Here is a 51,903-nt window from a genome sequence, read left to right on the forward strand (position 1 = left end):
GTTGGACTGGATGAGCTGGAAGCTCTTTCCCAGCCTGGTTGGTTCCATGGCTCTATGTGCAATGTCTATCCTGTCACTGCTGGGGTAGGGGTTGGACTGGATGAGCTGGAAGCTCTTTCCCAGCCTGGTTGGTTCCATGGCTCTATGTGCAATGTCTATCCTGTCACTGCTGGGGTAGGGGTTGGACTGGATGAGCTGGAAGCTCTTTCCCAGCCTGGTTGGTTCCATGGCTCTATGTGCAATGTCTATCCTGTCACTGCTGGGGTAGGGGTTGGACTGGATGAGCTGGAAGCTCTTTCCCAGCCTGGTTGGTTCCATGGCTCTATGTGCAATGTCTATCCTGTCACTGCTGGGGTAGGGGTTGGACTGGATGAGCTGGAAGCTCTTTCCCAGCCTGGTTGGTTCCATGGCTCTATGTGCAATGTCTATCCTGTCACTGCTGGGGTAGGGGTTGGACTGGATGAGCTGGAAGCTCTTTCCCAGCCTGGTTGGTTCCATGGCTCTATGTGCAATGTCTATCCTGTCACTGCTGGGGTAGGGGTTGGACTGGATGAGCTGGAAGCTCTTTCCCAGCCTGGCTGGTTCCATGGCTCTGTGTGCAATGTCTACCCTGTCACTGCTGGCTCTCCCCAAGCTGTTCCCCCTCTCTGAGCACAGGGCAGGGGCTCAGTGTCCCCTTCCTGCTGAGGGCTCTGTGCCTGCAAGGACCAGGCACACTGATGTGGGGCCCCTCTGACACACTGGGGACATGGGCAGGGAGTGATGGGGCTGAGTGGGGAACCTCAAAGCTGCTCCAGCTGCAGGTGTGTGGAGGCTGATGGGTGGAAGCTGGCAAACAGGGAAGGCTTTGGGATAAAAGAGGTCAGGTATCGGGTGGATTTGGAAGGCTCCATCTGCTCGTGAGCATTTACTGAGCTGGAGGCACATCTGGGATCCAGGGGAATATCCATGTATTGCCTGAAGAAGAAGGCTCCTTAAGGGGAGACCTTAGAGCAGCTCCCAGGTCAGGTTGGATGGGGCTTGGAGCAACCTGGTCTAGTGTGACATGTCCCTAACCACAGCAGGCACTTGGAATTGCATGGTTTTAAGGTCCTTTCCAACCTAAACCGTTCTAAGATTCGATATGAAGTGGAAAAGGATCTGGAAATAACGGCAGAAAGTCACTGAGCCCAACAAATGCTAGAGATAAAAACTGGAGGCTGATGTAAGGTGCATGAGATGCACACGGGCTGTGAGTGGGGGGAACCCCTCATGAGCCATTTCCTGCTCATGGTGGCTGCATCTGGGCTCAAAGGAGTTGTTTCCATTGGTCCTGGGGCTCATCAGGATCAGTGTCTGCACCTGGGAACACAGATGGCACAGGTTACCTTGTTGGTACCTGTGTATTATAATGACCAACAGTGCTGGGTAACCTTGTTACTGCCACTTGGGTTCAAACTTAAACAGGGGGTGCTTAGGTTAGGTTCAAGGAAGGAATTCTTCCCTGTGAGGGTGCTGAGGCGCTGGCACAGGGTGCCCAGAGAAGCTGTGGCTGCCCCATCCCTGGCAGTGCTCAAGGCCAGGTTGGACACAGGGGCTTGGAGCAAGCTGCTCCAGTGGAAGGGGTCCCTGCCCTGGCAGGGGCTGGAGCTGGAGGAGCTTTGAGGTCCCTTCAATCCAAACCGTTCCCTGTTCTATGGTTCTGGGACCTCTCTGGGGACCTCTCGGTGCAAGCCGCTTTGCCCGTGGCAGGGCTGTGGAAGCAGCAGCGCTGGTGCCCTGCGGTGCAGGACGCTGGAGCAGGGGAGCCGGAGCAGGGTGCTCGCAGGCACCGCCTCAGCTCCGGTCCGTGCCGCAGCCGGGTCACGGGGAGGCAGCGGCGAACGGAGCCCAAGCTGGAACCTGGCTCCGTTCCCTCCGCAGCGCCTGAGGAGCAGGGTCAGGGCGTGCAGGGACAAGGAGCCGCTGCCTCGCTCGGGTGAGTTCGGGGGTGCAGCACCGGGGGAAGCGCTGCTCCCGTGCCGGTTCCTCCTTCCCCGCTGTGAGCCCTGGGCCGGGCCCGGTTTCACCATTACCGGTTGTCCCAGGAGGGGAAAAAAGTTGTTTCCTTCCTTCCTCCTCCGTCGGGCAACTTCCGTCCCGTCCCGCCACGGGGCCCGCGGAGCAGGGCCGGACCCAGGCAGGATCCGTCCTCTCCTCGGAGCCGCTCCCTCTGGGTTCGCCTTTGTTTGGTCGCAGTTCCCGGGGCAGAGCGGGGGTTTCTCCCCCGTTCAGCCCTGGTTGAGGAAAGCACCGGGGCCGTCAGCAGCCGCTGCGGTCGGGAGGGGGGCGGGTTTGGGGTGCTCAGGCCGGGCCGGGCTTCCACCGCCGCTTGGGGTGTCCCTGGGTGCTTTTGCTTTACCCTTCCTGTGTTACTGCAGTTCCTAGCGGTGCCTGCCCCAGCGGCAGCTCCCTTCTGTAAGGTGCCTTTTATAAATGTCTCTTTATATATCCTTAAATGTATGTATATGTAGATATGTATTTGTATATGTAGTTATAAAAATGCCCTACCCCAGAATCCAGGAACTGGGGGTGAGCTCGAGGTGCAGGAGTGAGGGGGAGCACAGGGGGGCAGTGAGCTGCGGAGGCCACAGAGCAGTGTTTAATAGCGCTGGGGGGAGAGGAAGGAAGAAGAGGAAGGTGGCTGGGTTGTGTTGGTGAGATCCTGTCACGGCAAAGGCAGCAGAAGAGGAACAGGAGGGGAACGGGAGAAGTGCTGGGGCCCGCGATGCTTGGTGAGGTTTGGGTGAGCTGGAGGTGGTTGGAGCGAAGAGGAACAAGGGGAGCTGCAGGAGGAGGGGATGCTCCTGCCCCGGCGCTGGGATGGAGGAGGTGGGGTCTGAAGGGATGCTCGCAGCAGTGGGGACCGCAGGATGGTGCCGGGGCTGGAGGGGGCCGCGCTCAGCCCCGCTGTGCCCCTGACCCTGAGTTGTGCCGCAGGGCGCTGGGGCCATGGCTGACGGCAGCGAGGACCCGGCCGTGTTCTCCTCCTCCTCTCTGCCCGCGGACCCGCGGCTCCTGGCCACGGTCACCAACGCTTACCTGGGCACACGCGTGTACCGCGAGGTCCTGCACGTGAGCGGCGTGTACAGCGGTGCCGCGGGCGATGCGCACCGCGCCGACGTGCCCAGCCCCGCCAACGTGCGCATGGCGGTGCCCGGCGAGGGCGGCCTGGAGGAGACCTTCACCCTGGACACCCGCACGGGTAACGGTGGGGCCGGGCAGGGTGTAAACTAACCCCGGTCCTGCTGCCTCCCTGCGCGCCTTCCCCCCGGGGCACCCATCGCTCCTCCCTCAGCCGCCGCTGCCTCTCTTCTGGAAGTTAAAGCCTCTTCGCCTCTCCCACAGGGCCCCATCTCTCTCCTCCCCGCTCTCTGCTCGCCTGCGGGTGTTCTTCCAAACCCACACTGGAGCAAGTGGGAAGCTCCCCTTTCTTGTGAGGATAAGAGTGATGTCCAGGCTGCATCAGTCCCTGCTTTAGCCAGGCTGAGCAAACACTGTTTGATCATAAAGCCTGATGGAACATTGTGCAGCACAAATCGTTCCCCAGTGGCTTGGCCAGATTCAGTGTGTTAATGGTGTCTGGTCAAAAGCTGTGTTTGGATCTGGACCTAAGGCAGTTCCTTTACCAGTAGGAAGCAGACAATAGGGGCAGAATGGGGAGCCTGGGGCAGAGCATCAGGTCCTGATGGTTCTGAAGGCTGATGGCTCTCGTTGTGCTTACAGGAACCTTCAGCCATGAGCTTCGGTCAACAGATTACGTGGCCACCCAGCAGATCTACGCTCACTATTCCCTTGTCCACTTGCTGGTGGTCAGCATCACCATCCGGCGGTCGGCTCCCACCACCCGACCCATCACCATCCAGCTCCAGACTCCCTTTGAGCCAAAGAGCCAGGACTTGGACCTGAAACAGGGACCCGACTTCCAGGGAGCACAGTGAGTTGGATCAGGGGGGCCTGGCCCTGAATGCATCCTGCATGGGCTGCTGTGCACTGTGTTAGGGGATGCGTGGCAAGAGTAAGGCTGGAGCCAGGCTGGGTGGGGTGGAGGCTGGTGCAAACCTGCTTCTTCACATAGGGCATATAAAACAAACCCCAAATCCAGCACAGAAACGCATTCATTACCTGCCACCCCGGGATTATTCCTGCCACTGGCATGAAAAAGGGCAGCGAGGGCCGCAGGGGGGGGTGTGATTGCACAGGAATGGGTTTGGCTTTGGAGGAGGTTCTGTTGCCAGCCCAATGCCTGGTGTGCCAGAAGCCAGCGCTCACGCACACGGGGGGCACGGGGGGTTTAGTCTGGATCCACGCAGGTTTGGGTGCTGGGGGGGGGGGTCCCAAAAGTCAAGTGCCCCCGAGTCACGTCCTGCATCGTGCTTGTGTCCAAAGCCGGTGCTGAGTCAGCAGGTTCTGAGGGCAGGCTCCGTGCAGGGACTGGTTACTAATTAGCATGTACCCTAATGAACTTAGCACCCTTTCACATGCTCAGCCTGGGGTCTAACCTGGGCAAGGGGCTCTTTGACCTGTGAGGGTTCTAATGACAGCTTGGTTGAGGACTCCCGGACCTGGTACCTTCTTGCCGGGCTGGCCACATATTTGAAGCATCTTGACTCTTACCATCCTTGAGCCCAACCTTTCCAGGGTGTCCTTGAGTAAACCATGCCAAGCGTTCCACCTGAGCTGCCCACCACAGTTAGAGCCCCAAAGCTGCCGAATTTTAGCATAAATAACTTGTTGAGAAGTTCCCATGTCCTTGAAGCCGTGTGCATCAGTTCTAGGGACAGAGTGGCCTCTAAAAGATGTGGTTGTCTTCAAGATGACCTCTCCAAGTGGCTGGTTGGGACTGGGGACCGGTTGTAATGAAGTTCAGTCTCATTTCTGGGGCTGCAGCACGGGGATGATGGAGCTTCCATCCTGGGTGGGAGCCGGAGCCTGCCCTCGGCTGCCGGGACAGGTCCCTGCGGCTCGGGTGTCCGTGCTCCAGCCCCGCAATCTCTGCTCGCCTCTCCCTGCCCTTGCTGTCCCCGCAGCTACGTCTATGGGAGGACGCTGGTTCCCGAGGTGCGGGGGGGGCCCTGTCCCGCCGTTCACATGCTCTGGACGCCGGTGCCCGGGGCGCTGACGCTGCGCGGGGAGGAGCGGGAGCGGTGCTGGCAGTTCCTGACGGCCGTGGCCGGCAGCGAGGAGGGGGCCGAGGGCAGCTACCGGCGGGGCCAGGCCTGCGCGGCCGCGGGGTCCCTGCACCGGCGCCACGCCCGCGCCTGGGCCGCGCTGTGGGGGGGCTGCAGCGTGGAGCTGGCCGGGCCCCTGCGGCTGCGGCGGGCGCTGCGCGGGAGCCTCTTCTACCTCCTGAGCTCCATCGCCCCGCAGCCGGCGCTGCCCTCCCACGGCATCAGCCCCGGCGGGGTCGCCAACGGCGGGCGCGGAGAGGACTACTGGGGCCACGTCTTCTGGGACCAGGTCAGTGCCGCCGCGGTACCCGGGGCTGGCGTCGCGCAGCGGGCGGGATGCAGGATGCAGGATGCTGCGATGCCGCCCCCGGCAGGAGGATGCTCTCCCTCCCGCTCCATTCAAAGAGCTGCCCAGACCCAGCTCCGTCCCGGGGTTTCCTCATCCAGGCTGTCTCCCACTCAAAAGTGAATTGTTGAAATTGAAGCTGGGTGCCTGGGGCTGCTGCAGGGACATTAGGGGTGAGACCCCACCACAGGGCGCTCCCCTTCCCCACTCTGAGGTCTGGGGCTGGGATACAGGTTGGTAGCCCCAGGGTGCTCCAGTGACTGGCACAGAGCCCAGGCACCAACAGCTCTTTGAAAGGAAGCAAGTTGAAACCTGCCTTTCCCCTCCCAGCTTTGGTGCCATCAGCAGGCCCTGAACCACTGGAAAAAGAAGTGTTTTCTGTGATGGGCACGTGCAGCCCTTGAGCATGGGTTTGGGGTGTGCTCAGTAAGCTGGATGGGCAGGGTGGCTTTGTCCCACCAGGGGCTTAGACCTGCTCTGGGGCAGCCACACCAGCGGGTGCTCAGCTCCATTGCATGGTGTGAGCAGGAGACACTGGGTGGTGTTGAGGCTCCTGCTCCCGGTCTGGTGGGGCTGGATCCAGTCCGTTACCAGCCTTGGTCAGTATCTGAGGGCAGAAGCTCTTCCCTGTGAGGGTGCTGAGGCACTGGCACAGGGTGCCCAGAGAAGCTGTGGCTGCCCCATCCCTGGCAGTGCTCAAGGCCAGGTTGGACACAGGGGCTTGGAGCAAGCTGCTCCAGTGGAAGGGGTCCCTGCCCTGGCAGGGGTTGGAGCTGGAGGAGCTTTAAGGTCTCTTCAACCCAAACCAGGCTGCCAAGGACTCCAGCCCCTGCTCCGTGCTTTGCACTGATCCACGCACCCCCAAAGCTGCAGCAAAACCTGCTCTGGTTGCACTGATTCTGCTCAGGGGATTTTAACACTGGCCCTTCGGTCCCTCCTGCTCCAGAGGTCCCAGGTGAAGCCACCCGGTGCTGGCTTTGGGTGCTTGGAGACCCTCGCCCACCATCCCTGGACACGCACACCTCTAACATCTTACTGGGGTCCTTCCATCCCCATAGAGGCTGGTGACTCATGGGGCTGCAGCTTCCACTGGTGGTTGTGGCCTCTGTGTCTCCTGCTCTGTGCTTCATCAGCAGAGCGCAGGACACTGGCACATCCCAGACCTCGGATGAGCACTGCTCAGCCTCAGCTGAGCACCAGTTACCAGCGTTCATCCCCTGCCAAAGGCAGGGCACAGCAAGGGCTCTGAACCTGGGCTGTAAACGGGTTTCAGTTCCAGCTGAGGCACATCTGGGTGAAGGCTGCAGCTCCCAGGCTCAGGTCCAGCAGATCCAGCCCTTGCTGTGTCGTCTTTGGCATTAACTTCTTACTGCAGCTGAGTAACTGATCTCTCTCAGCACCTGCAGTGGTCAGGGGCTTCCCATGCACCTTGTGTGTTCTTCCTGCTGATGCGTTGGGTTTGACCCTCTCCAGAGCCTCCCTTGTCTTGCACGATGGGAGGTCCCCCTGGGATCCTCCTAGGAGACCCGAGAGCAGCAGGCATGGGCAGGAGCAGTTCCATGTGGATTTATCCCTCCTGTTGATCCCATGGAATGGCACCTCTCAGGAGTAGCAAAATCGCAGTCAGAGCATTTGGGATGGAGGGTGAACTGAAGGCAGCGTTTGGGTGCCCCCCAACCCCTCCATCTGCTTCCAGGAGATCTGGGTATTCCCGAACATCCTGCTGTTCTATCCCGAGGCTGCCCGAGCCATGCTGGAGTACCGCATCCGGACGCTGGAAGGAGCCCTGCACAACGCACGGGAGCAAGGCTACGAGGTGGGGATGGGGACGGGGATGGGGGTGCTGGGCCCCCATGGGCACCGTGCTGGGCTCCGGGCTGAGCCGGGCGCTGCTCCCCCGGGCTCTGCTCCTGGCAGGGCGCGAAGTTCCCATGGGAGAGCGCAGCCACCGGCCGGGAAGTCTGCCCTGAGGAGATCTACGGAGCCCAGGAAATCCACATCAGCGGGGACGTGCTGGTGGCCTTCGAGCAGTATTACCACACCACGCAGGTACCGGCGGCTCGGCGCTGGCACTGCTCCACAGGAGCTCTGCTGCTCTCTGCTCCCATCAGTTACTGGTGGTGCCTCCGCTCCCTCCTCCAGCCCTGCCTGCTCTGGGTGGCTCAGCATCCTCTTGGCTCAAGCCAGCCCGGTTTTCTGCCCTTTCCTCCTGCTGCATCCATCTGAGAGCTCCTGTCCTGCGGCTGGGCTGGCTCTGGGCACCCTCCCTCACCCCCTGCTTCCCTCTGGCTGGGGCTGCTCCAGGACCAGAAGCTGTTCAGGGAGGATGGAGGCTGGAGGCTGGTGTGTGCCGTGGCTCAGTACTGGTGCAGCAGGATGGTGTGGAGCGAGGAGGAGCAGTGCTACCACATCAGAGGTACCGCTGCCAGGCCCGTCTGTAGGGATGGGATTGTGAGCAGAGGCTTGGGGCCACCCCCCCAGACCTGGCCTGGGGCACGGGGCTGCTGCCCTCTGGAATATCGCAGGGGTAATGGCTGTGTCCGTGCAAACACAGGACAAGATGCTCGGCTCTCTTCCAGCGCTAGAGTCTCTCAGCCCCTTCCCACTCACGGGACACCTCTAAATGTCCTCTTCCATGCTGATGCCACAAGCATGGGCGATGCCTTTGTGCCCGGTGGCACAGAGTGCAGGGGTTTAGAGGGGAAGGACTCGGCTCCAAGGGAGTTCAGTCCCATGCAGGACCCGTGGGGCTGTTGGTGCTGACCAAGGTCAGGCGCTGATGCAGGGGGCAGGGTACAGGGTCTCCTGCGGCACCGGTCCTGCTGCAGCACCTTGTGTGAGCGAGTCCAAGCTGGCCCTGGGGGGGAGCAGGGGGTGTCTGTGGGAGGAGGGTCTGGAGGAGCAAGGCTGGGGTAGAGCGAAGGGGTCTCCATGGGGCTGGAGGAGCCTGTGGGGTGGCTGCAGGCTGGCTCCGGTGCGGCTGAGCCCGGTGCTCCCAGCAGTCACGCGTTCAGATGTCCGGTTTCATGCACCTCTCGGGAAGGGGCCTTCTCTCCTCCTGGGCACGGGCTGCAGGAGGGCAGCCAAGGACGGGGCTGAGCTTGTGCATAGGGGAAGCTGAGCGGCTTGACTGCATGAGCGCCTCGGGGGCCGCCTCGCCTGGGCAGCGGGGGGTGCCTGCAGGCCGAGGTGCCGGGGCTGTGGTGCAGGTCCCTGCGCTCCTCTCCCGTTGCTCCCCAGATGTGATGCCCCCGGATGAGCACCACTGCCACGTTGACAACTCCGCGTACACCAACGCCGTGGCCCAGCGGAGGTAACGCCCGTGCCCTGCCCCAGCTCCCCCCTTCCTGCCCCGCTGCCCCCTTCCTGCCCCGGGGATCCTGCATGGAACGCGCCCTCCTGCTCTCCCCCTGCCTCTGTCGGAGCTGGCCCCTTTGCCTGCCCTTAGAAGGAGCTGCCCCATGGAGGTTCATTGGAGCTGCCTCAGGTGCCCGCATGAGGGCGGTTCCGCTCCACAGGAGGGTTTCTCTGCCTGTGCTCTATGGGATGCCCATGCAGGCAGGCAGTGGGGGGCCCCTGAGGCTGGAGGAGCAGGTCCCCAGCACCAGCAATGGAGGCTGCTACCCCGGGCTGTGCTCTCTCAGAGAACCCTTTCTCTGTGGCTCAATCAGTTCTTTCTGTTCCCTTCCTCCTGCTCCCCGCTGCGAGGGGTCCCAGGCCCCCGTCCATGACGGGCACCATTGTTCAGCTTGACTTTTGCAGCCCATTTGGCTCGAGACTTGTTGATCCCAGTGCCCGAGCAGTGGCTGCGCCGCGCCAGCAGCATCAAAGTGCCCTTTGATGCGGGGAGGGAATACCATCCCGAGTATGACGGCTACCGGCCGGGTGAGCGCAGGGCAGCGGCATGCAGAGCCTGCTGTCAATGGGTTCTGCCTCTCGGTTGTTGTTTCTCATTTGTGGCCTTATCAAACTGGGACATTTGGGAACACGGAGAGCAGGAAGAGACCTTTGGTGCTGGGGTGCAGTGATGGGGTTGCTGTGAGCCCATTGCAGATGGGTCTCACCTTCCTGCTGTGCGTTACCCTTCCAGCAGCCCCTGGCCTCTGGGAGGGAAGGGGCTGGTTCCAGTGGAAGTGGCCCAGTTTGGTGCCCCTGTTCTCCCCACGAGGGGCAGGGTAACCTGGGAGCTGTTCCTTTGTGGCCGAGGTTTGGGTGCTGTCAGCCTGGGTGCTGCCTCAGCACTGAGGGCAGACCATGGGCTGCTGCTCCGCTCTGCCGTGGCAAGGCAGCGGGGATGCACGGCCTGCCCGATGTGGTGTCTGCTGTGCAGGTCTCTGCATGCGGGTTTGTTCCCATCAGTAAGCAGGCCATCGGTGTGCCCGTTGTTCCCGGCTGGAATCAGGCCCTGACCGAGCCCATCCCCAGGTGAGCCGGTGAAGCAAGCGGACGTGGTCCTGCTCGGCTTCCCGCTGATGCACCCCATGAGCCCTGAGGTCCGGAGAAACGACCTGGAGATGTACGAGCCCGTCACAGAGCTGCACGGCCCAGCCATGACCTGGGTGAGCGGGGCAATGCCTGTGTGGGGTTCACAGCATCAGGGAGTGCCAGCCTGGTTCGGGTTGAAGGGACCTGGAAGCTCCGGTTCCAGCTGGAGGCTCTCTCCTGCAGAGCATGTTTGCCGTGGGCTGGCTGGAGCTGAAGGAGGTGCAGAGAGCCCAGGCCCTGCTCAACAAATGCTTCAGTAACATCACGGAGCCCTTCAAGGTGAGCTGGGGTTTGAGTCCCACCCGTGATGCCCCAGCCTGGCTCTGCCCGGCTGTTCTCCATGGGTCACATCACACCGAGAGGCACCACAAGGGTCTGTGCTGGCTGCATGCGTGGTCCCTGGGTTAGTGCTGCATTGAGCTGCGTGGGTGCACGCTCGGTCTCCTCTCTGTGTGCTTCCCAGAGCAATAAGGGGGCATCAGCTTCCTACTGGGCAATACAAAGCCCAGGGCCGGTATCATCCCCCCGGCTTCCATCTGCTGCCAGGGATGGGATGGAACGGGGGTGGTGATGTTTAGAGATGCATCAGAGGCTGCCCAGTGCAGGGTGGGCAGCAGGGCATGGGCACTGCAGCACCCCAGGTACATGACACTGACAGCAGTCAGTGCACACAGAGCCCCAGGCCCATGGAGGTCCCAGTGCCAGGGCTGAGTCCTCCTTCCTCTCACTGGAGCAGATCTGGGTGGAGAACTCGGACGGGTCAGGAGCCGTGAACTTCTTGACGGGGATGGGTGGATTCCTGCAGGCCATCCTCTTCGGCTACACCGGCTTCAGGTGAGGCCCCGCTTGTGTCACTGTGGTTCCTAAGCTATGACATGGGCTTGAGCTCTCACCTTTGAGCCGGAGCGATGGAAGGGAAAGGGACTCGCGGCATCCAGAGCATCCTCCAGAGCTCCCAGCAGGCAGTGACCAGACAGGAGCGCTGCTGATGATCCTGGAGGAAGTGTGGCTCCTGGTGGAGGTCAGGGTGGAATTCCCAGCTTTGGTCCCTTTCTCCTCCAGCCACATCAGTATGAGAGGCACTGGGTTCCAAAGGAGACAAAGGTGGGCTAACACTGAGCTCCTCCATCCTCTCTCTATGATCTCAGGGCTGTGCTCAGCCTGCCTCATGTTGATGTCTGCAGCAGAAACGCATCCAGAGCTGCCCATTCCATGGGTGGTTGTAGCCATGGTTTCTTGGCTCAGTGTGGCTGAAGCTTCCAGGCTAGGAACCACCAATTGATCTGGCTGTTGGTCAACCAATGGAAGAGGAAGTCCATACAGGCACCTTATGGGCAAACCCAAGCCTGCTTCTTTTATACCTTATACCTCCACCCCTTACAAAGGGGACCTTTGCAAATAGAGACCCTGGTCCTCTCTGCCACACTGGGCTGCCATAGGCCTATTCCCACTCTAAAGACTGGGAATGGAGTTGGGGAAGGTAAGAGACTTCCCAGGACACTTGGGAAGCTCAATGGCATTCCCTGGGTCTGCTTCTGGCTTAGCTGGAGCCTCAGCCCGTGTCCTTTGGACGTGGTGCAGCACAGCCTCACGCAGCCCCTCTGAGGCCGCATCCTGGTGCACACAGGAGGCTCTGCAGGTCCCTGTGGAGGAGGGCGCTCACCGGCATCCCCCAGTGTTAGAGCACCTCGGGGACACATCAAGCTCTTCCCCTCATTTCCACCCTCTCCTGCCCAAAGCAGCCGGCCCTGGAGCACGTTCTTGGTTGGAGTGGGGATGGAGCCCGCCCGTTCCTTGGTGGAGCTGGGAGCGAGCTGCCTGTGCCCAGCTCGGTGCCCTCATCCGTGCTGGGGGGCTGCAGATGCTCTGTATGTGTGTGTGTGTGTGTGTGTGTGTGTGTGTGTGTGTGTGTGGGTCGGGCCCCTTGGCACCGGCTCAAGCCGCAGGCACTGGGGCTGCAGCCGGGTGTGCAGGGGTGTTGAGGTGCCATTAAGCAGCCCTCAAGGCTGGGTTCGTGCCCCATGGAAGCATGGCCCAGGCTGGCGCAGTGCCTGAGGCTCTCCAGTCCTCGAGCCTCTCTCGAGTCCCCTCCAGTCCATTGAGCACACTGGAGGTGATGGTCGAGAGCTCTTAGGTAAGATCTGAGGGGGAGATAGCGGTGACCTCTGCCTCTTCTCATCCAGAACACACAAACGGCTCCATCTGACTTTGGGTGAGGCCTTGGGTTCAAGCTGTTGGCTTGGGTTTGATCTCTCGGTGGAGGAGCTCCTGTAGCGGTGCTGAGCCCCAAAACCTGAGGGGAGTGGAGCTGAGGTGGGTTCCTGGGGGTTGCTTTGCTGGCCTGATCCGGTCACAGCCGGAGGGGAGGTGAGGACCAGGCTCTGTGGGAGCATCCCCATTGGGGTGGCCCATTACAGGCAATGGGGCAGTGCTCAGGGCAGGTGCGGCTCAGGAGCTGAGGACCATGCCTAGGAGCATCTCCACCAGGTGTGGGGTGAGCTCCTGCATCCCCTGCCCTGTGTTCTGTGGCTGTCAGAGCAATGGCAGCAAGTGAGTACAGGGACTTGTGATGGGTACCTCAGCTGAACCTGCATCCCATTGTCCCAGGCTATGATCCAGGCTGAACCTGCATCCCATCATCCCAGCCCATGAGGCTGAACCTGTGTCCCATGATCCCAGCCTATGAGGCTGAACCTGCATCCCATCATCCCAGCTCATGAGGCTGAACCTGCATCCCATCATCCCAGCCCATGAGGCTGAACCTGCATCTCATGATCCAGCCCATGAGGCTGAACCTGCATCTCATGATCCAGCCCATGAGGCTGAACCTGCATCCCATCATCCCAGCCCATTTGGCTGAACCTGCATCCCACAATCCCAGCCCATGAGGCTGAACCTGCATCCCACGATCGCATCCCATGAGGCTGAACCTGCATCCCACAATCCCAGCCCATGAGGCTGAACCTGCATCTCATGATTGCATCCCATGAGGCTGAACCTGCATCCCACGATCCCAGCCACAGCCACCTCCCAAGCTCCTCACTCATTGCAGTGCATGGCCAGTGCAGGTCTGTGTGACCGGGTTCAATGGCAATCCCTGCCCAAGGCCACCCGTGCCGGTGCCCTGTCCCCCTTCCCCTCTCAGAGCAGGGCATTCCCAGAGCTTCCCAGCAGAGGTGCTGGGGCTGGCCCAGAAGCCGCAGTGGGACCCGAGCTGCTCTGCAATGGAAAACAGCATTTTCCTCTCTTTGTTCCTTTTTTATCCAAATAACCCAGCAGAGCAGAGGCCACAGAGCCCAAGGAGGACCTGGAAGGGACAGGAATGCTTTAGGGCCATAAGAGCACAGCCCAAGTTGGTCTTCACCGGGTGCTTCATTGGTGTGCTCTGATTTGCCCAGAGACCCTTGGGATGCACTAAGGACTGAATTCTGTATGTGAAGGGACACCAGGAGGGACATATCTGAAGGGATATCCAAGTCCTGATGCTCCAGTGTCTGAAGGGGCTGCAAGGATGCAGGAGAGGGACTGGAGTGATGGGACAGGGGGTGATGGGTTCAGACTGAAACAGGGGAAGCTCAGGCTGAGCTCTTAGGCAGAAGCTCTTCCCTGTGAGGGTGCTGAGGCGCTGGCACAGGGTGCCCAGAGAAGCTGTGGCTGCCCCATCCCTGGCAGTGCTCAAGGCCAGGTTGGACACAGGGGCTTGGAGCAAGCTGCTCCAGTGGAAGGGGTCCCTGCCCTGGCAGGGGTTGGGGCTGGAGGAGCTTTAAGTTCCCTTCATCCCAAACCATTCCATGATTCTGTGACTCTTTCTGCCCACAGAGGCACAGGGTAACGGGAGGTGCCTCTGGGCTGTGTCTGTCTCTGTGGGGAGGTGGCTGCCCCCCCCCCAGCTGCTTTCCCTCGTGGCCCCCCCTTGCTCCCATCACTGATGTGCCGCGGCCTTTCCAGGATCACAAGGTCCAGGCTCCGCTTCGACCCGGCCTTTCCCGACGACGTCCACGAGCTGAAGGTCACCGGCGTCTCCTACTTGGGCAACAAACTCGGCTTCAGCATCACCAGAGAGGAGATGGGGATCGAAGTGACCGCGAGCCCCGGGGCCCCTGCGGCACTGCCCCTGGAGGCGGTGCTGGAGGAGTCGGGGCAGCGCCTGCCCCTGCGCAGAGGTGCGGTGCCACGGCCGGGGCTGCTGCTGCTGCAGCTGCTGCTGCTGCTGCTGCTGCAGCGAGGGCCATGGGGGGGTCCCAGGGCTCAGGCTGGGTCTGTTGCAGGGCAGAGGATCTCGCTCCCCACGGCTGCCGGCTGGATCCAGAGATCAGCCCCTGGCACCTCCTGAACCTCGGCTGCTCTGCGCCGGAGCAGGGGCAAACTGAGGAGAGGATGGCGGAGAGGGGAAGGGGGGTCCCAGGCTGGGCCATAAACCCTCTGTCCCATGGGGCTGTGTGTGCTCTGGGTCCCTGTGCCCCCAGCACGGGTGCTGGGCTCAGAGCTGGCCTGGCAGCAGCTCCAAGAGGCTGAGCATCCTCGTAAGCAGCCCAGCATCCAGTGTGCTCACTGCTGTGTCCTGCAGTGTCTTGGCTTAAGGCATTCCCCATGTCCTGGGAAGCCCCGAGGGCAAGGAAGGGAAGGGCTGTGCCCATGTACCCGTGCAAATGGGGGCACCATACCTGCAGACCCAGCCTGCACCTTGCAGCATCCCCTTTGCTGGGTCAGGGTGGGGATGTCGATGGCATTCCCGGCCCGCCTGGGTCTGTCCTCACCAAACAAACCCCAGGAATCTCGGCTGGATCCCACAGTCTATAAAAAGCCCCTTGGCCGCTCCCTGCCGCAGGCACCATGTGGGAATGCTTTGGGAAGGAGGAGAAGTGAGTCCCCTGCCCTGTAATTACACTGGTTCCTGGTCAGGCCTCGTCACCAGTCACCCAACCCCTAATCAACGGCAGGGCAGCGTCCCTTTCATCCCCTCATCCCGATGACAGCCCCATGGGCTCGATCTGGCTTTGTGTGGGGCTGGCGATAAAGCCCCCCTGGCCTCTGGCTGCTTTAGGCCGGGTGGCACGGAGCATCACAGGGATTACTTCTTGTCCTGGCTGTGACGAGCCCGATCAGAGCGTGAAACCCCCGTGTTCACCGCGCCCCTTTCACCCCCCTGCACGACAGAGGCACCCCGAGGCTTGGTGTGAGGTGTGGGGTGTTTAATGAGCGCTGCCCGCGGCGGGGATGCTCTGTGCGTGCACACAGGGTAGAGGCAGGTGAAACCGAGCTGTGGGGCTGGGGGCGCTGCTGCAGCAGGGCCGATGTGGGGCTGAGCCCCCCCCCGCCCCAGCTCAGTGGCCACAGCGCTGGGTCACCTTGGACCAGGGGCCTTGGGGGGGGCACCAGCCCCGCGAAGGGGTCTCCACAAGCCCTTCGCCCCCATCACTTGTCCTCGTCGTCGCTGCCGTTGAGCTGGTAGGTGAAGAAGCCGACGGAGTCCTGGGCGAGCTGGGCCAGGTGGATGACGCCGGTGATGGCCAGCGCGGCCAGCACCAGCGGCAGCAGCAGGCTGCACGCCGTGGCCAGCACGTTGTAGCACCGCGCCTTGGAGCTCAGGCGCCGGGCGGCCTCCACGTCCCCGGCCACCCTCCGGTCCCGCGCCTGCAATGCCAGAGAAGGGGCAGCAGTGCCCCTGTGCCCTCCCCGTGTCCCCCCCCCAAGCCGGGGTACGTGGCTTTGCCCTATCGCAGCCCATGAGCAGTGCCAGGAGCGTGGCTGGATCCATCCCTGCTCTTTGCCAATGGGATTTTCCCTCCTGCGTATTCCAGAGCCCCACTGGTGCAGCCCTGACTTCCCCCATCTTTCCACCCTGGCCCAGTCGGGCACATGGGGGGGCTGGAGGCACCCCAGCACCTTCTAGAAGCAGCGGTTGGTCCTCCAGCAGTGGCAGGAGGCTGTGGTTACCTACGGGGGTCTCATAGCCTTAGCAGGAAAGGTGTGGGGGGGATTTACTTTGTCCCCTCAAGCAGCCTCCGAGGGCGCTGGGCTCTGGTTCCCCCACCCCAGCCCGCCCAGGGGAGCTCCTCGGGAAGCCGATCCCTTGGCACCAGCACGGGGAGGGCTCCCCGGTGCCTCCCCATGGGTCCCCCCTGCCTCACGGCCCTACCTTGACGGAGAAGGCGAGCGCCACGAAGCCGAGGCAGCAGAAGTTCATGTAGATGGTGTTGAAGATGGACCAGACGAGGTGGTCGCGGGGCAGCGGGGACCGCTCCCGCTTGCGCTCGTCCTCCCGCGGGTACGAGGTGTCCATGGCCACGGTGAGGGGCACCCCGCGGCTCTCCGGCTGCACCAGCCCGGCTGCGGCAGCGGCGCGGGGCCGCCCCTTATATAGCCCCCGGCTGCGGCTCCTCTATATATAAACCTGGGAATTACAGCCCTGGCGGGGCTGCGGTTGTCCCTCGGCTTGGCTGGGACACGGGACACGGGACACACACGCTGGGGACTGTGAGCCCATGGGGTTTACATCCAACCTTCCCCCTGCAGCGAGGACCCTCGGGGAGGACGGAGCCCTGGGGTGACTTTGAACCCAAGTGACCGCCACCCCGAGGGGTCGGAACCCGGTGCCTCCAGCCCGGTCCCCCCGGTGGTCCCGGCTGGGAAAGCCCCTCGCTGGCAGCGCCCGAGGCGTTGAACGGGAAGTGAGAGCCGGGATGCGGAGGAGCCGCTCGCACGGGCTCCGCTGGAAGCGGGAAGCGCTCGGGGCTGCGGCAGGACGGGGTTTGTGCTGCCCGGGAAACGGGGGCGCTGATTGATCGCTTCCCCTGTTCCCGAGCTTCCTGAAGGAACCTGGTGGGGATCCGGGCTGGGAGCGCTCAGCACCGCAGCGGGTGCAGGCAGGGAGCCGGCAGCTCCGCAGCTGCCCCAGCGGTGCACAAGGACCCTCTCCTCCTTCCCCGCTGTAAATGAGGTGACAAACGAGGGGCTTTGCGCTCAAGCTTTATTGTGGCAGCGGTGACCTGTACGTGTGTCACCAGCAGCGCTCTGGGGCTTGTCCCCGCCTGTGTCCCAGCCGTCCCCTTGCACGGCGGTGGAGCGCGGGTAGTGAGGGGGCACCGATCCTCTCCCTCTGCCCCCAAGCGGGGGCATCGTGGGGGTCACAGCAGCACCCCGGGGGTGGCAGCAAGCAGGGCCGTGGCCACGCAGTGTGCTCAGATGGTGGCGAGCACCATGGAGATGATGAAGATGATGGTGACCAAGAGGGTGAGGACCAGCAGCACGGAGCAGATGATGTTCAGCACCTTGGCACGGGTGCCGTGCTGCCGGGCACCCTCCATGTCCCCCAGCACCTTGCAGTCACGGGCCTGGGGGGCAAATGAGGGGCTCAGCGGTTACAGGGAGTTGTGGGGGGCGACACATCCAGGGGGTTGGTGGTGGGACCTCTGGGATGCATTACCCCAGCGTAGAGAGTGAAGCCACCAGCACTGCCCGTCCCCATCCCCAGGGTGGGCAGGTTTGGGGAGCTGCAGTGGGGGAAGATCGGGTCTGGGGTTCCAGGGCTGGACGGCATCAGTGGGGCTGGGATGGGAGGGTGGAGCTGGGGGTGCCAGGGCTGGGCAGCATCAGTGGGGCTGGGATGGGAGAGTGGAACTGGGGGTCCAGGGTTGGGCAGCATCGGTGGGGCTGGGATGGGAGAGTGGAGCTGGGGGTGCCAGGGCTGGGCAGCATCAGTGGGGCTGGGATGGGAGGGTGGAGCTGGGGGTCCAGGGTTGGGCAGCATCGGTGGGGCTGGGATGGGAGAGTGGAACTGGGGGTCCCAGGGCTGGGCAGCATCGGTGGGGCTGGGATGGGAGAGTGGAGCTGGGGGTCCAGGGCTGGGCAGCATCAGTGGGGCTGGGATGGGAGAGTGGAGCTGGGGGTGCCAGGGCTGGGCAGCATCAGTGGGGCTGGGATGGGAGAGTGGAACTGGGGGTCCAGGGTTGGGCAGCATCGGTGGGGCTGGGATGGGAGAGTGGAGCTGGGGGTCCAGGGTTGGGCAGCATCGGTGGGGCTGGGATGGGAGAGTGGAGCTGGGGGTCCAGGGCTGGGCAGCATCAGTGGGGCTGGGATGGGAGAGTGGAGCTGGGGGTCCCGGGATGGGACCATGAGGGGAATGGTGAGGATAGGGCTGCGGCGGGGTGTCCGGTTCGGTGTAGGGGCGTCTCATGTCCGGCTGTATCCGGGTTGGGTCGCGGTAGGGGGGTCCGATTTGGCTCGGGGTGTCCCGGGGCGCCCTTTCCGGTTGGAGGGGACGGGTCTGGGTCGGGGTTGTCGGATGGGGGTCCCCGGTGTCCCCCCCTCACCTTGATGGAGTGGACGAGCGCAGGGAAGCAGAAGCAGCCGAGGAAGGTGAGCCCGAAGCCCAGGAGCACGTTAAAGAGCGACCAGAGCACGTAGTCCCGGGGAGGCTCAACGGGGCCGCTGGCGGGGGTGGCGCCGGCCCCGGGGGGCTGCAGCGGGATCGACACCTCCACCTGCCGCGGCTTCATGGTGGTGCCACTGCGGGACGAAGGGAGCGGGATGGGTCCCGCACCGCCCGCAGCGCCGGAGCCTCCCGAGCCGGGACCGGTCCCGCACCGCCCGCAGCACCGGACCCTCCGAGCCGGCACCGGCCCCGCACCGCCGGGGGACCCGAGCGGGGTTAAGGGGAGCTGGGGCTGCGCACCGGGGTCGGGGGCTCCGCTCCCGCTGGTTTCGGTGCGCGCCGGGAGCTCCCGCTGCAGAGCAAGGTCCGGGGTAGAAAGAGAAAGAAGGAAGCGCCGGGGAGGCGAAACCCGCCTGTAGCAGGCGAGCCCGGGGAGCGCAGCTTCAGAGCACGTGGGGTCGGGACCAGCAGCATCCTTCCTGCTGGGGGCCCGGTCCTGGCGCCAGGGACGGTGCGGAGGAGCGGCCCCGATGGCTGCTGAGGAACGCGGGTTCCCGTCGGGGGCTGGACGGTTCCACACCCGTTCCCATGGGTAGCACTGGGGTGGGGATGAGCCCCCCGGTCTGCAGGGCTGAACCCACCGGGAACCAAAGGTCCCTTTTAACCTTTCCACGCCTGGAGGAGATGCACAAGGGGGTGGCTGGAGGCAGGCGAGGGCAAGGGGGGGTGTTCTGGGGGTGTTTGTGCTCCAGCCCCAATGCCTCATGTACGGCACTGCAGGAAAAGCTGCTCACAGAAGCTCAGTGGGGGTTCCCCATGTTGGGTATTGGGGTGCTGGCCAGGGACAGCCACAGGGACTGAGAGCAGCCAGTTTGCTCCTTATCCATCTGTTCTGAGCACCCATACAAGTGTCAATACAAGCAGTTGACCCAGTGGAGGGAAAGGTTGGGATCCAGAGGGACCTGGATGCGCTGGAGAGGTGGGAACCTCATGGAGTTCAACAAGGCCAAGTGCAAGGTTCTGCTTCCAACAGGGATACGGGACTGGGGCTCCCTGCTGGGGTCAGCCCAGAGCATCCCAAGAAGCCCCAGGACTTCTCTGCCCGTGTTGGCTGATTGAGGAGCTGGGGAGAGCTCCAGCGTGCAGTGACCCCAAACCGGTGCCATTCCCAGGGGCACCCACCCCGCGGCAGCGATGTGCTGCGAGGGATTTGGGCAGAACAAGCTGGATGCAGCTCCCGTGGGCCCAGGAGGAGCGGGAAGGGGCAGGAATGTGCGGGATGCAGCACATCCCACCGGAACCTCGCCAGCCCCTTGTGCAAGGGCTGCGGCCGCTGCCAGCGCTGCGGGGCCTGAGCCGGGTCCCGGGGGCTCAGCGTGAGGGTTCGGGGCTCATGAACAGCTCCTCGGGCCCTGATGGGGGGATCACACCCGCGGGATGCCCCTGTGGGCAGAGGCAGCCTCCCCGCAGCCTCCCCGCGGCTTCCCCCCAAGGAAGCAGCGCAGGAACGGGTGATTCACCAGGAGGCGGCTCCGCACAAGCCCCGTTGTTGCGGTGGGGCCGCGGGCACCGCCTCCCGAGCGCGGCTCCGTGTTCTTGGGAGTGAAAGGCCTCATTCCGCATCCTCCTGGCCCCCAGCCCCGGGGCTCTGAGGATGAGGAGCACAAAGGATTCCAGCGAGCTTTGCGAAGGGGGAGCCGGGCCAGCCGCGTGCTTGAGGCCCTGCCAGATGGGGCTGTGCCAGGCTCTGCCATGGGGTCCCGTTGGAGGCTGGTGGAGCCGGGCAGGGCCATGTGCTGGCATGGGGCTGCTGCCTCTCCCCACAGCACCTTGGTGACGGCGATGGCTGTGCGAAGGGTGGGTGCTTGTGGTCCAGTAGAGCCCCGTGGAGCCATTGCTCCGTCCCCACTGGTGGGATGGGGAGAGAAGGGGAAAGTACAAGTGAGGAAATGCGTGGGCTGGGATCGAGATACCTCAATAGGGAAAGCAAAAGCAAACTAAGGAATTCCTTCACCCTTCCCGTCCCAGGTGGGGGTTCAGCCATGCCCAGGACTCCCGCACCATGGCCACTTGGGAAGACAACATTGATCTGAATATCCCCTTTCCTCCTTCCCCTAACCTCATAGCGTGACACCACATGGTTTGGGATCCCCCAGGGTCAGCTGGGATCACCCATCCCGGCTGTCCCCACCCATCTCTTTGTGCCCCCCCGCCTGCTCGCTGGAGGAGCAGCAGAGCCCTTGGCGCTGTGTGAGAGCTGCTCAGCAACAACCAAACATCCTGTGTTACTCACCCTGTTTCCAGCACAAACCCAAACCAGTCCCAGCGCAGCCACTGGGAGGGAAATCAAACCTGTCCCAGCCAAACCCAGCACAATGCGAGCAAGGTTTAGGGGGGGTTCCTGTTGCACTTTGCCCCCATGATCTGGGATGGAGCCACATCGCTCACAGCTTCCCCTTCCCTCTGGAGGCACATCCGGACCCCGCTGATGCACGCATGGCTACGCAGTCCTGATGCAGCTCCTCTGGCTCAAGCCCTTTGCACGGCCCCACAGCCCGAAGTCACAGAGCCATGGAACCAACCAGGCTGGGAAAGCCCTTTCAGCTCATCCAGTCCAACCCCTACCCCAGCAGTGCCAAGGCCACCCCTAACCCATGGCACCGCGGCCTCGTCTATAGGGTTTGTGAGCACTTGCAGGGCCGGTGCCTGCAGCCCTGCCCTGGGCAGCCTGTTCCAATGCCTGAGCACCCTCTGGGGCAGGAATTGTTCCTCAGCTCCATCTAACCCTGCCCTGGTGCAGCTTGAGGCCGGTTCCTCTTGTCCCATCCCTTGTTCCTTGGGAGCAGAGCCCAGCCCCTCCTGGCTCCATCCTCCCGGTGACACCCAGCAGAGGTGAGGTGCTACTTGCATCCTTGGGGTGAAGGTGAACCTTACAAGCACTTTATATCCCCTGTGGCTGCCTCTTCCCCACAAGTACCCAGCTTCCCCGAACTCAGTGCATCCTTGAGCATCACCCCCATGATGGTCCTTGCCAAGGGCAGATCCTGTTTCTCAGCCAAGCTGGGGTGGGGAGATCCCAACCCCCTCCCCCTGCCAAAATGAACCCGAGCCGGTGGCAAAAGTGAAAGAAACCTTTATTTGAACCAGGTTTTTGGGAGGACGCATTTCTCCTCTGGGGCCCTTGGGGGCCATAAATCAGGGTGAAGCAGCAAGCAGGAAAACAAGCTCTGCCCCTTTGCTATAGGCAGTTTATGGGAGCTCAGCTCCCAGAGTGCATCCATGCACCTTCAGGGAGGCAAAGAAAGGCTCCACAGGGGCTGTGAGCAGCGAGGGAAGGAGGACAGGATCCCAGCAGGCTCCGCAGTGCTCCAAGGAGGTGTCGCTGTGCCTGTGCAGCGAGGAGGGGGCTAATTGGGGCCATAGAAGGGGTGATGCTCCTGCTCGTTCATGAAGCCCCTCATGGCGGTGATGGCGCCATTGGCGGTGAGGATGAAGATGAAGATGGTGAGGGCGAAGAGGGCGATGCTGAGCACCAGGGCGGTGATGTTGAGCTGCTTGGCAGTGGAGCCATAGCTCAGCGCTCCACTGTAGTCACCGAGCACTTTGCGGTCCCTGGACTGGAGGAGCCGGAGACAGTCAGTGGGGATGGGGGGGACAGTGGGGATGAGGGGGACAGTCAGTGGGGATGGGGGGACAGTCAGTGGGGATGGGGGGGACAGTCAGTGGGGATGGGGGGGACAGTGGGGATGAGGGGGACAGTCAGTGGGGATGGGGGGGACAGTGGGGATGAGGGGGACAGTCAGTGGGGATGGGGGGGACAGTCAGTGGGGATGGGGGGTACAGTCAGTGGGGATGGGGGGGACAGTCAGTGGGGATGGGGTGAAGGGGACAATCAGTGGGGATGGGGGGGACAGTCAGCGGGGACGGGGGGGACAGTCAGTGGGGATGGGGGGGACAGTCAGTGGGGATGGGGTGAAGGGGACAATCAGTGGGGATGAGGGGGACAGTCAGTGGGGACGGGGTGAAGGGGACAATCAGTGGGGTTGGGGGAGCCTATGGAGGGGGACACTCGGGGGGCTCAAGGTTGCAAGTAGATGGGAAAGGTGCTGACCCCTTCTTCAGAGCCTCCAGCCAGGGCCAATGGTCCATGGGGGGGCTTTGGGCACCCTTGTGTTTGGGGCTTTGTGAGACTGACTCATGGAGCTACCTGGGACTGGGGGCTCTGTGGGTCCGTGAGGGCTCTGTGGGGTCTATGGGGCACCCCGGGGTTGGGGCTCTATGGGGTCTCCCTCACTTTGGGGGACTCTATGGGGTCTCCCTGGGCTCGGAGTCTCAGCGGGGTCTCCGGGGCCGCCCCCATCCCATCGGATCGGTGATGCCCGGCTCCCCACGCCCTCCCCCGATGGGAACCCCGTCCCCAGGGGCCCCCCACCTTCACGGAGTAGACGAGCGCCATGAAGCCGAGGCAGCAGACGTTGGCGTACAGCGTGCTGCAGATGGACCACGCGAGGTGGTCGCGGGGCGGGGGCTCCGGGGGGGACTCCACCGGTATCACGGCGCTCCGAGGCAGCCCCTGCATGTCCAGCGCCGCCGGCAGCTGCTCGTAGGGCGCCCGCGACCGCTCCATCCCGCGTGCGGCTCCAGGGAAGGTTCCGGGGCAGGCTCCGGGCTCCTCGGTTTCGTTTTCCCGAGACCAAGAGCGAGGCGGGGCGGTCCCTCCGTGACCCTCCCCCCCTTCCTGTGCTCTCCCCCCTTTGATGTTTTCTGTTTTCTCCACCCCTCCCTTCCATGGTCCCTCCTTTACCCCCTTCCTTGCCCCCTTTTTCCTTGCTCTCTGCTTCCCTCGTCCCTCTCTTTGCCGCCTCCCGGGGGCCGTCTGGGGACAACCCCGAGCGTTTTGGGGTGCTTGGCACAGGAACCCGGAATAAGGTCCCGTCCCCATGGCGCAGGGAACCCCCTTCCCTCACGCCTTTAGCCCCACATCCCCGCTCCCGCACTCCGGCTGCTGGAGTTTCGGTGCAAGTGGTCCAGGCCGATAGGGCACAACTTCATGGGGTTGAAGGGACCTTAAATCCCCTCCAGCTCCAACCCCTGCCAGGGCAGGACCCCTTCCACTGGAGCAGCTTGCTCCAAGCCCCTGTGTCCAACCTGGCCTTGAGCACTGCCAGGGATGGGGCAGCCACAGCTTCTCTGGGCACCCTGTGCCAGCGCCTCAGCACCCTCACAGGGAAGAGCTTCTGCCTAAGAGCTCAGCTCAGTCTCCCCTCGGGCAGGTTCAAGCCATTCCCCTTGGCCTGTCCCTACAGGCCCTTGTCCCAAGCCCCTCTCCAGGTTCCCTGCAGCCCCTTTAGGCACTGGAGCTGCTCTCAGGTCTCCCCTTCTGTCCTGGGTTCAGCAGGAGCAGTCATTTTTGTCCTTCTTGGTAGCTGGTGCAGTGCTGTGTTCTGACTTTTGGGCTGGGAACAGAGCTGATAACAATGATGTTCTGGTTTGGCCAAGGGCTTTGGGAGCCTCTTGCTCTGCCAGGGAGGAGGGGAAGCCGGGAGGAAGCAGAGACAGGACACCTGACCCAAACTGACCCAAGAGGTATTCCATAGCACAGCATGTCATGGCCAGGAGGGAACTGGGAGTTACCCGGAAGGGCTAGGGACTGAGGGGTTGGAGGAGGTATCGGTCAGTGCTTGGTCGTGCTGGGGGGGTCGAGTTATCGGTCGCCTGGTGCTGAGGTGTTGTATTCTCTTCCCTTGTTATTTCCTTTATCATTACTCATATTGGTGGTAGCAGCAGTGATTTGTGTTATACCTTAGTTACTGAACTGTTATCTCGACCCATGGGAGTTGCATTCTTTCTGATTCTCCTCTCTGTCCCTCCGGGAATAGGGGGAGGGCAAGAGGGGGGGAGTGAGTGAAGAGCTGTCTGGCTGGGGTTAAACCACGACACCTTCACACAGCAGAGGGGCAGGATCCCCTCCTGGAGCTGCTGTTCACGCTCTGGGGGCGCAGCCCAGCACACGGGGGGGTTCTGGGCTCAAGGGTTCACTGAAGCCAGGTCATGGGGAGCTGCTCCTTACCCAAGAGCCCAAGTCCTGCTCCTCAGGGCTGCTCTCAATCCATTCCCATCTGAAGCTATTACACAGATGGACCTCCGTAGTATGGCAGAGTATTACCTTTGTTAGTGCACTTTAATTCATGTTATATATCTTCACTGTATTCTATAAGGAGGTAATAAAGTTTTACAGGCAACTCTGGGATTCTTCATGCTTAAATAAACCAAACCAAAGGACAACCCAGCCCTGGGCAGGACTTTGCTTCTCAGCAGCTTCAAGCTGTCCTCAAAGGATAAAGGATGTCCCTGGACAGGCAGGATCCCACAGCATCCTATCGCTGTGACACATCCCGGGCATCCCAGTAACTCCATCAATAGGGACCCCAGGGACACCGGGACTTGGTGATGAGCCCAGTCACTGCTGGAGCACTGAGAGGGTGTAAGAGCCCTCTCTCTGTAAAGGCACATCTGGGGTGCTCTGGTCAGGCTGGGACCGCATGTGCATGGGTATTTGCTGTGTTGTTCTACCCTGCATGTCCCACTTCCCCCCTTCATTAGCATGAACTTTTCGGGATGACACATCGACATTCCCAAACCTCCTGCCCCCGCCCCAGGGCCACTGGGAAGAGGCTGAATTGAGGTCCCATGAGCGAAGGCTGCACAGTGGCCTCCTGCTCAGCGGGCTGGAGAGGTGCAAGAAGCAGGGGTAACAACCTCTTCATTGCGCCAGATGTGCCTCTTCCACATCCATTGTCCAGAGATCCCCTTCATCCCGGCCTCCTCCTCCTCCCTAACGGGACCGAGGTTCCTGCTCGGTGCCCTCCACCCCCGTTGGGCTGAACTGGGCTCAGTTACCAGCTAATTACCCTGCGAGGGAAGGAGCGCAGAGAGCAGCGATCCAGAGCTCTGGTGCCCTCTAGTTTCCCAGCTGTGGATGTGGTTTTTTTCCTCTGTTAACTGATTTCCCCCGGTTTTTGTCCCCCGCTTTAGCCGCAGCGAGGAGGAGGGGCTGCCTGGGCTTGTGCGGCGGGGAAGGAGAGCAGGAAACGAAACCAACCCGCTCTGTTCTCTGGCCGAGGCAAGAACCGGCCCCTGCATCGGTGACCTGAGTTGTGGCCGGTCTTAGCCTGGCTGTGCACAGGCGACCCCGGGGCCGTGGCGAGCAGCTCCTCCGAGGCACACGGTCCGTGACTCCGCCACCAGCGGCGACGCCGCGGTCACCGTGGGCATAATTAAGTTCGACTGTTAATTAGTGTTGTGCTTTGCACAGGGCGAGCTCCAGCCCTCGCACTTCCCGATGGCCGAGGGGGTTCCTGCATTCATTCCCACGGGATGCCCGCACCCAGCATAGAGGACCAGGGCGATCCCATCCCTACGTGATCCCTGCAAGAGGGGGTCGGGGGGATCCCTGCACCCACCGGGGCAGGGCGGGGATGCTCGCATCCATGAGGAGGGATCCCAGACATCCCCCCCCGCCCCAGACCGGACCCGGCGCGGTCGGGCTCCGCAGGTCCTGCCACAGCCGCGCCGGAACGTACCATCCCCGCCGCGGGGGGAACGGGTCGGGGGTCGGCCCCGCCGATGCCCGTGTTACCCATCCCGCCGCCCCCCGGCTCTCCCCCGCTCGCAGAGTCCTTCCCGTCGCTTCCGCCGCGCACGGATATGGACGGGATGGGAATGGGATCAGGGACACAGCCAAACCCCCCCGCGCCCCACATGGCCTCGCCCGCGGCGCCTCGCAGGGATGCCGGCCCGTTGGCGTGGAGACGCGCGGCGCTCTGCGGGCTCCTCCCCCTAGGGGCTCCCATTGGCTGCGATCCCGAGCTGGGCGCCCCGCAATTGGCCGGCGGTGCCGTCGCTCGGGCCGAGGGGGCGTGGCTGCGGCGGCATTGGGGCGGTCCCGGTCCGCACCACCCGCGCCCCGCCCGGGCCCGCTCATTCATTCCCCACCCGCGGTACCGGCGCCACGGGCCGGCGGCGATGCCCCGGGCGGTCGGGGGCCACCGCGCCGAGCCGCCCCGCTGCCGTCGCGGCCGGCCCGGAACGAGCGGGCTGGGCGGGCGGGGGGCTCGATGGGCCGCGGCTAGGCCGGCGGCGGCGGCGATGCGGGCGGCAGGATGCCGCGGCTCCCGGTGAAGAAGCTCCGGAAGCAGCTGAAGCTGCTGCTGCTGCTGGTGCTGCTCACCTTCGCCGTCTGGTTCACCTACCTCCACATCAGCCTGGTGCGCCAGGGCCGCGCCCTGCGCCTCCCCTTCGCCTACGGCAGAGGTAACGGGGGGGGGGGCGAGGCGGTCGACCCTCCCTTTAACGGCGGGGGGCACTCCCCGATCCCCATCACCCCTCGGTGCGAGCTCTCGGTGCGGTTTGGGGTCCCCCTCAAAGAGCGGGGGATGCCCCCCACGGCGCTGGGCTCCCTGAACCCCCCCGGTTCCGCTCTCACCCAGCGCCCCCAAGGTGGGACCCCCCCCCAAGGTGAAACCCCTCCTCGCAGGGCGGGTCCATCCCGCATCACCCGGGTGGGTCTGGGGAGAGCAGGACCCCACCGCGGGCACCTCGTGCTCTGCCCTTGTGCCTTTGGGATCGGGGGGGATCCAGGGACACCCAGGGTGGTCCCCAGACAGCCTTGGGGGGGGGGTGTTCATCCTTTCTCTCGAGCGGCCCCGTCCTCGTTTTTCCGCCCGCCGCTTGGCTGCGATGACAAAGAGGCCATTTATAGCCACTGTCGCTGCCTGGAAGGGGCAAACCCAACCCGCCCATCCTTGCCCAGCAGTCTCTCAGCTTGTGCTTCCCTATCCAAATAACCCCCTTCCTGCTCCGACCCTCTGGACACCCGGGATGCGATCCGGGATGCTCCGAGGGGCAGGTGCTGGTGCCCTGCGGTTCCGCTTTGTGGTGAATTGCTCCCAGTTTTACCTTTGCAGACCTCATTGGGCTGCTTGGAGGGGACGTGAAACTCCATGGAATATTTGGTGTGTGCAACTTGAGCTGCAGCGGTTCTGCTCGGGCTGCACTTGTGGGGCTTGTCCTAAAAAGATAGGAAGGAATTGGTGCTTATTTAGGCAGGGAATGGCGGGGAATGGCTTCCCTGGGCGCTCGGCGCAGCCCTGGAGGTTGGGAAACCCGAAGTTTCCCACCGGAGCGGCAGTATGATCCTGCAGATTCTGGGGCCTTACGGGGAAATGGGGATAGCGCCGATGGGAGCAGCAGGGACCCTGCATCCGTCCCAGCAGAGGAGGGGTGCGGGGAGGCTGCGCCGCTGCTTCCCCTTCCCCGCTGCAGGGTCGAGCCCCATGGCAAAGCCACAAGTAGCAGCGGTCTGACCGCAAAGCGGCTGCCCGGGGTTATCCTGGGTCATCCCGGGTTATCCCGGTTGAGGCAGGGCCGAGCTCTTCCTCTTTCGGCTCCGGCGGCCTCGGGCAGGGGGAGACGGCACCGCAGGATTTCCTGGCACGGGAGGATGCTCGGCGCGGTGCCTGCGTGCGCCGCTGCCTGCCCGGGGGGGGTGAGGTGCTGGGCCCTGTTCCTGCCCTCCCTCACCTCCTCCCTACGTGCGCGGCATCGCAGCCTGTCCCGCGGGATGCTCCAAGGGGGCTGTGCGGCTGCTGCGGCTTCTGCAGGGGAAGCTGGACCTCGCCTGGGCTGGGTCCTGCCTTTCCGTGCGCAGGGAGATGCTGCTGCTTGCACTGGGGTGCTGAAAGCCCTGGGAGCGTGGGGCAAAGACAGGGTTCAGGTCCCACGGAGGCTTTTGGGAGTGCAGTGATGGAGAGGGGCTGGTGGAAGGGGATGGGATGGGTGGAGGCTGGGGAAGGGGTTTGGTCACACGTAGATGGACCCTGGTCCTGCTGCTGCATCCCAGTACATGATGCTCCCCTGCGCTTAGTGGGTATCCCTGGGTGAGCAAGTGGGAGGATGGGGGGGGTCACTCTGCCCTCCTGGCTCCTGTGTCTCCTTCCTCTTCCTTCCCAATCCATGGCATCTCGCCCCATCTGGGACCTGTTGTGGGGAGCTCTGGTGTGTCCTGGTCCCAGATCCCATAGGGATGGGGTAGGGTGCTCATCCCTGGATCTGGAGAGGGTGCTGGGCTCTTCAGCATCCCCCAGGGGCCTGTGCACCAGAAGGTGCCTGAGATTCGGAGATTGGGGTTGGATTTTTGGCCTCCATGAGCCAGAACCTGCTGCTGAGGCCTCATCACACAGAGGTTAATTACTCATTAGATGAAGTGTCACCAGCAGATGGGGACCCGGCAGTGGGGTCTGGGGGAGCACAGTGAAGATGGGGTGCTATTATTTGGGGTACCAGTGTCCCCTTGCCCCATAGCAGCCCCACATGGCGCCAGAGCATTTGGGGACTGCTGGTGCCCTGGGAAACTCCCCCCTCTCCTCATCTTCTACAAGTAGATAATTACCCTTCTCTGCCTAATTGAGCACACAGATTCCTCATCTGGAATAATGAGGCCATTACGGTGCTCTCCCGGCTGGAAACACTCTGAGGCGATGGGGTGGGAATGTTGGTGTGCCAGGTGGGGAGAAAGGGGGAAAAATGCCAGTGAAACCCTCAGATGGCTCTCGGCAGGGGCTGGTCCTGCTCCTGCACCCGTCCCACTGGGGCAAGTGGGATATTGGTGGTGCTGAGGGCTGGGTTCTGGGGTCGTTTAGGACTGGATGAGCACAGGATGCATCCCAGAGGATGCCGAAGCTAATTCATGGCTGAAGCAGGGCCACCTGGGGAGGAAAACCCATGTGGGCCTCTTGATACCGCCTGGAGCTGGCTCTGTGCATCCTCGTGGATTCAGCCTGGAGAGGAGCCTCTGTGCATGGGATCCAGCGAGTCCCAAACCCGCGCTGAGCCGGGGCTGTGGTGGTTGGATGCTCTTTGTTCGGCTCAGCCTGCAGAGCCTCGTCCTTCCCATCCCTCCCTGGGGAATCGGCCTTGGGGCTCTCGCAAGCCGGGAGGAGGTTTGGGATGAGCACAGCAGCGTCCGGGATAGCGCGGCCCCTCTGGGCAGCGGCTCTGAGGATCGGGTTTTAACTGGGAGGCTGAAGCGCTGCGGCCGCCGCGGGCTCCATCCCTTTTGTCAGGGATGCAGGCAGCAGGGGGGGAGAGGATGAGAAAGAGCCCTTTGAAGAGGAAGGGCAGCGGGGTTTGTGAGGAGCTGGTGCTGCTTCCTTGCTCTTGGCATCGCCCATTCTCCTATCCCTGCTTGTTAAGGCAGCGTTCCCTGGATGGACACCCCCTCGGTGCCGGGGAAGGGAGGGTTTGGAGCTGAAAGCTGCCCAAAAGGAGGGTTTGGGGCCAGGGGAAGGGGCTGGTTTGGTGTCACCAGGACCCTTCCTCCATCTGTGCTCTTTGTCACTGCGCTGGCCCTGCCAAGCACGAGCAGATGGGAAGCAGTTGGATGAATGGATGGATGGAGGAATGGATGGATGGAGGAATGGATGGATGGAGGAATGGATGGATGGAGGAATGGATGGATGGAGGAATGGATGGAGGAATGGATGGATGGAGGAATGGATGGATGGATGGATGGATGGATGGATGGATGGATGGAGGAATGAGCCCCATCTTTCGGCTGGGGGGGGGGGGCTGGGGGTGTCTTGGGGCTCTTTGGCAGGTGATGGGGGAGAAGTATGAGAAAAATTTGGCACACGCCTGTCGTGGGTGGTTCAAAGGCACCGATTTGGCTCCTAAGAGGCACAAGAGGCTTTGAACCTCCCCCAGACCTGGTCCCTTGGCAGTTGTGGGGGGTCCCCAAAAAGTCCTTTGAAGCTGGGGGAGATGTGGGGGGCTCCAGGGCTTGGTAAAGTGAACTGAAATCAAGTGGGTTGTGTGGGGTGGTTTATCCTGAGCTGCCCTCCTGCTGCTGCTGTGAGCACCCCAGGGTGGGATGGGGCAGGGTGCCTGCTCCTGGTCCCTTCTCTGCTCTGCCCATAGCTACCTGGAGTGGCAGTGTGGGGACCCCAGCTGTGCTCAGTGCTGGAGCCCATCCTCCTGCACACAGGGTGTGGGGGGAGCTCAGATCTCCCCTCGTAACCAGGGAAAGGGATTTGGGTCCTGCCCAAAACATCCGAGGTTGGGGTGGCCGAGGGTGGGGGCAGATCCCTGGGGATTCATCCTGAGCATGAAGGGCAGGAGCAGGGATGCAGCTTTCCCAGGGATGCTTCACCCTTTGCTTTGTCCTGCTGGGAGCTGCATGGTCCCTCCCCAGGGGAAGGATGATGCTGTGGGTGCGATTGCTGCTCCGGTCCCTGCAGAAGCCTCTGGAATTGGGGATGCTTTTGGCACGTGTGCCCATGTGGGACATGTCCACGGGTCCCGCTGGGCCTTGGTGACAGCAGGAAGGGAGAGCAGAGCTCTGTCCCTTCATCGCTTCTCAGCCACAGAGGCTCTTCAAGTCCTGGCAGCTTAAAGCCTTTTAAGAACATGAAAAGACATAAAACAAGCGATAAAACACATCTGCTGTCCCCTTTCATGTGGGCCTTTGCTGTCAGTTAATTCTGTGCTGTTTTCCTCCTCCTGGGGCTGCGTTTGAAGCCTCCTTTAACTGTGGAGCTGTCGATGCTCTGCAGCGAGCCAGGGTCACTGTCGCCTCCTCTGTGCCTAGGAAGAAGGCAGATCCATATGGAAAAGGGGCCTTTGGAAGGCCCGGCTGGCCAAGCGCTGTGGTGACGGGTCCTCTGGCTGCACCATGTTCCTCTGGCCTGGCTGTGCTGTGATGGGGTTGAGGTGGTATCAAAGGACCCATCACCCACTCATCCGGCACGGATCCCGAGGGATCTGATGTGGTGCGGTATTTGCTCGCTGCTGGTGTCCAAAGGGATGTGAGCGCATCCCGAGCCAGTGCCAGCTGCGTGGCTGCAGTCACAGCCCCATCCTGTGCTGCTGGCTCCGGCATCAAAGAGCAATTGAGGGAGCGTGGTGGTGATGGAGTGGTGAGAGCTGGGCTGGGGCAGCCTGGAGGAGAGAAGGCTCCTGAAGGGGAGACCTGAGAGCAGCTCCAGTGCCTAAAGGGGCTGCAGGGAACCTGGAGAGGGGCTTGGGACAAGGGCCTGTAGGGCCAGGCCAAGGGGAATGGCTTGAACCTGCCCGAGGGGAGACTGAGCTGAGCTCTTAGGCAGAAGCTCTTCCCTGTGAGGGTGCTGAGGCGCTGGCACAGGGTGCCCAGAGAAGCTGTGGCTGCCCCATCCCTGGCAGTGCTCAAGGCCAGGTTGGACACAGGGGCTTGGAGCAAGCTGCTCCAGTGGAAGGGGTCCCTGCCCTGGCAGGGGTTGGAGCTGGAGGAGCTTTGAGGTCTCTTCCAGCACAAACCACTCTGGGATTCCATGGTGAGTGTGTGGTCCCGCTGGAGCTGCTCCGGCTCCTTTGGTGCTGGTGGTGCCTGGAGGGCAGAGGGTGCTAAGTGAGGTGTGAGCTGGGGTCAGCCGGGAGGATCCGGTTGCTGTTGGTGCATAGGAAGGACCTGGGACCCTGAGCCCAGTGTCATGGACAGCATGGGGACACCAGGGCTGCCTCTCCTGGCTGTTTGTCAGCTCGAGCGCTCTCATGGCAGCTCCACTGTCAGCCCTGAGTGCTCCGGCATCGATTTCCATTGCTGCACCCGAGAGGGACATCCCGGGCAGGGTAAAGAGCTTGAAATGAATTGGTTTGGGGTAGACAGGAGTAAAATCCCTCACTCCTCCACCTGATGCATCCCCAGCATCCCTGTGATGGCAGCGAGCCCCATTCACCTCGGCCCCATCCGTGTCACTGCTGTCCCTGGGCCATGTCCCGGGGCTGCGGAGCGGGAGCATCCTGGGGTTCTCCTGGCGGGCAGCGCTGTTACTGCCCCAGAGCTGGATCAGGGCTGCAGGGGGGGGTTCTCCCATTCCCGCAGCAGAGGGGCAGGATCCCCTCCCGGAGCTGCTGCTCACGCTCTGGGGGTGCACCCAGCACACGGGGGGGGGGGTCTGGGCTCAAGCACTCACTGAAGCTGGGTCATGGGGAGCTGCTCCTCGGGCTTCATCCCATCTCCCCCAGCTGGGATGACCCCGATGCAGGAGCAGGACCTTGCCCTCGGCCTGGCTGGGCTCCGTGCTCCTGTGAGCTCCTCTCCCCCGTGCCAGGGCAGCTCAGGCTCTGGGTACGGGTGCTGAGAGCAGAGCAGTGAGCACGGGGGGAGCTGCAGGAGGACGCCAGGGGCAGCTCCAGCCGCGCTGGAGGCTTTGGGAAGCGTCCAGGAAGCTGCCGGAGAGCTCCCGGCTCCAAAAGGCAAGGGAAGAAAGGGGCAGTGTTCGGGGGAGAGCTGCAGGGAGCTGGGGCAGGAGCCTCTGTGAAAGGGGCTCTGTGCTCCCCAGGGCATGAGGGATGTGGCTGCCATAGGGGAAGGGGAAACCCTTCTCCCCTGGGCTCTGTGCTGTGTGATGGGGTCGGTCCTTGGTCTCTTGCACCCATCCCGAGCACTGCTCCTGGCCCTGGCTCGCTGTCTGGAGGCTGCTGTGACTCAGAGCTGGCTGGTTCCATGGCGTGTGCAGCTCCTGCCCCTGCTCCCGGCTCTGACAGCATCAGCATCGCTCCGTGCTCGCTGGGAAGAGCTCTTAATGCATCCCCATGCAGCATCCCCATGCAGCATCCCTCCGGGTGATGCCGTCCTGGCGCAAATGGGTCCCTCGCTCATCCTCCAGACCTTCCCCCATCCTCTCTCCCCCCGCTGCCTGCCTTTGTGTGGCCTTTGTGCTCCCTCTGAGAGGACAAGAGGCAGTTTTATCGCTGGATTGGTTGTTGCACGGTGCTGGCTGCGGGTCCTTGTGTGGCTGGGGGATGCTGGGGAGCAGCCACGCGGTGCTGGGGGGGATGCAAAGAGAGAACAAAGCCGGGGGAAGCCAAACCCCTTCCTCCTGGTGCTGCTTTCTCCTCTTCTCATGGCCCTTGACCTGCTCCTCTCGTGAGCTTCAAACCAAAGGGTCTCTACGCTTTGGAAGGGAGGAGCAAAGAGATGCTCAGTGGTACCCGGTGCCCTCTCCTCCCCTTCCCAAGGGCGTTCATTCCCAGTTCCCACACAGGCTCATCAGCACTTGGGCGTTTGGTTAGGGCTGCCCTTGGCCTTCCCATCCAGCGTTTAAATAGCAGGGAACAAGCTCAGTGCAGAGCCTGGAAGCCTTTTCCTGGGGCCTGGCTGGTGCTTTCGCTCCCTGTGGGATGCGGCACCTCTCGGAGCGAGGGCTTCCCTCCCCACCTGGAGAAGAGAGGGTTTCACTGAGGGCCCTCGGGCTTTGAGCCTGAGCTACTCAAACCCCATCAGAGCAGCGGTGCTGTTTAACTTGGACACAAACCCGGGCAGGGAGCACAAGCCTTGTTCTGCTCCCTTAGTGGCTGAGAGGAGCTGCTTGAGCGTCCTGCTGAGGATGGAGCTGGGGGGTGAAGATGGAAGGTGAGCAGGAGATCATGGCTTTGGGTCCTGGGACCCTCCAAGGATGGATGGTGCTGCAGGGAATGGTTTCTCTCCCTTTCCTCCACCTTGTATCAAATCTCTTATTTACCCAGTGCCAAACCCGGTGTGGTACCCAGAGGGGAGTGACTGTGTTCACCCCATCCCTGAGGATGCGGCCTGGGATGCTGCTGGCTCAGGTTTGCTCACCAGGACCTGGGCTTGGCAGCAGAATCCATGTTGGGGTTAGTTCATCCTGGGGGTGGGACTTGCAGTGTGGCTCCCCCAGATGGCATCACAAACGGATGCTGAGCTGGCACATCCCATGGGAGACAGGTTCATCTGCCCCAAGGCCAGGAGAGAGACCCTTTGTGGGTACTGCAGATCCAGCTGCTGCGTCCATCCCTTAGCAGGTCCCTTGGGATCATTCAGCTCCTCCTCACTGCTGTGATTAATCCACAGATGAGCATGGGGAGTGGGGAATCACACTGTTCCCAGTGCTCTGGGCCAGAGCAGCACCATCTGTGGCCTCGGTACAGGGAGGATCAGCTTCATTCCTGCTGCTGAACATCCCTAAGGGTGATGGGGGTCCTTGAGAGCAGAGGAGACGAGTACTGGATCCAGTCCCACTGCTCCCTGTAGTGCTCCACATCGTCCTCCATGGGATGCAGGGATGGAGATGGGCAGGGGAGGAGGGATGGGATGAAGATGGGTGAGGGGAGGAGGGAGTCAGGGAGCTGCCAGGGCTGAAGAATGGCTGAGAGCAGAAGAAGGGGCCTTAGAGCTGGGTTTCCTGTCCTCGGGAGGGGAGGGGATGGGATTTGTGCTGCTATCTCCAAGGAGACGGCGCCTGTGCTGCCGCTGGAATACTAATGGCACCGGAGCGTGTCATGGGGCACCGCGAGCCCCTCCTCGCTGGGCTGGGGGGTCTGAAGGCACCCAACAGCTCCCACGGCAGCAGCCACCGGGGCTGTTCCATTCGGTGGCGGTTGGAGCCCCCCCGGACTTGCCTGTGGGTGGAAAGGGGCTGTGGAGGGATGGGGGGCAGCTGGCCATAGCCTTGGGAGGGTTTTGGTGATGCCCATGGCCAGGGGACAGCGCTGCACCACTGCTTGTTGTGTCTGGGGCTCCCCTCTATTGTGATAAGGGGGTGGCTGGGTCTTGGGGGGACCCATGGGTGTTTGCGGTGGTGGCTCTTGGACACTGAACTCAGCATCACATTCATCATCCCTTGGTGCTGGTTTGAAACTCTGAGCTGGGTGCCAGAGCTGCGAACCCCCTCCATGCCCCCAGGGTTGGGGTGCCTGTCTGAAGGGTTCAGAGGCACCCGCTCTGCAGACCGAAAGTGATGGGTTCTGGAGGGGGGGATCTGTAGGCTGGGAATAAGGCAGCACACGGTAACAGAGGTGATGCGATGGGGCTGTTAATGAGTTCTTCACGATGGTGTTGGGGTGGGAAGATGGGCTTGGGGGCAATATATCGGGGGGGGGGGGTACTGGGAGCCGGTGTCTTCAGGGCAGTGTGGGATGCTCCAGGAGGATGCATCCCTGAGGATGGAGGAGGGGGCGATCCCACAGGAGCTCATCCGGCCGTGGCTTGCGTGAAGGCCGAGAGCTGGGCAGGGGGGGTGCCGTTAAACCCGGTGCCGCTGAGCCCCGCAGGCTGCTTGGTGCAGATGGGGGCCAGGTTCCCCCCCTCGCGGCGGTGGCAGCGCCTGCCCTTCCCTTGGGGGGGTGCCCCGGGGGGAGCCCTCGGAGCCGCTCTCGGGGGGTGCCCCGGGGGGAGCCCTCGGAGCCGCTCTCGGTGGGAGCCCCGGGGGGAGCCCTCGGAGCCGCTCTCGGGGGTGCCCCGGGGGAGCCCTCGGAGCCGCTCTCGGGGGGGTGCCCCCGGGGGGAGCCCTCGGAGCCGCTCTCGAGGGGTGCCCCGGGGGGAGCCTTCGGAGCCGCTCTCGGGGGGGTGCCCCCGGGGGGAGCCCTCGGAGCCGCTCTCGGTGGGAGCCCCGGGGGGAGCCCTCGGAGCCGCTCTCGGTGGGAGCCCCGGTGGGAGCCCTCGGAGCCGCTCTCGGGGGGAGCCCCGGGGGGAGCCCTCGGAGCCGCTCTCGGGGGGGTGCCCCGGGGGGAGCCCTCGGAGCCGCTCTCACCCCGTCCCGTCCCGTTCCCCGCAGATGGCGAGAGGCCGCCGGAGGTGACGGACCCGGCCCGGGGGCCGCCGGCAGCGGCGCGGCGCGGGACCGCCGAGGACTCCAGCGAGAGCCGCGAGGAGGAGCCGGCGGTAACGGGGGGAGCCGGGGCGGGAGGGCCCCGGGGGTCGCTGCAGGGCCGGGGCGGGCGCAGCCTCCGCACGCGTTGGAGCATCCCCGAGGCGCCGCTGGAGCTCCCAGTGCGGTGCCCCGCGCATCCCGCCCTGTCAATGTGCTCCTGCGGGAGGAGTCCGCAGCAGCTTCCGGCACTTCCCTCCTGTGTGAGCTGTGCCAGAAGCAGAACCAGCTTCAGGCTGGGTGAGAGACAGGGGAAGAGGCTGCTTGTGCCTGGCTGGGGAGCAGGGTGATGGGTGAGGAAGGAGAACCCTGCTCTGATCAATCCCAGCTCCTCATAAATTAGGGAAGAGGCAGACAAAGGAGGACATTGATGTGCCTGGAGAAGGCACGAGCTGGTGCTGGGTGAGGAGTGCGGCAGCAGGAATCACCCCTCAGCTCTCCCGGGAGGAGGGTGAAGCCTTCCATTGAGCACGGCACAATTCCGCTGCTTCCCAAGGGCAGCGCTCTCCCCTCGGGATGCCAATGGCTCATTGGGCTCTTTGCTAGTGATGTCTTTGGCACTAAGTGCAGCCCAAGGGCAGTGCTTTGCGGGTGCCACAGTTCCTGCCTGGGTTTCGCTGTCTGGGTGGTGGAACGGTCCCTCTTCGCCCAGCTGAGGCCATGGGGATGATGATGATGGTGAATCCTGAGAGAGATGCCAGGGATCTCCCTGTCCCCCCTGGTCCATCCCCAGAGAGGGCAATGCTGAGCGCTGGTGTCACCATGGGCTGTGCCACCGGCCAGGTCCCGAGGAAAGGAGGATGCTCTGGGTGGGCTCTTCCTTGCCACCCATCACCCTTTCAGCAAGCTGGGGGCAGGTGAATGCTCACCTGATGCCTTTAAATTAGGAGACCCAAGGGACTGGATGTTTAACTCCCTTTAATCATCCCACTTCCTCCGCCTGTGGGTGAGCATAGGGACTGCTTCTGCCCCTTTGGAGATGGAGCCCAAACCACTCCTTCCCAGTAGCTCCTCAGCCCAGCTGAACAGAAGACTCCCTGTTCTGGAGCAGTCTCTCAGCACAGAAAGGGAAAGGAGTTTAGCTGGAACATTCTGACCCTGCTCCCCAGGACACTGCGCTGTTTCCTGCCTCCTCCTGCCCCTGCTTTCCTTTGCCTTTAACCTTAGCTCCCCCCTTGGTTTGGCAGCGCTCGCATCCCCAATGAGATGTGTGCTGTAGGGAGATGTCCTGCAGCCACTGCGGGGCTGCTCCTCATCCCCCATCTCTCCCCTCTCCCTCCTGTTCCTGGGCAGAGCAATGGGCAGGACTTGGAGGAATGGTTTTCCAGAGGCTCCCGGTCCAACCGAGGCACCGCGCGCCCCAAGCTCAACCTGACCAAGCAGCCTTTGCCCTGGAATGAGCAGGTAGGTGGGCAGGGAGCAGCAAAGGGGAGGTGAAGGAGGAGGAGAAGGTCCTCCTGGCCCCTTGTTGGGCAGCCCCTGTCCCCCCAGCACGCCAGGCTCCAGAGCCACCTCCATCCATCCTCCTCCTAGCTCTCCATCACCTATCCTGGGGGCTCTGCATGATCCTGGGGTCATGGTACCCATGAGGGCACCTCCTCGGGTGTGTGCCCCTCATCCTCTGTGTGGCTCTATAAGGGGACACCCTGCTGCAGTCTTCTCTGGATGGGTCCACGCAGAGCCTGGCCCCTGGTGCTGGCTGTGCCAATGGGATGGGTGCTGGGGATGGGTGAAGGATGGGGCTGGGCTTCTGGTGTCCACACAGCATCCCTTGTCCAAGTGCACTTGGGACCCAGGAGGAGGTTACCTGCTGGGGGCTGTGCTGTGACCCTGGGGCTGGCACAGGGATGGGAGCTCCGTGTCACTGCAGGGGAGCTGAGGCCGGGCCGGTGACACCCCTGGGGCTCAGCCTCCTGCCCTGACGCTGTCCTTGGAGGGGAGGGGATGCGAGGAGGACTCCGCTGGTCTCCCTCTCGTCCTGCAGTACAAGGGGAAGGCAAACCTGCACGTCTTCGAAGACTGGTGTGGAGGCGCCGTGAGGCACCTGAGGAAGAACCTCCATTTCCCACTCTTTCCCCACGTGAGTCCCTGCTGTGACGGTGCTGGCTCAGAGGAAGGGTCCTCTCGTCCCCTCTGGGTGCTGCTGGACCTGCACTGGCGCTGGGCTTGCTCCTCAAGACCTTTGCTTGCTGGCGGTTGGGTTGGGTTTGGGGCAGGTAGTTCCCAGCAGAGCAGGGATGGAGAGAGATGGGTGGTGATGGGACCTCCGTGTCCCCTCTGGTGCCAGGGGCATGGGACCCTGGGGGGTCAAGGAGGAGATGGGCTGGGTGATGCTGGTGCAAAGCATGAGGCTGGGCCTGAGCTGCTCGTGCTCTCATGTCCCTGTCTCCTCTGCAGACCCGCACCACAGTGAAGAAGCTGGCGGTGTCACCCAAGTGGAAGAACTACGGGCTGAGGATTTTTGGCTACATCCACCCCTTCAAGGATGGTGAGTGATGGAGCTTGGCCTCGGCTCCCCTGCAGCAACGTGGAGAAGCTGCCTCCTTCCCTCTTCTTGGGCCACACGGGGACAGGAGGGCTCTTGGAGACAGCCCCAAGCTCTGGCTCTCAGGCAGGAGGGTCCTGAACCTTTTTCCTTTGTGGCTTCAGAGGCAGGTGAAGCCCTGATCTCATCCACAACAGAGCCAAGATGTGGGGTCTGGGTGGCCCCATGACATCCTTCCATTCATCATCCATCCATCATCCATCCATCCATTTATCATCCATCCATCCATCCATCCATCATCCATCCATTCATCATCCATCCATCCATCCATCCATCCATTTATCATCCATCCATCCATCCATCCATCCATCCATCCATCATCCATCCATCCATCCATCCATCCATCATCCATCCATCCATCCATCCATCCATCCATCATCCATCCATCCATCATCCATCCATCCATCATCCATCCATTCATCCATCCATCCATCCATCCATCCATCCATCCATTTATCATCCATCCATCCATCCATCCATCCATCATCCATCCATCCATCCATCCATCCATCCATCCATCCATTTATCATCCATCCATCCATCCATCCATCCATCCATCATCCATCCATCCATCCATCCATCCATCATCCATCCATCCATCCATCCATCATCCATCCATCCATCATCCATCCATCCATCATCCATCCATCCATCCATCCATCCATCATCCATCCATCCATCATCCATCCATCCATCCATCATCCATCCATCCATCCATCCATCCATCCATCCATCCATCCATCATCCATCCATCCATCTATCCATCCATCCATCATCCATCCATCCATCCATCCATCCATCCATCCATCCATCATCCATCCATCCATCCATCCATCCATCCATCATCCATCCATCCATCATCCATCCATCCCTGCATCCCTGCATCCCTGCATCCCTGCTTCCCCATCTCACAGCGATGCACGGGGGCTGAGCCCATGCCCCTGGGCTGCTGTATCTCCCTGTGCTGACCTTTCCCTTCTCTCTCCATAGCGGACTTCCAGTTCTCCGTGGCATCTGACGACAACTCGGAGCTGTGGCTCAGCTCCGATGACAGCCCGGCCAACTCCCGGCTGGTGGCGTTCGTGGGCAGGGTACGTGTGTCCCGCTGCACCCTCTGCCATTCCCCATGCTGGGGATGCTCCCGCTCCCACCGAGAGCATCTCCTCCCTCAGGGCCTTGCTTCCAGCACACTGAAACCACCCCGGGGCCCTCCCGGGCATCCCTAGTGCTCAGTTAAGGGTGTTTCAAACCCATGGCTGCTCTTCAGCCACCGCAGGTTCTCCCCCTGCAGGTCCCTGTGCTGCTGCTGCAGCTCCTGCAGGGAGAGGATGGGGTCTGTGTGGGCTTGGCCAGAGCAGCTCCTGCTGCTTTATCCCCTTAGGAACTGCTGGGCTTCTTCAGCCTGGTCCCATCTCTGAAGGACCATCAGCCCCTTGGTCCCATCCCGGGTGTAGCTACCAAAGCCCAGCTTATGCCCCAGAATAGGAGGTCTGAGCTTTGCTGCTGGGTTTTCTTGGTGCTGTCTCCTATAACTGAACCCCCCATGGTCTGTCATGAGCTTTTTGGGATCCTGTTGGCTGGTGACAAGCTTTTGTGACACGAATGCCACCAGCCTGGGACAGGGAGGCCCTGGGGCAGAGCTCCTGAGGTATCCCCTGGCCTGCAGAGCAGCACAGGGTGGTGCCCGATGGAGATGGAGGAGAGATCCCATGAGAGCCTGGGCTCTGTGCCCTCGGTCCATGGTGTCCTGGAGGTGCCTCACGTGCTCCTGCTTCCCTCCCCAGCTGGGCACCGAGTGGACGGCGCCAGGGGAGTTCACCAAGTTCAGCTCCCAAGTGTCCAAGCCTCTGCGGTGAGTGCATCCTTGCTCCTGCTGCCCATCCCAGCGGGATGGAGCTGGGCTCCAGGGGTTAGACCCTGCCCGTGGTCCCTTCCCAACAGACAGGAGGGGTCAGGGCTGGAGCTGAACCCACCGTGCCCCCAGCTCCATGGCTTGAAGGCTCTGCAGGCGATGAGGTGGGGATGGGGATCCCCGGTCTCCTGTGGGATGGGGGAGCAGTGCCCACCCCACGCTGCCGGCTCCTTGCCCCAGCAAGGTTCAGCCTTAGTGTGAGCAGGACAGGGAGGGCTCCCCTGTAAAGGTTTCCTCCCTGCCAAGCCCCATGGGTGCTCCCATGGCCTCGCTGTCACTCAGTGGTTTCCAAGCAGCTTCTCCCCTCCGCAGCCTCATGTCCTCCAGGCGCTACTACTTCGAGCTGCTGCACAAACAGGACGACCGAGGGTCAGACCACGTGGAAGTTGGGGTGAGTAAATGCTCCCCCCTCGTGCTCCTCCCAGGGCCTGTCCCATCGGGAGCCAGCGCCAGGGCTCTTCCCATGCGCACTGGAACGCTTTGTGCTGATCCCGGGCTCAGCTCCCATCTCCCTGGGCTGTTCCTGCTCAGGGTGCCTGGCACAGGAGGCTCCTCTGTGCTCACCCAATCCCTTAATTCCAATGGCCTTTTGGGGCGAAAGACCCCGCTGTCCCTCCCCGTGCTCCTGTAATGGGTGCCAATGGAGCAGCCCCTCAGCTCCAGGCTCCAGCACCGTCCCTTCTCCTCTCCCCCTGGCCTCCTGCACAAGGGCTGGCAGAGGTGGACGGTCCCTCTCAGAGGAGCCCATTGCCCCAGGCTGTGCTGGATGAGGGCAGGCAGGTCCCAGGTCACTGTGGGCACACAGCAGCCCTCTTGCTGCCTGCCCCCGGGTCAGAGGGCAGAGCTGATGGAGCTGGGTCCCTCGCTCCTTCCCCCCTTGCAGACACCCCGAGTTTCAAATCCGGGCTTGCCTGCAGAGCCCTGGCCCAGCCCAGAGCCTGCGTCAGGAGCTGCCTTGGGGAGGGGAAGCCGTTGGCTCCTTGCAAAGGTTTCCTTGCTCCCAAGCATCATCAATCATTGGAGGCAGACCGGTGCCAGCAACGCACCCGGGAGGCTGAGGACGCCCCTTCCTGCCTGCTCTGCTGCTCAGCTCCAGCCTGGCCCTTGCTGGGCTCCAGCCCCCCATTGACAGGATCCAAGTTGCTGCTGTGCAAACAAACGGGGGGGAAGCCTCAGGTGTTCAGGAAAAGCAGAGCAGGAGCAGAGCAGGAGCAGGGCAGGAGCAGGGCAGGAACAGAGCAGGAGCAGGAGCAGAGCAGGGGCAGGAGCAGGGCAGGAGCAGGGGCAGGAGCAGGAGCAGGAACAGAGCAGGAGCAGGGCAGGAGCAGGAGCAGGAACAGAGCAGGAGCAGGGCAGGAGCAGGAGCAGGAGCAGAGCAGGAGCAGGGCAGGAGCAGGGGCAGGAGCAGGGCAGGAGCAGGGGCAGGAGCAGGGCAGGAGCAGGGCAGGAGCAGGGCAGGAGCAGGGCAGGAACAGAGCAGGAGCAGGGCAGGAGCAGGGGCAGGGCAGGAGCAGGGCAGGAGCAGGGCAGGAGCAGAGCAGGAGCAGGGCAGGAGCAGGGCAGGAGCAGAGCAGGAGCAGGGCAGGAGCAGGGCAGGAGCAGGGCAGGAGCAGAGCAGGAGCAGAGCAGAGCAGGAGCAGGGCAGGAGAGAGCAGGAGCAGGGCAGGAGCAGGGCAGGAGAGAGCAGGAACAGAGCAGGAGCAGAGCAGGACCCTGTGGCTCCTGCAGGATTTCAGGGCTTGTCCAGGCAAAGGCTCCTGAAGTGCTTTCAAGATGCACGTAATGGGCTGAGTGCGGGCGGCTGCAGGGACCCTCTGGACCTGGTGCATACTTGGTGTGTGTGTGGGTGCAGCCCTGCGGGGTGGAGGAGGCTGCTGGGGGCTTTGGGTGCCTTTGGCTCTGGCTGTGTCCCTCATGGGTGCTGTGGCCCTCATGGGTGCTGTGGCCTCCCTGCTCCATGCCTGCCATCATCCCCCCCTGCAAGGCAGGACCCGTGGCTGCGCTGCCTCCCGTGAGGTTCCTGATGCCGCCTCTGACCGGTGGGATCAGTGCAGGCACGTTCCTGGGAGCAGAGGAGAGGGCAGCACCCATGATAGGGTCACCCTGACCCCTGGCACCCTCCTGCTTATCCCCATACCCTCCTCTTCTCTCCCAGTGGCGAGTTTTCCTCCCCAGCTTGAAGTTCGAAGTCATCGACTCCTCCTCCATCTCCCTGTACACAGGTAAGAGCCAGCGGGTCCGTCCGCAGCCACGGCAGCAGCATCTCATGGGGCTCTGTGTGCTGGTGCAGGGGGGAGACAGAACCAGAGCCGGGTGGGGGGGGGGAACCAGGTCCTGGGAAATCAGATCCTAGAATCCCAGAGTGGTTTGGGATGGAAGGGACCTTAAAGCTCCTGCAGCTCCAACCCCTGCCAGGGCAGGGACCCCTTCCACTGGAGCAGCTTGCTCCAAGCCCCTGTGTCCAACCTGGCCTTGAGCACTGCCAGGGATGGGGCAGCCACAGCTTCTCTGGGCACCCTGTGCCAGCGCCTCAGCACCCTCACAGGGAAGAGCTTCTGCCTAAGAGCTCAGCTCAGTCTCCCCTCGGGCAGGTTCAAGCCATTCCCCTTGCCCTGTCCCTACATCCCTTGTCCCCAGCCCCTCTCCAGGTTCCCTGCAGCCCCATTGGGAGCAAGCGGTTGCAGTGGGTAGGGATGATGCTAGGAGCATGCTGTGACCCTCCTAAGAATGGGCACGCCACAGAAACGCAGCTCTCCTGGTGCTCCCTCCCCATCCCTGCTGTGAGAGCACAGGGAGCTGGCTCCGTGGCCTGGCCCTGAGTTATAAGGAGCTGTCGTGAGCGCAGGGATGGATGGTGCAAGGTTTAATTAAGTCTATAGATCTTCCTCTTCCTGCCCCTTCCCTGGCAGTGAGGAGGGATGTGATGGATGGGTCCTGCCCCAGTGCTCAGTGCGCTGGAGCCTGGTCATCAACCACGGCCTGGAAGGTGTCGATAAGGCAGGAGGGACAGGCAGCAGGCAGGGATCAATGAGGAGAAGAGGGATGGAGGGGTATCGCTGGTGCTGATGCAGGTGCCCATGAGATGGACGATGTGTGGATAAATCCCCCCACAACCACTATCCATTAGTGCTGCCTCTCTATGCTTCTCTTTCCTGCTTCCCAGCTCCCTTGGAATCCAGCAGCATCCCAGGGTGAAGCCACATCCCTTGAAGGGCGCCCATCACCATGGCACCCCGAGCATCCCCCTCCCTTCCCTTTCCCCAGGCTTTCCCAGGGCTTGCAGCCCAACCTCAGCCCCCAACAGACACCGCAGGCAGGATGTGGGGCTGGGGAAGGGGGATGCTGCTGCCTGGGGAGCTGCCTCCTCCCCTCCAGCTCTGCAGCAGGGGGGCTGGTCTGGGGCAGCCCTGGGTGCTGGGGGCAGGCAGCTCTGAGCGTGGGGCAGAGACCCCTGCGGGAGGTGCTGGGGCTGGTTGGTGATGGTGAGGACACCTCAGCCCCCAGCAGAGGCACAACCAGCTCCTATTGCAGTCACCTGCACTGGGGCTTGGGTTCCTTGGGGTTAGAGCTCCCCTTGTCCCTGAGCCTGGTGAGTGATGCCCTCATCAGAGCCGGGCTGACATCAGCGGTACCCTTGTCCTCTGGTGCTCATCATCTGATGGCAACCATCACTGGGCTGGTCAGTGACAGGGTCTGTGAGCATGGGAGAGCCTGAGGAGCTGGGTTTGCCCTCCTGCAGCATCGGCTCTTGTTCCCCTGGGAGCGGGAGAATCCAGGCATAGAACCCCTGGTTTGGGTTGAAGGGGCCTTAAAGCTCCTCCAGCTCCAACCCCTGCCAGGGCAGGGACCCCTTCCACTGGAGCAGCTTGCTCCAAGCCCCTGTGTCCAACCTGGCCTTGAGCACTGCCAGGGATGGGGCAGCCACAGCTTCTCTGGGCACCCTGTGCCAGCGCCTCAGCACCCTCACAGGGAAGAGCTTCTGCCTTATCTCCAACCTGAACCTCCCCTGTTTCAGTCTGAACCCATCACCCAGCCCCTGATGAAGGGTCCCTCCCCAGCATCCCTGTAGCCCCCTTCAGACACTGGAAGCTGCTCTGAGGTCTCCATGCCCTTCTCTTCTCCAGGCTGCACAGCCCCAATGTTCTCAGCCTGGCTCCATACAGGAGCTGCTCCAGCCCCTGAGCATCCTCGTGGCCTCCTCTGGGCTTGCTCCAGTCCTGTTGGCGGGGAGGGATGGAGAGGTTGGGAAGTGCTGCTTTGGAGGATGCTCCTGGGGCAAAGCTCTCTTTGTGCCTGTGGGGCTCAGGCCCTGTCCTTGTTTGTGCCTGTGGGGCTCAGGCCCTGTCCTTGTTTGTGCCTGTGGGGCTCAGGCCCTGTCCCTGTTTGTGCCTGTGGGGCTCAGGCCCTGTCCCTGTTTGTGCCTGTGGGGCTCAGCCCCTGTCCCTGTTTGTGCCTGTGGGGCTCAGGCCCTGTCCCTGTTTGTGCCTGTGGGGCTCAGGCCCTGTCCCTGTTTGTGCCTGTGGGGCTCAGGCCCTGTCCTTGTTTGTGCCTGTGGGGCTCAGCCCCTGTCCTTGTTTGTGCCTGTGGGGCTCAGCCCCTGTCCTTGTTTGTGCCTGTGGGGCTCAGGCCATGTCCTTGTTTGTGCCTGTGGGGCTCAGGCCCTGTCCTTGTTTGTGCCTGTGGGGCTCAGCCCCTGTCCTTGTTTGTGCCTGTGGGGCTCAGCCCCTGTCCTTGTTTGTGCCTGTGGGGCTCAGCCCCTGTCCTTGTTTGTGCCTGTGGGGCTCAGCCCCTGTCCTTGCCTTCTGCAGATGAATCCTCCCTGAAGATGAACCACGTGGAGCACATCCCGCAGACCTTGGCCAGCCACAGCGGGAGCTACCTCTGGGAGGCTCAGCAGGACGAGCACGGGGCTGACATGCTCAGATCTGACCCCAGGGACACCTTCTTCCTCAGTAAGTGCCGGGATGGGATCCTTGGGGGTCTCTGGGGGAGGCAAAGACAGGAGCTGGCTGCTGCCGGCACAGAGCATCCCTCCTCCCCTGCTGCCCATCTCGAGGCTGGAGAGCATCTCTGCTGGGGCCGGGCTGGGCTGGGCTGCGGTGTGGTTCTGGGCCCCTCAGTTCAAGAAGGACAGGGACCTGCTGGAGAGTCCAGCGCAGGGCAACTGAGATGATGAAGGGAGTGGAGCATCTCCCTTATGAGGAAAGACTGAGGGAGCTGGGTCTCTATAGTTTGGAGAAGAGGAGACTGAGGGGTGACCTTATTAGTGTATATAAATATATAAAGGGGGAGTGTCCCGAGGATGGAGCCAGGCTCTTCTCAGTGGCAAACAATGATAGGACAAGGGGCAATGGGTACAAACTGGAACACAAGAGGTTCCACTTAAACTTCTTCTCAGTGAGGTGACAGAACACTGGACCAGGCTGCCCAGGGAGGTTGTGGAGTCTCCTTCTCTGGAGCCATTCAAAACCCGCCTGGACACGTTCCTGTGTAACCTTATCTGGGTGTTCCTGCTCTGCAGGGGGATTGGACTGGATGAGCTTCTGAGGTCCCTTCCAATCTCTAACATACTGGGATACTGGGATACAGGGGTGGCAGGGGACGGCCTGGGGCTGAGCTGCTGCTGCTTGTCCCCAGCCCCTGCCATCGAGGCCTCCCGCGTGGAGAACGTGCTGGTGCCCTGTGCCTACAGCCCCACCTACGTGGTGAAGGACTTCCCCATCGCCCGCTACCAGGGCCTGCAGTTTGTGAGTGCCTCCCCATGGTGGGATGGGGCCACGCTCCCATGGGGGTCACAGCGAAGCCCCCAGCCCGGGCCAGGCTCTGCTCACCCATTCAAACCCAGGGGAACGCGGCCCTCGCTGGGGGATCCAGCTCTGCTGGAGCTGGAAGGGCTGAGCCCAAAGCCCCATGGGGTGCTTGAGGTGCTGGGGTCACCTCGCTGCTGGGGGCCTCAGGTCCTGCCCCAGCCCCATGCCCTGGGACTGAGCCATGACATTGCCGTGCTCCCGTCCCCAGGTCTACCTCTCGTTCGTGTACCCCAACGACTTCACGCGCCTCACCCACATGGAGACGGAGAACAAGTGCTTCTACAGGGAGTCCCCCCTCTACCTGGAGAAGTGAGTGCTGGGGCTGCTCCATGGGGCTGCTCCGTGGGGCTGGGTGGAGGAGCAGCGCTGAGATGAGGCCCCCTCGGCCCTGTGTCCCCAGACTCCGTCCCCCATGGAAGGGCCACCTCCAGGCCGGCTCCTTTCCCACCTCTTGGGCACATCAGACCCCGAGACCCGGCCGTGCTCCTGGGGGTGATGGGTTCAAACTGCAGCAGGGGCAGCTCAGGTTGGGTGTAGGCAGAAGCTCTTCCCTGTGAGGGTGCTGAGGCGCTGGCACAGGGTGCCCAGAGAAGCTGTGGCTGCCCCATCCCTGGCAGTGCTCAAGGATACAGGGGCTTGGAGCAAGCTGCTCCAGTGGCAGGGGTTGGGGTTGGAGCTGGATGGGCTTTAAGGTCCCTTCAACCCCAACCATTCCATGATCTATGATGTTGGGGATCCCAGCTCCCTTTGGAGCCGGGCTATGTCCCAGTGCCCTATCCGCAGCCAGGGCTGTTCCCCATGGAGCAGCTCACTTGTGTCCCTTCCCATTCGCTCCTCCCTGATCTCCGGGACCTCATCCTCCTGTGCCTCCAGGTTTGGCTTTTACAAGTACATGAAGATGGATGAAGAGGAGGAGGATCCACGCCAGCACCCGTTCCTCTTCCTCAACGCAGACAGTGAGTCACTGCTCCCCGCTGATGGGGCTGAGCAGCGCATCCTGCCCAGCATCCCATCCACTTGGAGATGCAGCTGCTTGGGATGCCTCCAGCGATGCCTGGCCTCCGGGAGGGCAGGGCTGCTTGGAGCAGCTTGTTCCATGTGCTCCGTGCTCATACATCCCACTTGGCTCAGCCACGAGTGCTGTGGGATATGGGAAGTGGGATGCTAGGGCTGGGATTTGCCCTTGCTGCTTCCTGAATCCATGTATCTGCTTGTGGCATGGAAAGCAGGGAGGGCTCCACACGGCTGCAGCTGGGTGCAGTGTGGGGATGCTCATGCAGGAGCCAGGCTCTTCAAGCCGGCCCTGCTGCCCTGGGTCTGCTCTGGGATGGGATGGGAGCAGTGCCAAGGTGCAGCCAAGGTTTGGAGGGGTCAATGGGCAGAGCCTGGAGCTGCCAGCCCTGGCGAGCATCCCTCAGTGCCCCTCAGCCCGCAGGTTCATCTCTTGCTGGGACAGGCTTTGCCTCCTTGCCTCTGGCCAGCACCAGCGGGCGCAGTGCTGAGCATCGGGACCCTCGGGTGTTCATCTCTGCCTTTGCTCCCCAGATTTCCTCGAGGATGAGGAGGAGGAGGAGGAAGGAGCCGACAGCCCCGAGCCCACAGACCCCGCTCCCGGAGCCAAGGAGAGGAGCTTCCTGCGGGTACCCGGAGCCAAAGGGCAGGAGACGCCGCCGGTCACCAGGGACTATGGACCCGAGCTGGACTATTACAGCTTCGGGCGCAGGCAGGGCCCGGCCCGGGATGAGGCCATGCCCGGAGCACCGGGGCAGGCGGGAAGGGGGAGCAGCTCCCACGAGCCCAGCGCCAGCCCCGTGCCCGGCCCCCGGGCGCTCCATGGGGAGGAGGACGAGGGCCCTGCGCCGGAGCAGGTCCATGGGAGGATGCTCCATTGGTTGCCCCAGGACCCCAGCGAGGGCGAGGAGGATGAGCTGGGGCTGCTGGCATCCTCCAAGCGTGCCGGGGCCATGAGCCTCCAAGCCCGCCGCGCTGGGCCCATCTTGGGTGGCAAAGCCAGGACGCCGGGTCCCAGCGGGGCTGCGGCACCCAGGGAGGACAGAAGGGCCCAGAAACCCCAGGAGAAGGTCTACGTGACCCGGCTGCAGCCGGGCAAGCGCAGAGCCCCGGCCCGGGAGCCGGCCTTCCCTGGCCTCTTCCTTTACCCAAAGCCTCTCAAGAAAGTCCATCTCCGCTCCAGGACCCCTCAGAAGCATCCCATTGCCTCCAGCAAGCTCCGTGCCGTGCCTGGGCACCGCAGCCCCTGGCTGCTGAGCAGCATCTCCAGGGAGAGGGGCGCTGCCAGGCAGAGGAACCCGCAGGCAGGAGCCCGGAGGTGGGAGCCGAGGCCGGGCACTGAGCGGCGGGCGCTGCCCGGGCTCCTGGCGCTGGGGACCCAGGGGCTCTTCAGCAGAGAGAGCCAGGAGGATGCAAGCCCTGCCCCGGGCCAGGCTATGGCCACCCCCGGGTACAACTCCTCTGGGGCGATGCTGGTGACGTCCTTCCTGAAGGGGTCAGGAACAACCGCGTCCCAGCAGCAGGAGGGGAAGGGGCAGGAGGAGGAGGAGGAGGAGGAGGAGGTGTCCGAGTACAGCTACGAGGCGGGGGAGCTGCAGCAGGGCTGGCTGGAGGACTCCATCAACTGGCAGCGGACGTTCAGCGTGAGTGCCGTGGACTTCGAGCTGCTGCGCTCCGACTGGAACGACCTCCGGTGCAACGTGTCGGGCAACCTGCAGCTGGGCGAGAGCGAGGTGGTGGACGTGGTGGCGCAGTACATGGAGAGGCTCAATGAGAAGAACGGAGGGTAGGGAGGGAGCAGGGTGCGGGGGGATGTTCACCCATGGAGGGGGGTTCAGGCCGGCCCTTGAGCAAGGGAGCTGTGGGGAGCAGAGCTCGTGATGGTGCTTTCATAGCATCATAGAATGGCTTGGGTTGGAAAGGACCTCAGCCTCCTCCAGCGCCAACCCCTGCCAGGGCAGGGACCCCTTCCACTGGAGCAGCTTGCTCCAAGCCCCTGTGTCCAACCTGGCCTTGAGCACTGCCAGGGATGGGGCAGCCACAGCTTCTCTGGGCACCCTGTGCCAGCGCCTCAGCACCCTCACAGGGAAGAGCTTCTGCCTTAGATCTAACCTGAACTTCCCGTTTCAGTTTGACCCCATCCCTGCTCCTCCTTCCCCGCAGCATCTACACCCTGCTGAGGATCATCAACGTGGAGAAGCGCCGGGACACGGCGCGGGGGAACCGGTACCTGCTGGAGCTGGAGCTGGCGGAGCGCGGGCAGCGCACGGTGCGCCTCTCCGAGTACGTCTACGTCCTCCTGCACCAGGACAAGCGGGACGCCAGCGCCGAGGCCAACCCTGAGGGGCTGGCACTGGGGGCCACCGAGCCCCCACCGAGCACCTGGAGCATCCTCTATGGAAAACCCGTCCTGTGCCGGCCCCTGCGGCTCAGCTGGAAGCAGGACGTGATGGTGCACTTTGTGGTACCCGGTAGGTGAGGGCAGGATGCGTCTCTTGGGTCTCTGCTGCTCCCCCTGCCCTCAGCATCCTCTAGGAGGGCAACCCCTCTGCTTCCCGGTTGCATCTCCAGGCTGGCCCAAAGAGGAGGTTATGGCTTCCAATGGGGTGCTGAGGTTATCGCTTCCCATCAGAAGGGGTGTTGGTTTGGTTGGGCAATGGGGTGCTCTTGGGACCCCCATGGTGTGCCTAAGGGCTGTTTGTGGCCATGTCTTGCAGTGAAGAACCAAGCCCGCTGGGTCCAGCAGTTCATCTCGGACATGGCCCATCTGTACGGGGCCACAAAGGACCCCAACTTCAACGTCATCCTGGTGGACTTTGACAGCGAGGACATGGACGTGGAGAAGGCGCTGCAGGACGCGCATCTGCCCCGGTACCCACCACGGGCCCCACGTCCCCCTGTGCTCCCCCAGGGTGCCAATGGGGGTTTGGAGGCTTCCTGTGGTGGGACATAGCTCACTCAACCTGCTTCTCCTCCCCGCCCCAGCACGGGGCTGTCCCCTGCCCCCTTCCTCCTCTTCTTGGGGGGTTAAATTTGCTTTCCATGAGGAGTCAGGGGTGCAGAAACCTCCTCTGCCTCCCTGCGGGGACCCTTGGCATCAGTTGTAGGCTCTCAGGAAGGGCCCTGTCCCCCTCTTGGCTGAGTCCCTTTGGTCACCAGCACTGACACCCCTGTCCTGTGCTCAGGTACCAGTACCTGCGGCGCACGGGGAACTTTGAGCGCTCGGCCGGGCTGCAGGCTGGCGTGGACACGGTCGAGGTGAGCGGGGCAGAGGATTCAACCCTGACCGTGGCTTCCCTCCGGGAGCTGTTTCACCCTGCTCCTGCTGCTCCTGTCCGTCCCCTCCGCAGGACGGGCACAGCATCGTGTTCCTCTGCGACCTGCACATCCACTTCCCCTCCAACATCCTGGACAGCATCCGGAAGCACTGCGTGGAGGGGAAGCTGGCCTACGCGCCCATCGTCATGCGCCTGAGCTGCGGCAGCTCCCCCCGGGAGCCCAATGGTGAGCGGGGACCCCTGGGCCACCCCACTTTCCCCCTGGAGGGTGTGTTGGGTTACCTTTGGCTCCGTGTGCTTGTTCTGCTCTGCGGTGATGGGATTTGAGCCCCAAACCAGGCTGTCCCACGGTGCACACTGGGGGAGGTGGCAGTGATGGGAAAAGGGGTTGGGATGGGGCATTCCTGGGTAGTGGGGGCAGTGCAGAGGTGATGGCCTCGGATCTGGGGGTCCCCGCACCCCTCCCGTCACTGCTGTCCCCATCCAGGCTACTGGGAGGTGAACGGCTTCGGCCTCTTCGGCATCTACAAGTCGGACTTTGACCGTGTGGGGGGGATGAACACGGAGGAGTTCAGAGACCGCTGGGGCGGGGAGGACTGGGAGCTCCTGGACAGGTGAGACTGGGGGGGGGGGGGGGTCCCAGCAGCCCGGACCCTGGGGGGGGCTGGAGATGGGGGCACATCCCATGGGAACCCGCGGTCCCTTCCCTCCAGTGGGGCAGCACCAGCCTGGGGGGATGCTGCCTCCATCCCTGCCCCGCTGAGCGCTGCCTGTGCCCGCCGCAGGGTCCTGCAGAGCGGGCTGGAGGTGGAGCGCTTGCGGCTCAGGAACTTTTACCATTACCACCACTCCAAGCGCGGGATGTGGAACGCCCGCAGCAAGAAGGCGCCCAAGGACTAGAGCCGGGCCCGGAGCCGCCGCCGCCCCGCTGCCCGCCCTGGGGGTGATGGGCGCCCGCTCGTCCCCAGCCCGGCCGCTGCCGGTGCCCGCTGCGCGCCGCGGGTGTCCCGGGGAGGGGGGAGCGGGGAGGTCTTTGCAAGGGTCTCAGTTCGTAGGCGGAACCGAAGTTATTAACCGGGACCGGCTGTGGGAGGGAGGGAGGGAGCCGCGGCTCATCCCGGCGCCGGGGATGCTGGAGGTGGGAGGTGGTACCCGGACCCACAGCCGGGGATGCTGGAGGTGGGAGGCGGTACCCGAACCCACAGCCGGGGATGCTGGAGGTGGGAGGTGGTACCCGGACCCGCAGCCGGG

The 51,903-nt window shown here is 62.9% G+C and overlaps 5 protein-coding genes across 6 annotated transcripts; 2 read left to right on the forward strand and 3 right to left on the reverse strand.

Moving 5' to 3' along the window:
- Nucleotides 1-2,111: 2,111 nt before the first annotated feature.
- Nucleotides 2,112-14,412, forward strand: PGGHG (protein-glucosylgalactosylhydroxylysine glucosidase). Of its 2 annotated transcripts, none has more exons than XM_061353600.1 (14): nucleotides 2,112-2,195; nucleotides 2,959-3,223; nucleotides 3,745-3,955; nucleotides 5,049-5,478; nucleotides 7,232-7,351; nucleotides 7,453-7,584; nucleotides 7,840-7,951; nucleotides 8,776-8,848; nucleotides 9,284-9,420; nucleotides 9,961-10,094; nucleotides 10,204-10,299; nucleotides 10,757-10,854; nucleotides 13,969-14,183; nucleotides 14,289-14,412. In XM_061353600.1, the coding sequence occupies exons 2-14, from the start codon at nucleotides 2,971-2,973 to the stop codon at nucleotides 14,351-14,353; spliced, it is 2,076 nt and encodes a 691-aa protein (XP_061209584.1). In that variant the 5' UTR covers nucleotides 2,112-2,195; nucleotides 2,959-2,970; the 3' UTR covers nucleotides 14,354-14,412. The 2 variants fall into 2 exon arrangements, with proteins under 2 accessions (XP_061209584.1, XP_061209583.1); XM_061353599.1 differs by lacking the exon at nucleotides 2,112-2,195 and adding an exon at nucleotides 2,573-2,753.
- Nucleotides 14,413-15,392: 980 nt separating this feature from the next.
- On the reverse strand, nucleotides 15,393-16,548 carry LOC133212319 (interferon-induced transmembrane protein 5-like). The gene is made up of 2 exons (XM_061353578.1): nucleotides 16,160-16,548; nucleotides 15,393-15,654 (listed from the first exon to the last, which is right to left on the reverse strand). Exons 1-2 carry the CDS (start codon nucleotides 16,301-16,303, stop codon nucleotides 15,436-15,438), a joined length of 363 nt encoding a protein of 120 aa, XP_061209562.1. The 5' UTR covers nucleotides 16,304-16,548; the 3' UTR covers nucleotides 15,393-15,435.
- A 638-nt stretch (nucleotides 16,549-17,186) lies between these two features.
- LOC133212331 (interferon-induced transmembrane protein 5-like) lies at nucleotides 17,187-18,555 on the reverse strand. Its single transcript, XM_061353593.1, has 2 exons — nucleotides 18,333-18,555; nucleotides 17,187-17,354 (listed from the first exon to the last, which is right to left on the reverse strand). The coding sequence occupies exons 1-2, from the start codon at nucleotides 18,516-18,518 to the stop codon at nucleotides 17,202-17,204; spliced, it is 339 nt and encodes a 112-aa protein (XP_061209577.1). The 5' UTR covers nucleotides 18,519-18,555; the 3' UTR covers nucleotides 17,187-17,201.
- Nucleotides 18,556-21,511: 2,956 nt separating this feature from the next.
- On the reverse strand, nucleotides 21,512-23,062 carry LOC133212330 (dispanin subfamily A member 2b-like). The gene is made up of 2 exons (XM_061353592.1): nucleotides 22,827-23,062; nucleotides 21,512-22,011 (listed from the first exon to the last, which is right to left on the reverse strand). The coding sequence occupies exons 1-2, from the start codon at nucleotides 23,019-23,021 to the stop codon at nucleotides 21,802-21,804; spliced, it is 405 nt and encodes a 134-aa protein (XP_061209576.1). The 5' UTR covers nucleotides 23,022-23,062; the 3' UTR covers nucleotides 21,512-21,801.
- A 3,406-nt stretch (nucleotides 23,063-26,468) lies between these two features.
- Nucleotides 26,469-51,667, forward strand: B4GALNT4 (beta-1,4-N-acetyl-galactosaminyltransferase 4). The gene is made up of 20 exons (XM_061353598.1): nucleotides 26,469-26,707; nucleotides 36,004-36,110; nucleotides 37,390-37,500; nucleotides 38,081-38,176; nucleotides 38,494-38,584; nucleotides 39,632-39,732; nucleotides 40,426-40,493; nucleotides 40,866-40,944; nucleotides 42,709-42,775; nucleotides 45,362-45,505; nucleotides 46,191-46,300; nucleotides 46,572-46,672; nucleotides 47,237-47,319; nucleotides 47,909-49,160; nucleotides 49,538-49,845; nucleotides 50,092-50,245; nucleotides 50,560-50,632; nucleotides 50,725-50,878; nucleotides 51,140-51,266; nucleotides 51,438-51,667. Exons 1-20 carry the CDS (start codon nucleotides 26,557-26,559, stop codon nucleotides 51,550-51,552), a joined length of 3,492 nt encoding a protein of 1,163 aa, XP_061209582.1. The 5' UTR covers nucleotides 26,469-26,556; the 3' UTR covers nucleotides 51,553-51,667.
- The last annotated feature ends 236 nt before the right edge of the window (nucleotides 51,668-51,903 follow it).

This window comes from Neopsephotus bourkii, unplaced genomic scaffold (genome assembly GCF_033783945.1).
Source record: "Neopsephotus bourkii isolate Nb327-2 ecotype Australia unplaced genomic scaffold, CSIRO-AGI_Nbou_v1 NB_689, whole genome shotgun sequence".
NCBI classification, from domain to species: Eukaryota; Metazoa; Chordata; class Aves; order Psittaciformes; family Psittacidae; genus Neopsephotus; species Neopsephotus bourkii.

What these genes read in the sequence shown, in the direction of transcription:
- B4GALNT4 (XM_061353598.1), top strand. Translation starts at nt 26,557, where the DNA reads ATGCCGCGGCTCCCGGTGAAGAAGCTCCGGAAGCAGCTGAAGCTGCTG. An exon ending in CAGGGACACCTTCTTCCTCA is followed by an intron (nt 45,506 to 46,190) that starts GTAAGTGCCGGG and finishes GCTTGTCCCCAG; the next exon opens with CCCCTGCCATCGAGGCCTCC. An exon ending in CAGGACGCGCATCTGCCCCG is followed by an intron (nt 50,246 to 50,559) that starts GTACCCACCACG and finishes TCCTGTGCTCAG; the next exon opens with GTACCAGTACCTGCGGCGCA.
- LOC133212319 (XM_061353578.1), bottom strand. Translation starts at nt 16,303, where the DNA reads ATGGACACCTCGTACCCGCGGGAGGACGAGCGCAAGCGGGAGCGGTCC. An exon ending in CGCTCGCCTTCTCCGTCAAG is followed by an intron (nt 15,655 to 16,159) that starts GTAGGGCCGTGA and finishes CTGGCATTGCAG; the next exon opens with GCGCGGGACCGGAGGGTGGC.
- LOC133212331 (XM_061353593.1), bottom strand. Translation starts at nt 18,518, where the DNA reads ATGAAGCCGCGGCAGGTGGAGGTGTCGATCCCGCTGCAGCCCCCCGGG. An exon ending in CGCTCGTCCACTCCATCAAG is followed by an intron (nt 17,355 to 18,332) that starts GTGAGGGGGGGA and finishes TTTGCCCCCCAG; the next exon opens with GCCCGTGACTGCAAGGTGCT.
- PGGHG (XM_061353600.1), top strand. Translation starts at nt 2,971, where the DNA reads ATGGCTGACGGCAGCGAGGACCCGGCCGTGTTCTCCTCCTCCTCTCTG. An exon ending in GCAGTGCTACCACATCAGAG is followed by an intron (nt 7,952 to 8,775) that starts GTACCGCTGCCA and finishes GTTGCTCCCCAG; the next exon opens with ATGTGATGCCCCCGGATGAG. An exon ending in GCGCCTGCCCCTGCGCAGAG is followed by an intron (nt 14,184 to 14,288) that starts GTGCGGTGCCAC and finishes GGTCTGTTGCAG; the next exon opens with GGCAGAGGATCTCGCTCCCC.
- LOC133212330 (XM_061353592.1), bottom strand. Translation starts at nt 23,021, where the DNA reads ATGGAGCGGTCGCGGGCGCCCTACGAGCAGCTGCCGGCGGCGCTGGAC. An exon ending in CGCTCGTCTACTCCGTGAAG is followed by an intron (nt 22,012 to 22,826) that starts GTGGGGGGCCCC and finishes CGGCTCCTCCAG; the next exon opens with TCCAGGGACCGCAAAGTGCT.